Genomic DNA, 64,105 nt, shown 5'->3' with positions numbered 1-64,105 from the left:
ATGAGATGTCTGATGGATTAAAGCTGCATGGGCAATGGTGAGAACTTTGACTGGTATTTTGAGTGAAATAAGAGGAAGTTGGAGGGTTTTGAGCAAGAGACTGATGTGATCTTTTATTTTTATTTATTTATTTTTGGCTGAGCACATGCCATGTGGGATCCCAGTTCCTCAACCAGGGATCAACCCATGTCCCCTGCATTGGAAGCCTGAAGTCTTAACCACTGGACTACCAGGGATGTCTCTGACATATTTTCAAAGGACCCCTCTGGCTGTAGCAGAGGCAAAGTTGGAAGCAGGACAAGTTAGTTAGGGGACTGCCACAAAATCTAGGTACAAGGAGCTTCTGCATTGGTGAACAGGTGGAGGTGCTGGGAGAGGGTGATGCCTGGAGAGGACAAGGAAGCTCTTTCCTCACACCCTGCCCTGTTCATCTTTTCCTTCTGGCTGTTTCTGAATTATCACTTCAGTTTAGTCACTCAGTTGTGTCCGACTCTTTGTGACTCCAAGGATTGAAGCATGCCAGGCCTCCCTGTCCATCACCAAATCCTGGACCTTGCTCAAACTCATGTCCATCGAGTCAGTGATGCCATCCAACCATTTCATCCTCTGTCATCCCCTTCTCCTCCTGCCTTCAATCTTTCCCAGCATCTTCGCATAAGGTGGCCAAAGTATTGGAGTTTCAGCTGCAGCATCAGTCCTTCCAAAGAATATTCAGGACTGATTTTCTTTAGGATGGACTGGTTGGATCTCCTTGTGGTCCAAGGGACTCTCAAGAGTCTTCTCCAACACCACAGTTCAAAAGCATCAATTCTGTGGCGCTCAGCTTTCTTTATAGTCCAACTCTCACATCCATACATGACTACTGGAAAAACCATAGCTTTGACTAGACAGACCTTTGTTGGCAAAGTAATGTCTCTGATTTTCAATATGCTGTCTAGGTTGGTCATAGCTTTTCTTCCAAGGAGCAAGCATCGTTTAATTTCATGGCTGCAGTCACCATCCACAAGTGATTTTGGAGCCCTGCAAAATAAAGTCTGTCATTGTTTCTATTGTTTCCCCATCTATTTGCCATGAAGTAATGGGACCAGATGCCATGATCTTCGTTTTTTGAATGTTGAGTTTTAAGCCAACTTTTTCACTCTCATCTTTCACTTTCATCAAGAAGCTCTTTAGTTCCTCTTCACTTTCTGCCATAAGGGTGGTGTCATCTGAGTATCTGAGGTTATTGACATTTCTCCTGGCAATCTTGATTCCAGCTTGTGCTTCCTCCAGCCCAGCATTTCTCATGATGTACCCTGCATATAAGTTAAATAAACAGGGTGACAATATACAGCCTTGACGTACTCCTTTCCCAATTTGGAACCAGTCTGTTGCTCCATGTCTGGTTCTAACTGTTGCTTCATGACCTGCATACAGATTTCTCAGGAAGCAGGTCAGGCAGTCTGGTATTCCTATCTGTTGAAGAATTTTCCACAGTTTGTTGTGATCTACACAGTCAAAGGCTTTGGTGTAATCAATAAAGCAGAAGTAGATGTTTTTCTGGAACTCTCTTGCTTTTTTGATGGTCCAATGGATGTTGATCTCTGGTTCCTCTGCCTTTTCTAAATCCAGCCTGAACATCTGGTAGTTCATGGTTCACATACTATTGAAGCCTCGCTTGGAGAATTTTGAGCATTACTTTGCTAGCATGTGAGATGAGTGCAATTGTGCGATAGTTTGAGCATTTTTTGGCATTGCTCTTCTTTGGGATTGGAATGAAAACTGACTTCTTCCAGCCCTGTAGCCACTGCTGAGTTTTCCAAATTTGCTGGCACACTGAGTGCAGCACTTTCACAGCATTATCTTTTAGGAATTGAAATAGGTCAACTGAAATTCCATCACCTCCACTAGCTTTGTTCGTAGTGATGCTTCCTAAGGCCCACTTGACTTTGCATTCCAGGATGTCTGGCTCTAGGTGAGTGATCACACCATCATGGTTATCTGGGTCATGAAGATCTTTTTTTGTATAATTGTTCTGTGTATTCTTGCCACTTCTTCTTAATATCTTCTGCTTCTGTTAGGTCCATACCATTTCTGTCCTTTGTTGTGCCAATCTTTGCATGAAATGTTCTCTTGGTATCTCTAATTTTCTTGAAGAGATCTCTCATCTTTCCCATTCTATTGTTTTCCTCTATTTCTTTGCACTGATCACTGAGGAAGGCTTTCTTACCAGTCTTTGCTATTCTTTGGAGCTCTGCATTCAAATGGGTTTATCTTTCCTTTTCTCCTTTGCCTTTCACTTCTCTTCTTTTCTCAGCTATTTGAAAGGCCTCCTCAGATGACCGTTTTGCCTTTTTGCATTTCTTTTTTAACAAATAAATACTTTAAAAACACCTAGACATTACAACAGAGAAGGCAATGGCACCCCACTCCAGTACTTTTGCCTGGAAAATCCCATGGATGGAGGAGCCTGGTAGGCTGCAGTCCATGGGGTCGCTAAGAGTCAGACACAACTGAGCGACTTCACTTTCACTTTTTACTTTTCATGCATTGGAGAAGGAAATGGCAACCCACTCCAGTGTTCTTACCTGGAGAATCCCAGGGACGGGGGAGCCTGGTGGGCTGCCGTCTATGAAGTCACAGAGAGTCAGACACGACTGAAGTGACTTAGCAGACATTACAATGGAAACAATGTTGCCCACCATTCCTGTTCTACAGGATTAAGTTGTAAACCACAGCAGTTGCCCACTGACAGTGCAGGGAATTCCAGAAGAAAAATAGGTGGAGCTTTCTGTGTTTGGGATGTAGATAATTAAGATGCATGTCTAAGGAAGAATGTCAATGACCCCAGAGCTTGCATCTTCTTATATGTAGAAAAGTAGTAAAATCATTAATTTAAGATCTCTGGCTTTGTGATTAGATTAGTAATCTTTTACCAAGATGTATGGGCTTCCCAGGTGGTGCTAGTCGTAAAGAATACACCTGCCAATGCAGGAGACTAAGAGACCGGAGTTCCATCCCTGGATCTGGAAGATCCCTTGGAGTAGGAAATGGCAACCCACTCCAGTATTCTTGCCTGGAAGATTCCATGGACAGAGAAGCCTGGGAGGCTACAGTCCATGGGGTGGCAAAGAGTTGGACACAGCTGAGTGACTGAGCACACACACACCAAGACGTATGCTTGACAACATGTATTTCCCAGCCCCAAAGTCACATGTATCCTGGCTCCTCACTTCCCACTTGAGAGCAGTTCCTCAGAGCTATCTGAGAGGCCAGCTCCTGGGTATAATACTCAATAAGGTCTCAGATAAAACTGAAATTTGATGCTTTTATGGTGTGCATTTCTTTTTTTTTTTTTTTGGGGGGGGGTGCTTCCCTTATGGCTCAGCTGGTAAAGAATCTGCCTACAATGTGGGAGACCTGGGTTCAATCCCTGGGTTGGGAAGATTCCCTGGAGAAGGGAAAGGCTATCCACTCCAGTATTCTGGCCTGGAGAATTCCATGGACTGTATAGTCCATGGTGTTGCAAAGAATCGGACACGACTGAGAGACTTTCACTTTTCTTTTTTTTTCAGTTGACAAGACCATCAAGAAAAAAAAAGGTGAGACATTGACAAGTAAAGAAAAGGAGAATTGGTAGAATTGCCATAACTCCTCTGAAAGACAATTTATTATTATGTATTGTTTTTGAAGATATATATGCCTTATGACTTTAATTCTTATGGATATATCATAAGGAAATTTATAAAGAATAATGAAAGAGACATATACCAGGATTTTTATTGAAGCATTGCAACTCAATATCTATCAGAAAAGGAAGACTTAAAAAAAAAAAGAAAAGACTACATGTGAGCATAATCAAAAATGGAATATTACATAGCTGTCAAAATGAATAAACCAGAGCTATACATATCTGGGCTTTCCAGGTGATGCTAGTGGTAAAGAACCCACCTGCTAATACAGGAGACATGAGATGTGGGTTCGATCCCTGGGTGGGGAAGATCTGCTGGAGGAGGGCCATGGCAACCCACTCCAGTATTCTTGCCTGGAGAATCCCATAGACAGAGGAGTCTGGCAAGCTACAGTCCATAGGGTCACAAAGAGTTGGACATGATTGAAGTGACTTAGCACACACACATGCATTCATATCTACTTTGATTGGGCTCACAGACACTGAGTTAACAAAGCAAAGTACAGAACATTTTATACAGTTTGGAAATTATTTTATGTCGATTAAAAATCATAAATATCACAAAATGTATATTGTGACATATATACATACTAAAATATAAAAGCATCACTACCTTCAAACAATTGTAATTATTGCCTTGAGGAGAGGGCATCAGGGAGGATTACAGTATTATTTGTACTGTTACACTTACCAAAAATTATAGAATAATCTGATGCAAAAAAAAAAAAAATTCTGTGCACAAAATGATGATGACTTGAACCATGGAATGATCAATGATAAAGGTACAAAAGAACATAATATAAGGAATTCCCTGGTAGTTTAGTGGTTAAGACTCCACACTTCCAGTGCAAGGGCATGGGTTTGATCCCTGGTTGGGGAAGATCCCACATGCTGCAAGCTGTGGCCAAAAAAAAAAAAAAAAGCATGATACAAAGTCCTGTTTGCTTTCTTCAGTGGAGCAAGAGAAAATTCTCTCATCATTTTCAGATGAACCTACAGAAAAGTAAGACAATGAAAATCATTTTACCCTGGAGAGGGCACAGAGACTTGAGGCATCCGAGACACTGGTTCAGTCTTAGTTTCGTGGATTTTGTGTAACCTGGAACTTCCCAATCTGAGATCTCACTTGTCACTCCTCTGTGAGGTGATAAGTTTGAGCTCATTTCCATGGTCCTGTATGGAACAATTCTTAAGTGGAACTACCATGCCATTCTGAAGACAGCTGCATCTGTTGAGTCCAACCTATCCATGGCCATCTTTGCCCTGGGCTTGACCTCAGGTCCCGTCAGCCATCACCATGCCAACAGGATCTATTTCACACTGTTCATGTGATGCAGCCAAGATGACATAACACAGAAACCAGCTGCTGAAGCGGCTTCCTTAGAAGGAGGTGCATGTATGACCAACACTATGTGAGTTTCATCCTTTTTTCTCTAGATACTTGGTCTGTTTGAACACTGAGGAGACATTTGTAGCTTCCTGAAGCTACAAAGTGCAAGTAAGCCCCCCACATTCTGGGAAGTCAGAGGCCCAGTGCGGGAGACAGCATGTGATTCTTTTTTTTTTCAAACTGAAAACCAGAACGTGATAAATATACAAAAGAGTATACCCACCTGCTAAAACATACACATAAACTATAATCCAAAAAGTGGAGACTTTGAGATTGTTTCCTGAATTCCTTGCATCCCAGGTGCTCTATTCATTGCTACTGATACACTTAAAGTTTCTATAAACTTAAGCCCTAACTCAAGCATCTAAAATTTGAAGCTGGTGTGAAGCAAGGATTCCCAACCTCTGAGATCTAAAATGCCTGATAATCTGAGGTGGCACTGATGTAGTAAAAATAGAAATAAAGTGCACAATAAATGTAATGCTCTTGAATCATTCTGAAACCATCACCATCCCCCTACCTGACTCCCTGTCCAAGGAAATGTTGTCTTCCATAAAACCAGTCTCTGGTGCCAAAAAGTTTGGAGACTGCTGGACTGTATAGGAAAACCTTCACACTGGAGATGGCTAATTTGACTATTAATTCTGGGTTAGATGTTCCGTGGGCCTCCCTGGTGGCTCAGTGGTAAAGAGTCCATCTGCCAATGCAGGAGATATAGGTTCCATCCCTGGGTTGGGAAGATCCCCTGGAGGAGGGCATGGCAACCCACTCCAGTATTCTTGCCTGGAGAACCCTACGGACAGAGGAGCCTGGTGAACTATAATTCATGGGGTTTCAAAGAGTCAGTCGGACATGACTGAGCAAGTAAACAACAACAACAGATGCTCCATGGCGAGAGGAGAATTATAATTTTTCTAGACAGATAGAATCTGTATGCATTTAACTACTAGAATGATTTTTTGTCACAAAGAATGTACGACTCCAAATGGTTTTGTCGTTTTTTAGTTGCTAAGTCGTGTCCAACTCTTTGAGACCCTATGAACCGTAGCACTTCAGGCTTCCCTGTCTTCTACTTTCTCCTGGAGTTTGCTTAAACTCATGTTCATTGAGTCAGTGATGCCCATGGTTATTCTAGAGATTTTATTCTGTTACTTTATATACTTCTCTGATGCTTGAATTTTAAAATGTGCATTCTTTTTGTAGTTAAAAAACGGAAGAATTTGGTTAGCTGTAAATTGGAACTGCTGTACAGAGAATTAACGAAATCAGTCTGACTTACCAGATTTTAACTGAATTTGAAAAAGACTACTTAACATCATCTCATTACCAAGAGCTAGCTTGTCACATTGTAACTGCTTGGCAGTAGATTACCGGTAATCTGCTTGCAAAAGCTTTCCCCAGGGGACTTCCCTGGTTATGACTGGGACTCCATGCTTCCAATACAGAGGGTGCAGGTTCGAACTCACTTACTGTGGTGCAGCCAAAAAGAAAAAAGAAAAAAAGCCTTCCTTAAGGCAATAATACTGGAAGTGATCTTACTGGTTGAGCAGGATCTCCTCACAACAGGAATATAATCTGAAGTGTATCAGCATTCCCTTCCCATAAACAAGTACACTTCCTCTATTCTGTTGTGTTTTTAATATATATATATATATTTTTAAATTACCCAGGTTGGGGTTTCCCTAGTGGCTCAGTGGTAAAGTAGCCACCTGCCAATGCAAGAGACATGGCTTTGATCCCCAATCTGGGAGGATGCTACATGCTTTGGAGGAACTCAGCCCGTGCACCACAACGGTTCTCTAGAGCCCGCAAGCCACAGCTGCTGAGCTTCGTGCCCTAGACCCCATGCTCCGCAACAAGAGAAGCCACTGTAATGAGAAGCCCAAGCACCACACCAGAGAGTAGCTCCCTCTCACCGCAACTAGAGAAAAGCCCTCACAGCGACGAAGACCCAGTGCAGCCAAAAACAAATGAGTAAATAAAATTAAAGCTACCCAAGTTTTACATCTTTGTTGTTAAAAAAAAAAAAATGTTTTTTCCAGAAATATGTAATCTATATTCTGCCTAGGTAGCCACTGTTTGGAGTCTGGTTGTGTCCTTTCAGATTATTATTTTTTCTACACACTCATGATTTCAACTTCCATTTTCCCCTCTTTCTTTTTTTAAAAGATATAAATCACACACTATTCATCAGTTTCTCAAACATTCACAAAGTTGTGCAACTATCACCTCTAATTTCAGAACATTTCCTCACTCTAATTACCAATCTATTTTCTGTCCCTAGAGATTTGCCTGTTCTGGAGATTTCACCTCAGTGCAATTATACAGTATCTGAACTTTTGTGCCCGACTTCTTTCACATAGCATGATTTTCAAGGCTTATCCATGTTGAAGCATGTACTAATATTTCATCCTTCTAAAAATATTTGTTTTTTAAGCTCAACAATTTGTATTTATTTATTTAGCTGCCTTGGGTCTTAGCTCTGGCACGGGGGATCTTTTGTCGTTGTTGCAGCGCATGGACTATCTACTTGTGGCCTGCAGGCTCCAGAGCTTGTAGGCTCAGTAGTTGTGACTTGGACTTAGTTGCTCTGAGGCCTGTGGGATCTTAGTCCCCAGACCAGGAATTGAACTCGAGTCCCTTGCATTGCAAGGAGGATTCTTAATCACTGGACCTCAAGGGAAGTCCCTAATTTTTTTAAATTTATTTTTTTTCTTATTCACTTATTTTTCTTAGCCACACTGCATGACATATACGATCCTCGTTCCCCGACCAGGGACCAAACCCAAGCCCCAAGTGGATGCACAGAATGTCAGCCACTGGACCATCAGGGAGGTACCAACTTCATTCTTTTTTAAAAAAAATTTCTTTTAACACCAAAAATACTTTGTACTGGGGTATAGACGATTAACAATGTTGTGATAGTTTTAGGTGAACAGCAAAGGGTCTCAGCCATACATACACATTTATCCATTCTCTACCAAACGCCCTCCCATCCAGGCTGGCACATAACATTGAGCAGGATTCCATGTGCTATACAACGGGTCTTTGTTGGTTACCCATTTCAAAGACAGCAGTGTGTTCTTGACCCTCCTGAAGTCCTTAACTATCCCTTCCCCCTGGGGCAACCATGAGTTCGTTTTCTGAGTCTGTGAGTCTCTTTCTGTTTTGTAGATAAGTTTATTTGTGTCATTTCTTTTTAGATTCCACATGTAGGGGATGTCATAACGTTCTTTTTTTATGACTGAGTACTATTCTGTTGTACGAATAGACCATGTTTTGCTTACCCATTCATCAGTTGGTAGATGTTTGCATTGTTGCCAATTTTGGGTTAATATGAATAATGCTGATTTGAGCACTCTTGCACAAGTTTTTTTGCAAACACGTGTTTTCAGTTCTTTTGGATCTAGACTGAAACTGTGTTTAACTTTTCTGAGGAACTGTCAAAGTGTTTTCTACAGTAGTTTAAATTCCCACTGGTAAAGTAAGAAGGGTTCCGATGTCTCCACATTCTCACGAATGCTTACTTCTTCTCTTTCTTTCATTTTTAGCCATCCTCGTGGGTGTGAAGTGGTATCTTTTAGTGTTGATTTGCATTTCTCTAATGACTAATAATGTTGGACATTTTCATGTGCTCAGTGGCCATTTTATATACTGTCTTTGGAGAAATGTCTGTTAAAATTCTTTGCCCACTTGAAAAACTGGGTTGTCTTTTTATCATTGAGCTACAAGAGTTCTGCATATATTCTGTTTTGTTTTTCCCTTTTTCGGCTACACCTCACAGCATGTGGGATCTTAGTCCCCAGAACAAGAATTAAATCCACTCCCCCTGCAGTAGAAGCTTGGAATCCTAGCCACTGAACCGCCTGGGAAGTCTCACCAGAGTTCTTTATATATTCTGGATACAAGTCCTGTACCAGATGATTTACAAATCATATATCTTCCATTCTGTGGAAATTAGTGTTTTGTTGTTATTTTTTAGACTCAAAATGAATGATTAAATACACTGCTCTGTAACTTGCTTTTTTTTCTTCAGCAGTGATTGAGCATATCACGGGCATCTTTCAATGTCAAGGGAAAGCTACCTCATCCTTTTTCCCCCACCCCCATCTTATTTTTTCTTTCCTCCTTCTTTTTTTGTGGCTACATGCATTCCATGACGGTTGTACCACAGTTCATCTGACCAGTCTTCCCCTGAGCTTTAACGAATCTTAAGTTCTCGTGTTGGTGAAGGACTAAGACACCGCAGCTGCTGGGCAGCACGACTGTGCTGTCTTCCCCAGGATAATATAAAAATGCAAGAGGCACAGGAAATGTCTAACCTGCTAAACTTCCTCTCAAACCCACAGTTTCACAACCTGCCTAGGCACAACCCTCTCCCCCAGATTCTGTCACCAGCCTGGCGCCTCTGTGAGAAAGTTCCACTGCAAGACGCCCTGGGACTTTATCATTTCCCTCTTTCAAAGAGTCCTGTCGCCAGTAAATCCCAAGAGCCCTCTGAGACTATACCTGGGCTGGCTCCCTCCAGCTGGCTTGAAGGATGAATTCCTGCATCAACGTGCTGAGGTTGCTGCTGTCTGGACCTTTTGTCTTTGGTAGGCAAGGGAGATGGGGAGGGGAAGCGGCATGCCTCTGTGCTGAGGGAAACAGCAGGACTTTGTAGAACGGAGTAAATGAGCAGCTGATTTAAGGGTGGCATGAGCCGTAGGTAATGCGGGGCCCTGGGGAATCCTGGAGAGAGGGGAAGAAAAACAAAGTCAGACAAACAAACTACAGGCAGGATCTGAAGGTCTTTTCAGGCAAAAGACGGAAAAAAGGTCACAGCAGTGAGAGGTGGAGGAGGGGCCCTTAGAAAGGAGATGTGCCTGCGTGCTAAGTTGCTTCAATTGTGTCCAACTTTATGCAAACCCTGGAGAAGGAAATGGCAACCCACTCCAGTGTTCTTGCCTGGAGAATCCCAGGGACAGGGGAGCCTGGTGGGCTGCTGTCTATGGGGTCGCGCAGAGTCGGACACAACTGAATCGACTTAGCAGCAGCAGCATGGACTGTAACCCGCCAGGCTCCTCTGTCCATGGGATTCTCCAGGCAAGAACTGGAGTGGGGTGCCATGCTTTTTGGGGGGAATGGTTAATGCACACATAGATCTGGCCTAGGATCTGGTTCTATGCGTGCTTCTACCTCTCATTGTCATCTTGGACAAGTCCCTTCCCTCTTTCTGGGGCTCAGTTTCTTCATCTAAATAAACGAGGCCTGCATCTCTGACATCTTAAGATGTGTGAAATAAGCCCAAGACCTGTAAGGAAAGCAGGGCTGAAAAAAGACAGTTTGGGGCCTTTCAGATGACACCAAGGATCACTGAGGTTGGGGAGGCAATGGGGAATTTGAGATCTAATGGTTATGGCAGAGACTGGTCCATGGGGGTGGGGGAAGTTAGGGAGCGTTACTTGAGCAAGGAGGCAGCCTCACAGCATCAGGGGATCTCCAACTTTCACAGGGAGGAAGCCTGAGGCTAATGATCTGAGTTTTCAGGGCGACTGGGCCCCATGTCCCAGGAAGAAGTGGATGTGTGAGGAGATGCAAACCCTTGCGGCATCCCATTGCCAAGGGGGGCCCCTTCAGATTGCTCCTCCGTTAGGTGCCACCATCTTCTCATCCTTCCTTTGCTGAGAGGCCAGTCGGAAGTGTGTGTCCTTTAGAGCTCTGGGTAGTAGGAATTGCTGCTTCCATATGTCCTGTAGTCCAGGCCCCCAGGAGAGGTTGGAGGGCAGTTCCTGGTCCTGCCCCAGGTATGGGTGGCCTGACCACACTGGGGGCGTGTGGTTGGCGGCCAATCAGCGCCTGCCACTGTGGGGGCTTGTGAGGTAAGGAGGAGCCCCTGGTCGGAAGTGGCTGACCCGCTTTTGGTCTCTCAGCCCCAGCCTGGAGCTACAATCTGGATGTGCGACATGTGCAAAACTTCTCCTTTCCACTTGCCGGGAGGCATTTTGGGTACCGCGTTCTGCAAGTTGGAAATGGGTGAGTGTTGCCACAGGCCCTCTCTGCCCTGACCAGGACCTTCCTGTTTTGAGGAGTCTGTAGTGGGATCCAAGCAAGGCCATCTGATAGTAGGATGAGAACCATCCATCGTTAAAGCGCCCCGGGACTTTCCTGGTGGTCCAGTGGTTAGGACCCCAAGCTTCCACTTCAGGGGCAGAGTTCAATCCCTGGTCAGGGAACTAAGACCCCACATTGTGGTGTGAAAAGTGGAAAAAAAAAAAAGCCCTATAAGTGCCTAATAGAATACATATGACAACCCCTAAAACGCTTTGCCACACTTTCTCAGTTCCAGACTCTCTCCCAAACTAAACAGTGAACTCCTTCAAGGCAGAGATTTTGTTTCTCTCTCAAAACCCCTCTCCATCCCTAGTACATAGCACATAGCAGGTAAGCCATATGTGACTTTTGAATTGATTGCTGATTGAATGAAACCACAGTGTCACATTCTGGCAGATCATTCTCTGGGCCTGTTTTTCTGTACAGTCAATGGAAAAGATCCTTAACTTTCTAGAATTCTGGCATATTGGATTATTTTTCTGGGGTCCAATAAGGAAGAGATGGGAACTTAGCATCCACCCAGATAGGGAGTGGCTGAATTGCTTCCAGAAACCTTTTGGGAGGTCTGAACCCCCTTAATAGGTCGGAGTAGTTGGTAAAGACCTGGGCAGCTCCATCTGACAGGTGGAATTCCTCATCAGGGTTGTCGTGGGAGCTCCAAGCGAAGGGAACAGCATGGGAAACCTGTATCAATGCCAGCCAGAAACTGGAGACTGCCTGCCAGTCACACTGAGTGAGTAACTGGTTTGGGAGGAATATGCTCAGGAAGTCGAGGCTGGCCCCATCACACCTGGGTTGCCTAAGTTTCTCCAGGTGAATCTTCTGGTGCCCACAGGTTCCAACTATACCTCCAAGTACTTGGGAATGACCTTGGCAACAGACCCCACAAGTGACAACCTGTTGGTAAGATTTTTGTATAGTGTGATGTCAGTACCTATGAAGCTTTTGCTAGGAAAGAGAGATGAAAGAAAAAAGTGAATTAAAGATCCTATACAGATGAATGAAGAAAATGTGGTACATGTATACAGTGGAATATTGCTGTTGTTTAGTCTCTGAGTTGTGTCTGACTCTTTGCAACCCCATGGACTATAGCCCACCAGGCTCCTCTGTTCATGGGATTCTCCAGGCAAGAATCCTGGAGTGGGTTGCCATTTCTTCTTCCAGGGGATCTTCCTGATCCAGGGACCAAACCCAAGTCTCCTGAACTGCAGGTGGATTCTTTACCATTGAGCCACTGGGGAAACCCCACAAGGGAGTGTTACTTAGCCATAAGAAGGAACCAAACTGGGTCATTTGTAGAGATGTGGATGGACCTAGAGTCTGCATGCAGAGTGAAGAAAATCAGAAAGAGAAAAACAAATATCGTATATTAACATATGTATGTGGAATCTAGAGAAGTGATATAGATGAATCCATTTGCAGGTCAGAAATAGAGACGCAGACGGAGAAAATGGATGTGTGGACACAATTGGAGAGGGGAGGGTGGGACGAATTGGGAGATTAGAATGGAAACATATACACCGTCATGTGTAAAATAGCTAGCTAGTGGGAAGCTTTTGTATAGCACAGGGAGTTAAACTCAGTGCTCTGTGATGACTTAGAGGGGTGAGATGAGGGGAGTGGGAGGGAGGTCCAAGAGGGCCCAAGAGGGAGGTCCAAGAGGGCCATGTATACGTATAGCTGATTCACTTCGTTGTACAGCAGAAATTAACGTAACATTGTAAAGCAAATATACTCCGATTTTTAAAAAAAGATCCTATGGAAGATTAAAGGCACCAGAGAGATTTAGATTCAGTTAGCATTTATTGTGGAGAAGGCAACGGCACCCCACTCCAGTACTCTTGCCTGGAAAATCCCATGGACGGAGGAGCCTGGTGGGCTGCAGTCCACGGGATCGCTAAGAGTCGGACACGACTGAGCGACTTCCCTTTCACTTTTCACTTTCATGCATTGGAGAAGGAAATGGCAACCCACTCCAGTGTTCTTGCCTGGAGAATCCCAGGGACGGGGCGGGCCTGGTGGGCTGCCGTCCATGGGGTCGCACAGAGTCGGACACGACTGAAGCGACTTAGCAGCAGCAGCAGCATTTATTGAGACCCAACTATCAGCTCTTTTTAGGACCTTACCTACCTCAGTTTTTTTTTTTCCCAAATGTGAAATATCTGTGACCATTCATACACAAGATGACTTACAGTTGTACACAACTTTAACGTTTTAATAGTTATACATTGATTTAATGGTTTATTAGAAAAAAATATACAAGTCCCTCAAATTCATGATTCCTTGGATTGCATTGCTTCAGTTCAGTTTAGTTCAGTCGCTCAATCATGTCCGACTCTTTGCTACCCCATGAGTCGAAGCACGCCAGGCCTCCCTGTCCATCACCAACTCCTGGAGTTCACTCAGACTCATGTCTATTGAGTCAGTGATGCCATCCAGCCATCTCATCCTCTGTCATCCCCTTCTCCTCCTGCCCCCAATCCCTCCCAGCATCAGAGTCTTTTCCAATGAGTCAACTCTTCGCATGAGGTGGCCAAAGTACTGGAGTTTCAGCTTCAGCATCATTCCTTCCAAAGAAATCCCAGGGCTGATCTCCTTCAGAAGGGACTGGTTGGATCTTCTTGCAGTCCAAGGGACTCTCAAGAGTCTTCTCCAACACCACAGTTCAAAAACATCAATTCTTTGGCGCTCAGACTTCTTCACAGTCCAACTCTCACATCCATACATGACCACAGGAAAAACCATAGCCTTGACTAGACGAACCTTTGTTGGCAAAGTAATGTCTCTGCTTTTGAATATGCTATCTAGGTTGGTCATAACTTTCCTTCCAAGGAGTAAGCATCTTTTAATTTCATGGCTGCAGTCACCATCTGCAGTGATTTTGGAGCCCAAAAAAATAAAGTCTGACACTGTTTCCACTGTTTCCCCATCTATTTCCCATGAAGTGGTGGGACCAGATGCCATGATCCTAGTTTTCTGAATGTTGAGCTTTAAGCCAACTTTTTCACTCTCCACTTTCACTTTCATCAAGAGGCTTTTGAGTTCCTCTTCACTTTCTGCCATAAGGGTGGTGTCATCTGCATATTTGAGGTTATTGATATTTCTCCCAGCAATCTTGATTCCAGCTTGTGCTTCTTCCAGTCCAGCATTTCTCATGATGTACTCTGCATATAAGTTAAATAAGCAGGGTGATAATATACAGCCTTGATGTACTCCTTTTCCTATTTGGAACCAGTTTGTTGTTCCATGTCCAGTTCTAACTGTTGCTTCCTGATCTGCATACAAATTTCTCAAGAGGCAGATCAGGTGGTATTCCCATCTCTTTCAGAATTTTCCACAGTTTATTGTGATCCACACAGTCAAAGGCTTTGGCATAGTCAATAAAGCAGAAATGGATGTTTTTCTGGAAGTTTCTTGCTTTTTCCATGATCCAGCAGATGTTGGCAATTTGATCTCTGGCTCCTCTGCCTTTTCTAAAACCAGCTTTAACATCAGGAAGTTCACGGTTCACATATTGCTGAAGCCTGGCTTGGAGAATTTTGAGCATTACTTTACTAGCATGTGAGATGAGTGCAATTGTGCGGTAGTTTGAGCATTCTTTGGCATTGCCTTTCTTTGGGATTGGAATGAAAACTGACCTTTTCCAGTCCTGTGGCCACTGCTGAGTTTTCCAAATTTGCTGGCATACTGAGTGCAGCACTTTCACAGCATCATCTTTCAGGATTTGAAATCACTCAACTGGAATTCCATCACCTCCACTAGCTTTGTTCATAGTGATGCTTTCTAAGGCCCACTTGACTTCACATTCCAGGATGTCTGGCTCTAGGTGAGTGATCACGCCATTGTGATTATCTGGGTTGTGAAGATCTTTTTTGTACAGTTCTTCTGTGTATTCTTGCCATTTCTTAATATCTTCTGCTTCTGTTGGGTCCCTACCATTTCTGTCCTTTATCGAGCCCAGCTTTGCATGAAATGTTTCCTTGGTATCTCTAATTTTCTTGAAGAGATCTCTAGTCTTTCCCTTTCTGTTGTTTTCCTCTATTTCTTTGTATTGATCACTGAGGAAGGCTTTCTTATCTCTTCTTGCTATTCTTTGGAACTCTGCATTCAGATGCTTATATCTTTCCTTTTCTCCTTTGCTTTTCGATTCTCTTCTCCCTTCACAGCTATTTGTAAGGCCTCCCCAGACAGCCATTTTGCTTTTTTGCATTTCTTTTCCATGGGGATGGTCTTGATCCCTGTCTCCTGTACAATGTCACGAACCTCATTCCATAGTTCATCAGGCACTCTATCTATCATATCTAGTCCCTTAAATCTATTTCTCACTTCCACTGTATAATCATAAGGGATTTGATTTAGGTCATACCTGAACGGTCTAGTGGTTTTCCCTACTTTCTTCAATTTCAGTCTGAATTTGGCAATAAGGAGTTCATGATCTGAGCCACAGTCAGCTCCTGGTCTTGTTTTTGCTGACTGTATAGAGCTTCTCCATCTTTGGCTGCAAAGAATATAATCAATCTGATTTCGGTGTTGACCATCTGGTGATGTCCATGTGTAGAGTCTTCTCTTGTGTTGTTGGAAGAGGGTGTTTGCTATGACCAGTGCCTTCTCTTGGCAAAACTCTATTAGTCTTTGCCCTGCTTTGTTCCATATTCCAAGGCCAAATTTGCCTGTTACTCCAGGTGTTTCTTGACTTCCTACTTTTGCATTCCAGTCCCCTATAATGAAAAGGACATCATTTTTGGGTGTTAGTTCTAAAAGGTCTTGTAGGTCTTCATAGAACCGTTCAACTTCAGCTTCTTCAGCATTACTGGTTGGGGCATAGACTTGGATTACTGTGATATTGAATGGTTTGCCTTGGAAACCAGAGATCATTCTGTTTTTGAGATTGCATCCAAGTACTGCATTTCGGACTCTTTTGTTGACCATGATGGCTACTCCATTTCTTCTGAGGGAATGATTCCTGCCCGCAGTAGTAGATATAATGGTCATCTGAGTTAAGTTCACCCACTCCAGTCCATTTTAGTTCGCTGATTCCTAGAATGTCGACATTCACTCTTGCTATCTCCTGTTTGACCACTTCCAATTTGCCTTGATTCATGGACCTGACATTCCAGGTTCCTATGCAATATTGCTCTTTACAGCATCGGACCTTGCTTCTATCACCAGTCACATCCACAGCTGGTTATTCTATTTGCTTTGGCTCCATCCCTTCATTCTTTCTGGAGTTATTTCTCCACTGATCTCCATTAGCATATTGGGCACCTACTGACCTGGGGAATTCCTCTTTCAGTATGCATTGCTTAGGATGAGGTTAAAGTTGTAAAAAGTAAATTTTAAGCAACAAAGTCCTGGGTTTTTTTGTTTTGTTTTTAATTCTATTGAAGTCTAGATGATTTACAATGTTGTGTTAATTTGTGCTGTACAACATAGTGACTCAGTTATACGTATGTTTTTTCATATTCTTTTCCATTATGGCTTATGACAAGATATTGGATATAGTTTCCTGTGCTATACAGTAGGACCTTGCTGTTTATCCTATGTATAATATACATTATATAGGATAACTATATATAATAGTTTGCATTTGCTAATCTCAAACTCCCAATCCTGTCCTCCCCTATCCCTTCTCTCCCAACAATGTCCTATTATATAACACAAGGAACTATATTCAATATCTTGTCATAAGCCATAATGGAAAAGAATGTGTGTGTGTGTGTGTGTGTATATATATATATATGTAACGGAAACACTTTGCTGTACTCTAGAAACTAACGTTGTAAATCAACTGTACTTCACTTTTAAAAATATAAATTTTAATTAAATGAAATATTAAATAAATAATAGTATGTGTGATATGCCCATATGGCAGAAATTGTGAATTCATACACAAATGCCTAAAGCTTGAGAAACCTTGCGTTATCTCTTCTAATCCTTAGGACAGAGGTGAGATAGGGATCAGTATACACATTTTACACAGGAAGAAACAGGACTGAAGGGGTTAAAAGCCTTTGTCAAGATCACACGGTTTTAAGGAGGTAGACCCAGGATTTGAATCAAATTGCTATCTGAGCCAGAGTTTGTTGTTCTTCACAGTTCATCTCAGCAGTATCCTTCTGACCCAGGTGTATGAGAGACAGAAGGTTAAGTGAGTGAAATAAAGGGTTGGGTGAAAAGTTCCTTTGGGTTCAGTATGGAAAAACGCAAACAAACATTTTGGCCAACCCAATATTTATCCAGTATTTAATTGGAGTTTGGCTACTTAGCTATGATTACTAGGCACTGTACTGGGTTCTGATGGGGGAAAGGGGAATGAGATATAAAGATGACTATGACATAAGCCAGACCTTTCAAAATTACAGTCTGGCAGGAAAGACAGTCATCAAAAAGGAGGCAGCATTGAAGATTCTAGGAATAGAGGGTCATTTGATTTGGTGTAAACGCAGAATGTGTTTTTGGGAATAGAGGCAGATGGGCCTGGAAATGTATACTAGTGCCCACTGAAACAATATGAATGCCAAACTAAGGAGTTTAGGTTTCATCCTGGAGGCAGTGAGCATCCATTGGCGTATAGCATTGGTAGTAAGGATGAAGAGACTGATACAAAAGACCTGGAGGCTGAATTACCTTGCCTGGGTAACCAGTTGGATATAAGGAATGAGGGTCGAGGGATAATGATGCTAAAGGGCAAAGTAGACTTGGTGTTTCTGTTTGATGGCTCAAGGAGCTTTCAGAAAGATGAATTTCAGAAAATTATGGACTTCATGAAGGATGTGATGAAGGTTTTTGTTCTTGGTTGATGATGCACAAAAGACACACAGCAAGAGGAAGCCCCAACCCGTTTTATTTTTTAATAATTTAATTAAATTTTTTTTTAGCTGGACTGAGTCTTCATTGCTGAGTGGGCTACTCTCCATTGTAGTTGCAGGCTTTTCACTGCAGCACCTTCTCTTATTGCAGAGTACAGGCTCTAGAACACATGGCTTTCAGTAGTTTTGGCTTCTGGGCTCTAGAACACAGGCTCAATTGTTGTGGCACATGAATTAGTTACTCTGAGGCATGTGAGGTCTCCCCGGATCAGGGATCGAACCCGTGTCTCCTGCATTGGCTAGCAGATTCTTTACCACATGGAGCCACCAGGGAAGCCCACCTCAACCTTTTTGAAACTCTTTGCTTCCTTCAGGCCTGTGATCCTGGGCTGTCTCGAACATGTGACCAGAACATCTATCTAAGTGGTCTGTGTTACCTCATCCACGAGAACCTGAGGGGTCCGGTGCTGCAAGGGCACCCTGGTTATCAGGGTAAGGAATGGGGGGCCAAGTGGGGAGCGATACCTCCGAGTGGTTGCCCTTTCATGGGAACAAGCATGGGCAGGCCAACCCCTGGAGACTCTTTACCAAGTCCCTCCGTGTCTGACCTCTGTAGAATGTATAAAGGGCAACGTAGACTTGGTATTTCTGTTTGATGGCTCAATGAGCTTGCAGCAAGATGAATTTGAGAAAATTGTGGACTTCATGAAGGATGTGATGAAGAAACTCAGCAACTCTTCCTACCAGGTAAATATAGTAGTTAGGATTCCTGGTGGTAGGCAATAGTTACCTAAAGGCGTAAAGGGAAAATCTAGTATTAATACAAAGTGTCTCTATAACCTAAGGGCATGACTATTACTGGACCTTTGCTTCGAGAATTCTCCCTAATTCGTATTTCTGTTTCTTTTTGGCTCTTGCTTCCCTCTTTTATTTCTTTCTGTTTCTCTCTGCAGACTGGCTCTCAGCTTCTTTAGATCACATGGGCTGGTGGAAAGTGCCCAAGTTCACATGTTCAAGCTGCAGGAGGGCTGTTGGTTTTTTTTTTTTAATTTTTTAAATCATCTTCTCAAGCAGCCCCTCCCTCTGTAAATTCCAATTTCACACAGGAAAGATTTTGACTGGCCTCACCTCAGTCCAGTGGCCAACTTCGGCCCAGCCAGTTGTATCCAGTTTTGCAGGGTCATATTCATACTGAGCAGAAATACGGCTGCTAGGAACCATCTCTGTTGGTGAGGTGGGCAAACCCAGAGAGCCAGAGCCCAGCAGACAGCATTCTATAAGGGATTTGAAATGCATTTATTTCTGTGTTTGTTTATATACAACCTCATTTTCTTCTTCTTTTTTTATACAGCCTGATTTTCAAAAGAATGATTTGAGGCAGGAATGTGGAGTTGGGTTGCCCAGGTCTTGGATAAGAAGTTGAGATTGGAGCAGACAAGTGGGAAGGGCTGTGTAAAGAGTTTCATGTCTTCTTTCTTCTTTCTAGTTTGCGGCTGTTCAGTTTTCTACATATTTCAAAACAGAATTTACTTTCTTGGATTACATTAGACAGAAGGACCCTGACGCTCTGTTGGCTGGAGTCAAACACATGCGTTTGTTGACCAACACCTTTGGTGCCATCAACTATGTTGCGTGAGTTCCCTTTTGTGAAAGATCCCATCCATTGGTTGTTCTGGGTATTACTAGCTTCTTCAGGTGGCAAGGTGTAGGAACTCAACAGGTAGATCTAGCAAGGGACAGGTTATTGTAAGAATTCAAGTGGAGCAATTTTAGTTCAGGTCCTTTTATTGATTTATTTTTAGTTGAATAATTGCTTTACAATGTCATGTTGGTTTCTGCCATACAGCCACGTGAATCAGCCATAAGTGTACATATGTCTCCTCCCTCTTGAACCTTACTCCCACCTTCCACCTCATCCCACCTCTCTCGGTCCTCACAGAGCACCGGGCTCAGCTCCCTGAGTTATACAGCAACTTTCTAGTAGATATTTGTTTTACATATGGTAATGTATATGTTTCAATGTCACTCTCACGACCTTTTTTTAAAATTTTTATTTATTTATTTATTTTTGGCTGTGTCAGGTCTTAGTTTCTGCATGTGGGATCTAGTTCCCTGACCAGGGATCAAACCTGGGCCCCCTGCACTGGGAGCGTAGAGTATAGGCCACCTGACCACCAGGGAAGTCTCTCATTGGTGATTTTGGACAGAGGAGTGATCATCTGACTTATGTTTTTAAAAGAATCCCTCCAGCTGCAGAGTTGTGATCAGACTGTGGAAGGGGCAAGGGTGGAAGCAGGGAGGCCAGTTTGCAGGCTATTGAACAATCTAGAAGAGAGATGATGGTGGCTTAAACCAGGGTGGGAATCCTTGAACAGGATCCATGATAGACCATGTTCAGGTGGATGGAAGCTGGGGAAACATTTGCATCCGAGATAGAACCAGAGGTATTGGCAGCAAGTGGTTTTGACACGGCCCACCCATCAGGTTCTTCTGTCCTTGGCAGCTTCCACGTGTTAATAGCTCTCCCCTTCTCCCCTCATATCTCTTCACCTCACACTGTGGCCTCTCCAGGTGACTTTCAGCTTCTGTGCCCAAAGCAGATCATGTCCTAAGTCAGGGATGGTGGGATGGCCACTCTTGGATAAATTGTCCATCTTTGGTTAGCTGTGGGGTGAGGAGAGAAGGATGGTTCAGATAGAGTGGCTGTCCCAGGGGAAGTTGTGGGCAGCCTGTCTCGCTTCAGAAAGAGGCTGTGGCCAGGGCAGGAATTTGCAGCCTGGACCTGTCCAGAATTTAGTCGTCCTTGCTTTCTCTTCTGTCACATGACTGAGCACCTACTCGAGTCAGGACCCAGAGATACAGCAGCAAATCAAATATGGCTCTTTCCTCAGGGAGCTCATGATTTGTGGGGGAGATTGATGTAGAAACAAGTCTCTTTGATTCCCTAGGAAACTTGCTGTTGCAGAGATGTACAGGCAGCCTGGAGATGGTTGGGAAGGCACAGGTGGTGTTGAATGAGCTTTCTCTAGAAGAGTGCCTTTCCAGTTTTCTTTGGCTATGTAACCCATCTTTCCACTGGAATCTCACCTAGATCACCAGCATATCTAACTGATTGAAGGGTAGTTGCCATGTGGTTGAAATGGAGAGTAGGAAACCCAGAGTCTCCCCTCACTGCCCATAGCCTCTGGGACAACCTCGTGGCTACCTAGAATTCCGTTGAAGACCACTGGCTCAGAAGGAGAGATATGGTGACCTGGGCTGAGGAAGGAGGCTCAGAAGAGAGCTTTTGAGGGCTGGAAATAGCTGCCTGGGGATTGTGAAGAGGGATTTGTCATCATCAGCAGGGCAGTGACTTAATGAGCATGGTGAGGCGGAGCCTCAGAGGATTTGGGGGGAGTCTCTTACATCCCCCTCTTCCTGGATACAGGAAAGAAGTGTTCCGGCAAGAGCTGGGAGCCCGCCCAGATGCCACCAAAGTGCTTATCATCATCACTGATGGGGAAGCCACCGACGAACACAACATTGATGCGGCCAAAGACATCATCCGCTACATCATTGGGGTACAGGCCCCAGGTCCCTGCTACTTCTTAGGACCCGTCTTCCCTCTCCTATTCTTGAACCCCACTCCCTTTCTCCCTGGGGCCAGGGTCTTGTGAAAATAGTAGGAAATTGTACTGCAAGTTTGGAGATGCCAGCTCTTCACTCTTCATTTCTTCCAGATTGGAAAAAATTTTAAGACCAAAGAAAGTCAGGAGGCGCTCCATCAGTTTGCCTCCAAACCCGTGGAGGAGTTTGTAAAGATCCTGGACACATTTGAGAAGCTGAAAGATCTATTCACCGAGCTGCAAAAAAAGATCTATGTCATTGAGGGTGAGTGGCAGGCCCTGGGAGAGAGGGTTTGGGGGTTGTATAGAGAACCTCGCCTAGGACGTTAGATTTGAGGCACGTGGAATAATAATCACGGGCACTTACAGAGCATGTGTCACTGTGCTAAGAGTTCTCTGGATAAAAGACCTTAGGTAGGAACTTAGGGAAGGGTGATATAGGAGCAGCCTCTATTTTCCTTTGAAGTTCCGTCTTCCTCTTGAAGCTCAGCCTGGTCCAGGACGGGGCTCTGAGCTGACCTGTCTTATTGGTGTCAGCTGTGTCCTGTAGAATGACTATACTTGTTTCCATAACTCAGCTCCCTCGCTGTCATTTATTCTGGGCTTCAAATTATTTGAGACGGGCAAGCAGGGAGGGGCTGAGTGCAAGGAGCCCGCAGGCCCTCTTTCTTGCCCCAGAATAAGAGAAGGTTTGGTTGTAGTTGTCAGACAAGAGAGTATTTCCCCAAGTAGCCTAGTCTCTGAAAGGTACGTGATTCCCCCAGGAAGCCCCTTCACTTAGGACACAGCCTTGGTGTTCACATCATGTGAAGAGGCAATGTGTTATATATAATGGGACCAAGCAGAATTCACTCTGCCTGTGTTGTGTGACCTCAGCCAGGTCACTTTCCCTCTCTGAGGCTCGTTGCTCTGTCAAATGGGAATAGTAATAGCTATCTCAGAAGGTGGTAAGCTTTAACCACTGTATTCATTTCCTAGGGCTACTGTAACAAAGTACCAAATATGAGGGGGCTTAACACAAGAGAAATGGGTTGTCTTACAGTTCTGGAGCCTAGAAATCAATACTCAAAAGCTTGACAGGGCCATGCTCCTTGGGATGGTTTTGGAGAGAATCCTTCCCTGCCTGTTTTTTTTTTTTTTTTTTAAGTTGAATAATTAATTAATTTGGCTGTGCTGGGTCTTAGTTGAGGCACACAGTATCTCTGATCTTCATCGGGGCACACAGGATCTTTAGTTGCAACGTGTGGGATCTAGTCCCCTGACCCAGTCCCCTTGCATTGGGAGTGTGGAGTCTTAGCCACTGGACCAGCAGGAACGTCCCTCCCCACCTCTTCTAACTTCCAGTGTTTGCTAACATTCCTTGGCATTCCTTGACTTGTAGCTGCATCATTCGGGTTGCCTGGCTGTCTTTTCCCTATGTGTCTGCCATTATCTTTTCTGCATGTCTGTCCTTCTGTGTCCAAATTGCCCCTTTAATAAGGACACCAGTCATATTGGATCAGGGCCCACCCTAATGACCTCACATAAACACATCATAAGCTAATGCCTGTGGCTGGCAATTTGTTATGTAAGGGAATATTGAAACACTCCTGTCAATAACATCCGAGCAACAAAAGACGTATAACCATGTCTCTGGTCAGTAAGTTGTTAACTTGATTACCTCTGTAAAGACCCTGTTTTCAAATATGGTCACATTCTGAGGTACTAGGGGTTAAGACTTCAATATATGTTCTTTAAGGTACACAGTTGAAGCCTTAATGACTGTTTGGAAAGTGCCTGGGAGCTTGTAGGCTCTAAGTAAGTCACAGCTCTTATCCTCTATCCTCCCTGCCCTTACTCATCCTTCAGATCATAGTTTACATGCCATCCTCTCTGGTACTTCCTTGCTGATCCCAAGTCTGGGATCCTAGTGCTGCTTTAACCACTGTATGTTTGTCCCCCATCACACCCCTGTGATATACATTCTATTAGAACTCTCTATTAGGACTTCCCTAGGGGGTCCAGTGGTTAAGACCCCAAGCTTCCATTGCAGGAGGCATAAGTCTGATGTCCATTCAGGGAAGTTCAAGTTTGTTAATTCTAGCCATGGAGTCATGAATATATTGAGGGCTTCCCTGATGGCTCAGAGGTAAAGAATCTGCATGCCAATGCAGGAGACAGGTTTGATCCCTGGTCTGGGAAGATCCCACATATCACAGAGCAACTAAGCCCATGCACCACAATTATTGAACCAGTGCTCTAGAGCCTGGCAGCCACAATGACTGAAACCTAAGCGCCCAAGAGCCCAAGCTTTGCAATAAGAGAAGCCACGGCAGTGAGAAACATCACAACTAGAGAAAGCCTGCACAGCAATGGAGACCCAGAACAGCCAAAAATAAATAAATACATTTAAAAAAAAAAAAGAATACATTGGAAAATCATTGGAGGAAGTACATCAACCATACTTCAATTAAAAAACAAACAAATAGGAACTTCCCTGGGGGTCCAGTGGCTTAAACTCTGTACATCCAATGCAGGGGGCCCAGATTTAATCAGGAAATATGCTGCAGCTGAGAGTTTGCATGCCATAGCTAAGACTCGGTGCAGCCAAATAAATAAATAAAAATTTAAAACAAACAAAAACTTGGACTGAAAAAAATTGAAAAAGAGAAAGAACTCTCTATTAGATGTCTGTCTCCCACACTATACTGAGATGTCTATCTCAGTAAGCATTGTGCCTGCTTTTCCACCACTGTATTCCTGGCACCAAATATTTAGTGACTGTAAATATTTCTTCAGTGAATGAACACATCTGCATAATAATGGCTATGGTTCTTAAAAACTTACAGGTCACAGGCCCTTTATCTATATCACTGAATCCATTCTTCTTAGTATCCTTGCCAGGCTGGTGGTAATTATTTTCATTTTATTGATTAATGCTGGCAGCAACCATGGAGCAGGCACTGTGAATCAGACTCTCAGGGATAGTGTCAACATAGAACTCATGTTCAGGTTGAATAAAGGAAGATAGGGGGCTTTCCTGGTGGTCCAGTGGTTGAAAGTCCTCCTGCCAATGCAGGGGACATGCATTCGATCCCTCATCCAGTAGGATCCCACAGGTGCCACACCCGTGGAATCCAAGCACTCTAGAGCCTGTGCTCTGTAACAGAAGAGGCCACTGTAATGAGAAGCCCATTCGTGGCAACTAGAGAAAGCCCTTAAGACCCAGCACAGCCAAAACCAAATAAATACAAAGAAAGATAGTGAGACAGAAAAACAACGGAAGCAGTGAGAGACTTTATCTGGGGGGCTCCAAAATCACTGCAGATGGTGACTTCAGCCATGAAATTAAAAGACGCTTGCTCCTTAGAAGAAAAGCTATGACCAAACTAGACAACATATTAAAAAGCAGGGACATTACTTTGTCTACAAAGGTGTGTCTAGTCAAAGCTATGGTTTTTGCAGTAGTCATGTATGGATGTGAGAGTTGGACTATAAAGAAAGCTGAGTGCCGAAGAACTGATGCTTTTGAACTGTGGTGTTGGAAAAGGCTCTTGAGAGTCCCTTGAACTGCAAGGAGATCAAACAAGTCCATCCTAAAGGAAATCAGTCCTAGATATTCATTGGAAGGACTGATGCTGAAGCTGAAACTCCAATACTTTGGCTACCTGATGCGAAGAACTGACTCGTTTGAAAAGACCCTGATCCTGGGAAAATTAAAGGCAGGAGGAGAAGGGGACGACAGAGGATGAGATGGTTGGATGGCATCACTGACTCGATGAACATGACTTTGAGCAAGCTCCAGGAGTTGGTGATGGACAGGAAAGTCTGGCGTGCTACACTCCATGGGGTCACAAAGAGTCAAACACAACTGAGCAACTGGATTGAAGCAGGATGTTTCAAGACTGTGATAAGTACTCAGTTGTGTCTGACTCTTTGCGACCCCGTGGACTGTAGCCTACCAGGCTCCTCCATCCATGGGATTCTCCAGGCAAGAATACTGGAGAGGGTTGCCATTTCCTTCTCCAGGGGATCTTCCCGATCCAGGGATTGAACCCGGGTCTCCTGCATTGCAGGCAGATGCTTTAACCTCTCAGCCACCAGGGAAGCCCTGCTAAGTACTGTAAAGGAAATGAATAAAGAGATAATACAGGTTTAACTGGAAGAAGCCACATTAAGGAAGCTTTTTAAGAAAGGCCTTTCTGAGATGCAGATTTTTTTTTTGTGGCCACACCAACCGGCTTGTGGGATCTCAGTTCCTTGACCAGAGGTTGGACTTAGGTCACAGAGTGAAAGCCTGGAATCCTAACCACTAAGCCACCAGGGAACTCCCATGAGAGGCTGTTTTTTTAAAATTGGGATAAAATTCACTCAGAGATGACTTTTGAGCTGAGGCATGAAAGATGAGAATCAGACAGTTATGGGAGGAGAGTGGACAAAAAGGATTATAGTCAGAGACAAGGTCAAGTGCAAAGGCCCAGAGACGGGGCAGAAATGGACATGGAGGAATGGGGGAAAGATTGGTGTAATGAATGTGGGGAGTAAGGGAGAGAGAAGGGTGAGAGGAAGGCAGGGCCTCCCAGTTCCTCATAAGGAGTTTGAATTTTAGTCTTCAGACCAATGCGAAGTTGTGAAGGGCTTTAAGAAAGTGAAAGATGGAATCTGATACACATTTTTCAAAAAAAGAATTAACTTGCTCTGTGGAAAACGGCATAGAAAAAAGGAAAAAATGAAGTCAAAGGGGCTTCCCTGGCAGTCCAGTAGTGAGGGTTCTGTGCTTCCACCGCAGGGGATGTGGGTTCGATGCCTGGTCAGCGAATTAAGATCCCACGTGCCTTGAGGCACAGTCAAAAAGAAATTACACAGAACGGAAGGAAAAGGGAAGAATCAAGGTTGATTCCTGGCTTTTAGCATGAGTCACTGGGTGGATGGGAGTGGCATTCATTGAAGAGGGGAAGCCCGAGGAGAAACAGAAATCAAGAGCTGCCTCTTAGATGTGCTGAGTTGGATAACAGAATATCCACATTTGGGTCCCATGGAGACTCAGGGGACACTCAGGGCATAAGTGGTTTCCCTGTCTGACTCTAAAATCCATGCTCTTGGGAATTCCCTGGTGGTCCAGTGTTTAGGACTTGGTGCCCTCCCTGCTAGGGGCCCAGGGTCGATCCCTGGTGGGGAAACTAAAATCCCATAAACTGTGAGTGACACAGCCCCCCAAAAAGTTCATGCTCTTTCTACCTTGCCTATGGGCAGATGCTGTGTGATTTTTTCTCAGTCCTTTCATGAGCATCACTGCTCCTTGGGATTCAGCCCATTCTCCCTACTTCATCCCTCAGGCACAAGCAAACAGGACCTGACATCCTTCAACATGGAGCTGTCCTCCAGCGGGATCAGCGCGGACCTCAGCGAGGTGAGTGACGGGCCTGAGGCAGCCAGCAGAGGAAAGTGGTGAGAATGAAGCTGATCCCACTCGTCTCCCGCTCTTGGCAGGGCCATGGCGTTGTGGGGGCCGTTGGAGCCAAGGACTGGGCTGGGGGCTTTCTCGACCTGAAGGCAGACCTGCAAAGCAGTACATTTGTCGGCAATGAACCACTGACAGTAGAATCGAGGGCAGGATATTTGGGTAAGTATTTCTTTTTTTTTTTTTGCTGGGTTCTTTCAGGTTTGGGGAACCAGAGAATCACTCACATTGACTTTCAAAATCATAATGAAAGCAATGAAGCAACAGTATGAAGAAGTTCAGTTTAAACATGGTCATAATAGTGTTCCTTTTTTCTTTAACAGCCCCTTGAGTGTGTGTCAGAGAAGGCAATGGCACCCCACTCCGGTACTCTTGCCTGGAAAATCCCATGGATAGAGGAGCCTGGTAGGCTGCAGTCCATGAGGTCGTGAATAGTCCTGCTCATCATGTCTGACTCTTTGACCCCATGGACTGTAACCCATCAGGCTGCTCTGTCCATGGGATTTTTCAGACAAGAATACCAAAGTGGTTTGCCACTTCCTCCTCCGGGGATCTTCCTGACCTAGAGATGGGATCTGAGTCTCCTGCATGGGCAGGCCAATCCTTTACCCCTGAACTACCAGGGAAGCCCTAGATATGGTCCTAACAGTCTTTATTTTTTCCTTAATAACCTGTCACCTAGGTATTAATCACATTTTTATTTTCTGTGTCTTAAGATGCTTTGACATCTTATGGCCTCGCTAGTCCTGGAGAGACTGGCTCCTCCCAGGGCTAGTTAATTTCTACAGGTAGAAAAAACTGCTTGCCTGGGAGGAGGCCTTCCACAGGCCAACCAGCCAATCCAGAGCCTGCTCCCTGATCAGTCCTTTATCTAACTTTCATGCACCCAGCTAGTAATCCACCCTGACCTAAATCATCCCTGGCCCAAGTACTAGACAACTGAAGACCATCCCTATAGCTCAGAGCCTACCAATGTTATTCAAACCGCCCAGTCCTCTGTGTGTGTGTGTGTGTGTGTGTGTATGTTAGTCACTCAGTAGTGTATGACTCTGCGACCCCATGGACTATAGCCTGCCAGGCTCTCTGTCCATGGAATTCTCCAGGCAAGAATACTGGAGTGGGTTGCCATTTCCTTCTATAGGGGATCTTCCTGACCCAGGGATCAAACCGAAGTCTCCTGCATTGCGGGCAGATTCTTTACCTTCTGAGCCACCAGGGAAGCCCAAGCTCTCTGTGTTGTCATTTAGTCATACCTATGAAATTAAAAGACGCTTACTCCTTGGAAGGAAAGTTATGACCAATCTATATAGCATATTCAAAAGCAGAGACATTACTTTGCCAACAAAGGTCCATCTAGTCAAGGCTATGGTTTTCCAGTGGTCATGTATGGATGTGAGAGTTGGACTGTGAAGAAGGCTAAGTGCCAAAGAATTGATGCTTTTGAACTGTGGTGTTGGAGAAGACTCTTGAGAGTCCCTTGGACTGCAAGAAGATCCAACCAGTCCATTCTGAAGGAGATCAGCCCTGGGATTTCTTTGGAAGGAATGATGCTGAAGCTGAAACTCCAGTACTTTGGCCACCTCATGTGAAGAGTTGACTCATTGGAAAAGACCCTGATGCCGGGAGGGATTGGGGGCAGGAGGAGAAGGGGACGGCAGAGGATGAGATGGCTGGATGGCATCACTGACTTGATGGACGTGAGTCTGAGTGAACTCTGGGAGTTGGTGATAGACAGGGAGGCCTGGCGTGCTGGGATCATGGGGTCGCAAAGAGTTGGACACGACTGAGCGACTGAACTGAGCTGAACTGATGCATTAAATCCTGAGTACATTTTACTGTGGTGGATTCTCTTGTTGCAGAGCATGGGCTCTAGAGTACTCAGGCTCAGTAGTTGTGGTGCACAGGCTTAGCTGCCCCATGGTACATAGGATCTTCTCTGACCAGGGATCGAACCCACGTCACCTGCATTGGCAGGTGGATTCTTAACCACTGGACCACCAGGAGAGTCCCTGAGTACAGTTTAAAAAAATTTACCTCATTAATAGGAGGACCAGCCCCTCCTCTGCAAGGTTTCTTCTTCTAGAATTGTCCAGGAACTCCAGGATCGATTCAGTCTCAAGAATTCACCACATGCCAAGCACAGAGGAAATGCGTTTGGTCAACTCACAACTGTTATTGCTTCTTTCTGCCTCGTGATGTCTTGTCCTGCACAGTCCTGGGGATGCTGCTCATCCAAGGTGATGCCAGTCTCAAGAACAGAGGGATCTTGTCCTTCACTCAGGGTTATAGCCCTTCTAGTTCATGTTCAACCAGTCTCAAGGCATAAACTGACTTCAAGAGCCCTGCGATAGGACTGCTTCTGATAGATAGCTTCAGATAGAAGCAATAGACTGCTTCAGATAGATGACCTCCTCAAAGATCTAGAACCAACACCTTCCTCCCTTCCTCACCTGTGACCCTTGCCTAGGGGTGGGCTCAGTACACAAAGACTATTATTCAACTCTCAGAACACAAAGATCTTGTTAAATACTTTCCTCGGGAAAATTGGTGCTATTCATCACATATCTACCCTTCTAAGGGGGACTGCCCCAAGTGATTTTTTTCCTTTTCTTTTTTTGACAAGTATTTGGGACAAGTATTCTATTTTTGTGAAGGCTTCCCCAGTGGCTCAGTGGTAAAGAATCTGCTTGCAATGCAGGAGCTACAGGAGATGCCGGTTTGACCCCTGGTTCAGGAAGATCTCCTGGAGGCAGGCATGGCAACCCACTCCAATATTCTTGCCTGGAGAATCCCATGGACAGAGAAACCTGGTGGGCTACAGTCCACGGGGTTGCAAAGAGTCAGACATGACTGAAGCGACTTAGCACGCACACATTCTTTTTTTGTGCAAGTATTATGCACCAGGCGCTGTTCTGAGTGCATGACACCTATTAACTTCTTTGACCTCATTTTATCTTCCCAGCAACCCTGTAAGTAGGTATTTTTATCATCTCTATTTTACAAATGAAGAAACTGAGCCCAGGAGACTATTTATTTCTTTATTTTGACTGTGCTGAGTCTTCAACAGCACGAGGGCTTTCTCGAACTGTGGTGCCTGGGCTCTAGAGCACGTAAGCTCACTAGCTGCAGCAAATGGGTGGAGTTGCACCTTAGTTCCCCGACCAGGGGTTGAACCCACATCCTCTGCACTGAAAGGCGGATTCTTAACCACTGGACCACCAGGAAAGTCCCCAGCCCAGGGGACTTTAAATAACTTGTCCAGGGTCACAGAGCTAGTAGGTGGAACCCGGGGTCTATGGTTGGTAACCACTTCACTAACCCTACAACATCTACACTGCTGCCTTCAAAGAGGTTTTTTGTGCTTCAGTATCCAGCTGGCTCTCTGAAGCTGCGGGTTCCATGTTTATGATCCAAGATTGGTTGAAGCCACAGATTTGAAAGTCGGGGATATCGAGGGCCAATTGTAGGACTTTGAGCATCTGTGAATTTTGGTATTGGGGCAAGTCCTAGAGCCAATCCACTGCGGATATCTAAGGACAACTCTACTGTAAAATAGTTGGCAAGGTGGCTCCCTAAATAAGAAGAAATAATGCCAAAGTTGAATCTGTAGTTAGGCACCCACCCCATAATACACACACCCCCACACACACACACACACACATAGAGGTCTGTGTGTGTGTTTATATATATGTAGAAGTAAATATATTCTTGATTGCCTGCTATGTTACTATCCTTCAGATCTTAGTTTATGTTTCACTAGCATGGTGCCAAGCATCTTACATCCACGATCTTATTTAATCTTCAAAACAACCCTGTAAGATTGGTACTGTCTCATTTTTTTTTTTAATGAGAAAACTGAGGCTCAGAAAAAAGGAAGTAATTTACTCAAGATTATACAGCCAGGAAGAAGTCACACTTGCGTTAAAACTTCGTCTCTCTAATTTCAGAGATCAAGTTCTTAATCCCTGTGCTTCAGGAATATACATGAAGAAACCAGGAGAGTGGTTTGGCCTCTTCACCGTTCCTCTCCTGGGCTATAGAATCTCAGACATCTCTTTGTCTCACCCACTTTGAATTGCTCTAAGCAAAGAAGGTCATGCAGGGAAGAGATAAACTGAGAGATCGGGAATGACATATACACATTACTATATATAAAATAAAAGTACATACTGTATATAGCCCAGGGAACTCTACTGGATACTCTGTAATGGCCTCTATGGGAAAAGAATCTAAAAAAGAGTGGATATATGTATATGAATCAGTTTGCTATATACGTGAAACTAACACAACATTGTAAATCAACTATACTCCAACACAAATTAATTTAATAAAATAAGCAAAGAAGGTCAAGTTGAGTTAGTGAGCCATCTTCAGAGCATTCCTATAAGCTGGCTCTTGGCTCTCACACAATCCCTGATCTAATTTCCTGCAGCACTTGCTCCAGCATTTTGTCAGTAGGAACAGAGAGCAGGAAACCTCGCCACAGAAGCTGTGAAGTATGAAGATAACCTCCATGATACTTTGAAGCAGGAAATATTTTCATGTCACCTGCTTTTTTTTTTTCCTTGAGGTATGGTTGACTTACAATAATATATTAGTTTCAGGTATACAAGATGGTGATTCAAATTTTTATAGATTATGCTCCATTTATGGTTATTATGAAATATTGGCTATATTCTCTGTGCTGTACAATCACTACTCTTTGTGTTTGTTGTTCAGTCGCTCAGTTGTGTCTGACTCTTTGGGACCCTGTGGACTTCCGCATGCCAAGCTTCCCTGGCCTTCACCATCTCCCAGAGTTTGCTCAGACTCATGTCCTTTGAATCAGTGATGCCATCCAACCATCTCATTCTCTGTCACTCCAACTCTTTATGTTTACATTTCAGCATTTTTATTAGGCTACATCTCCAGGCTGATTGATTTGTATAATCTTTTCATTTCAATCTTTTCTATTAAATTTTTATGAAAAAATTTTCAAACTTTCGAGAAAAGTTAACAGTACAGTGAACACCCATATGCTTTTCGCCTTAATTTACCAGAAATGGCAACCCACTCCAGTATTCTTGCCTGGAGAATCCCATGGATGGAGGAGCCTGGTGGGCTACAGTCCATGGGGTCACAAAGAGTCGGACACGACTGAGCAACTTCACTCAACATTGGCCACTTTTGATTTATCTCTCTCCAGTACTTTTGCCTAGAAAATCCCATGGACGGAGGAGCCTGGTAGGCTGCAGTCCATGGGGTCGCTAGAGTCGGACACGATTGAGCGACTTCACTTTCACGCATTGGAGAAGGAAATGGCAACCCACTCCAGTGTTCTTGCCTAGAGAATCCCAGGAACGGGGAAGCCTGGTGGGCTGCGGTCTATGGGGTCGCACAGAGTCGGACACGACTGAAGCGACTTAGCAGCAGCAGCAGCACATATATACACATATATATGTAAACAGTAATATACACAAATGTATATTATTTTATCAGTCAGCATTCTCCAGAGAAACAAAGCCAACAGGATATATCTAGATCTGTATCTTTATGCTGCTGCTGCTACTGCTAAGTCGCTTCAGTCGTGTCCGACTCTGTGCGACCCCATAGACGGCAGCCCACCAGGCTCCCCCGTCCCTGGGATTCTCCAGGCAAGAACACTGGAGTGGGTTGCCATTTCCTTCTCCAATGCATGAAAGTGAAAAGTGAAAGGGAAGTTGCTCAGCCGTGTCGGACTCTTATCGACCCCATGGACTGCAGCCCACCAGGCTCTTCTGTCCATGGGTTTTCCAGGCAAGAGTGCTGGAGTGGGGTGCCATCACCTTCTCCACTGTATCTTTATAAAGATACATAATTCTTTTTGTCTCTTTTCTTATCTATCTATCTATAAAGAGATTGGTTTTAAGAAACTGGAGACCTCCCTGGTGGTCCACTGGTTAAGAATCTGCCTGCCAGTGCAGCGGACACAGGTTCTAGCCCAGGTTCGGAAAGATTCCACATGCTGTGGGGCAGCTAAGCCGGTGTACCACAACTAAGAAGCCCACATTCTAGAGCCTGTGCCTGAAACAGAGAAGTTACCACAGTGAGAAACCCTTGCACCACAACAGGAGAGTAGCCCCCACTTGCTGCAACTGAGACCCAGCTCAGCCAAAAATAAATATTTTTTTTTCTTAAAAAAAAGAAAGAAATTGGGTCATGCGGTGTGAGAGCTGCCAAGTCTGAAATCCATAGGGCAGGCTGGCAGTCTTCAGGCCTCTCTTGCCCGGTTTTTAATCTTCGTGCAAACTTTGCCTTCTTCTTACTAATATAATCCCACTTTATTTCATTCTTTAAAAAGAAGGTAGTCTCCTTTACAAACCCTCAGGTGAACTGAATCTCGGGAAGATGTTTACCCTGTAGCATGTGGCTGCTTTGTCTGCGCATGCGTGTTATCCACGGTGTGTGAAATACAGTTTTGGACCATGGCGCCAGGATTTGTTGGAGAATGGAACCCCACTCCAGTACTCTTGCCTGGAAAATCCCATGGACGGAGGAGCCTGGTGGGCTGCAGTCCATGGGGTCACGAAGAGTCAGACACGACTGAGCGACTTCCCTTTTGCCGGGAGCCGGTGAGGCATTCCACTCGTGACAAAGGTCATGAGGAAGGAGGCTCGGCATACGCAAAGGCGGGATCGAGCCTCAGGAGTCCCCCCGGATATTCTCGAGCATCTACCCCCGCAAAACCAGAGTCTGCCTACTTTATTGCTTTGTGCTCTCACCTCTGACTTTACTGGGGGCTGTCCCCCACCACCATCTCGCTCTCTCTGTCAAAGAGTTAACTTACAGCTCCAATTAATAAAGTTCCTGGGCAATTAGGAGTGTTTAAATCCAAACCCCTCAGATGGCTCTCTAACTCGCCTGACAAGTTTACCCGGACTCCTACAGCTATGCATACGATTGTTTACATTCTCCCAGCCTCGAGAGGCACGGGAAGCTTAAGATATTCAAATAGCTTACAGCCTCTCAGAGAATTAGAAACTGTCAGAATAAACTAGTAAAGGAATTCATTGATGAGCCAATGCTTGTTGCCAAGTTTTCACATCCCCTGAATTGTATCCTTGAATGTGTATTAATTAATATAGTTGGTATGTAGAAAAAATAAGTAGTGGCCTTGGTGTTAGTAACTTTAGACCCTTAAGGTAATAAATTCTTTCCTTTGTTGTAAACCCATTACACATCCGCCCTATAGGAATGCAATTTTATCTTCGGAAGATGGCGCCAAACCTTAAAATAATTACTCTTAGAGAAAATAAGTCTTTGTTGATAAGTCCTTGTCAAGAGTCATAAAATGTTAATAGGCCTTCTGGCCAGAAGATGATGTAAATCACCTAAACCATTTGTATACGATAAATTTGCAGGAAAGAAACCCTGGTTTTTGATAAGGATCAAAAACTGCTGACTTTGCATCCCCTATTATCCTCTATGTGTAACTTAGGGTATATAAGCCCCTGTTAAAAATAAAGCTACGGGCCTTGCTCACCAACGCTTGGTCTCCCCATGTCATTCTTCCCTTTGACTTCTGGCTGAAGTCTCCATCTGGAGCGTGGATATCCTCTGCGACCACTTATTTGCCTGGGCTTCTAAGACCCACTCGAGAAGGTGTCTAAGGTGGGGCACCTTCCGCTATTCGAGAGGGCGCCTGCGGCCTCTGTGGTCAGAGCTAACCTGGTGTCACGGGTTATATTGATTTTCCGCATAAACCAAGCTACTCAGCCTCTTTTCTCCACTGAATTTTCCTACTGAGCTATCCTCATTCTATTACTCTTTATATCTCTAATTAGCATATAAATAGTCGCCTAGGCCGTCTCTCTTTCGAATACCCTGGATCAGCCGGGGCTGGACCCCAGCACCCTTTCACTTTTCACTTTCATGCATTGGAGAAGGAAATGGCAACCCACTCCAGTGTTCTTGCCTGGAGAATCCCAGGGACGGGGGAGCCTGGTGGGCTGCCATCTATGGGGTCGCACAGAGTCGGACACGACTGAAGCAACTTAGCAGCAGCAGCAGCCAGGATTTGTACCCCTCGGAGCACATGGCTGCTCTTCTCAGGAGAAGGTCTTCTGATGATTTCCGTGCATCTTTCCCGCTAACCCAGCTTCCCAGGATCGCCTCCACCTTTTCCCCTGGGGTTTACCTTCTTTCAGCAGCCCTTGTGTTCCTGACTCCAAGCCCCTCCCTCTCTCTCTCCTCAGGTTACACGGTGACCTGGCTGCCCTCCCGAGGGACCATGTCATTGCTGGCCACTGGAGCCCCCAGATACCAGCATGTCGGGCGGGTGCTGCTGTTCCAACAGCCAAAGAGAGGAGGACCCTGGAGCCAGATCCAGGAAATAGATGGGATCCAGGTGAGCATGGCTGCAGTGGCCTCAGTCGATAAGGCGCTGGCGTGATACTAATCATGCTCTCTGTTGTCTTCCGAACACTCATTCACCTGTTGTGTGCTGGCCCTGTGCCAATCACTGTCACATTTGTTCCCCACAAAGCCTCTGGGGTGTTTTGTCATCCCCTCTTGCCAATTTAGGCGCTTCCCTGGTGGCTGATCATCTAGTCCCATCACTTCATGGCAAATAGATGGGGAAACAATGGAAACAGCGAGAGACTTTTTGGGGGGTATGGGAGCTCCAAAATCACTGCAGATGGTGACTTCAGCCATGAAATTAAAAGACACTTGCTCCTTGGAAGAAAAGCTATGACCAAACTAGACAGCATATTAAAAAGCAGAGACATTACTTTGCCAACAAAGGTCCATCTAGTCTAAGCTATGGTTTTTCCAGTAGTCATGTATGGATGTGAGAGTTGGACTATAAAGAAAGCTGAGCACCGAAACATTGATGCTTTTGAACTGTGGTGTTGGAGAACTCTTGAGAGTCCCTTGGACCACAAGGAGATCCAACCAGTCCATCCTAAAGGAAATCAATCCTCAACATTCATTGGAAGGACTGATGCTGAAGGTGAAACTCCAATACTTTGGCCACCTGATTCGAAGAACTGATTCATTGGAAAAGACCCTGATGCTGGGAAAGATTGAAGGCAGGAGGAGAAAGGGACAACAGAGGATGAGATGGTTGGATGGCATCACCGACTCAATGGACATGAGTTTGAGTGAGCTCCTGGAGTTGGTGATGGACAGGGAAGCCTGGCATGCTGCAGTCCATGGGGTGGCAGAGTTGGACATGATTGAGCAACTGAACTGAACTGGTGGCCCAGATGGTGAAGAATCTGCCTGCAATGCAGGAGACTCAGGTTCGATCCCTGAGTCGGGAAGATCCCTTGGAGAAGGTAATGGCTAACCACTCCAGTATCCTTGCCTAGGAAATCCCAGGACAGCAGAGCCTGGCAGACTACAGTTCATGGGGTAGCAAAGAGTTGGACACGACTGAGCGAATAACACTTTCACTTTCTTGCCAATTTAAGAACCCAATTTGGACTCTTTGGTGGTACAGTGGATTAGAATCCGTCTGTCAATGCAGGGGGACACGGGTTTGATCCCTGGTCTGGAAAGATCCCACATGCAGTAGAGCAACTAAGCCCATGGGCCACAACTAAACAAACAAACAAAAAGAACCCTGCTTGTCTAAATTCATCTGGGCTCTAAGTTGGATTGTTACTTGGCCTCCTTCATCAATTGAAACTGTTCAGAGGCCAGACAAGAAACTCAGGCGTGGCTTTTTGGGGTCCTTGATGCAGCAGGGCAGATCAAGAACAACAGGTTCCCTTGCAGGCTTGCTCCCCGAGAGAGGGCAGACTTGCTCCTTCTATGAGGTGAGGGTAGGGATGCATCCAGGGGTCGGGCTAGAGGGCTGACTTAGGTGGTTTGCCCACTCCTTAGGTGGTGTTGAGTGCAGGGGGCATGCGCATTACCCTGCTTTTGCTCCCAACCCCCTGTTTTTGCTCCAGGCTCTTCAAAAGCTGCAGTTAGGTTTTTTGGTCTCTTTGTATCATTGGTCCAGAATTTGACCTAACTGCAGACACATACAAAGTTATATTTAGTCTCACACAGTTTCTTTGTATAAAATACAAAGAGATGTGTGCAGGTGCAAGCATTGCAACACTGAAGCCCGAGGTGTCGCAGGTCCCAGCTTGTCTCAGGATCCAGGACTTGCACCTTTATTTGAGGGCTTGGAGTAGGATGGATATGGTGCAGCTGATGAGAAAGGCTCTGGATTTCTTCCTCAAACGTTTTCCTCTCCTTGCAGGTTGGCTCTTATTTTGGTGGCGAGTTGTGTGGCGTTGACGTGGACAGAGATGGGGAGACGGAGCTGTTGCTGATTGCAGCCCCCCTGTACTATGGGGAGCAGAGAGGAGGCCGGGTGTTTATCTACCAGAAAATACAGGTGGGGACCAGAACGCTAAGCACAGAATGTGCGAAAAAGAGACTCCCAGGCTTTCTCAGGTCTCAGTTATTCTGAAAGTGTCCTGTCTGACCCTGTGTTAATCAGACCTTTAGAACAATGACAAACAATAGCTAGTATGCAGGGATGGCTGAAATGTGTGCCAGGCCCAGTGCCAAACTTTTTATATGTAGGATACCTTGTTTGAGTCTCATAATCACTTTCTGGGACACTCTGAGCTTTATGAATGGAAATGTCGCAGCTCAGCAAAGTTGAGCAACTTTCCAAAGGCACAAAGTCACACCAACAGCAAGGGTGGGGAGTTTGCTGGTGGTCCAGCAGTTAGACCTCTGCCAAATAAAAAAGGCGGAGTGGGGAACTTGAACCCAGGTTGATGTGACGGCACTGTTCCGGTTCTGGAAAGGACCACACCCAGTATTTCTGTAGTGTTCTTCCTGTCCAGTGGAGAAGGAAATGGCACCCCACTCCAGTATTCATGCCCGGAGAATCCCATGGGCAGAGGAGCCTGGTGGGCTACGTTCCACGGGTTTGCAAAGAGTCGGACAGGACTGAAGCAAGCACACACACTCCAGATCCAGTGCCTTACCCTGTGAAAGCTTGCTGAGTGACTGAGGCGGAACCTGTCACCTTGCTCCTTCCCAGCTGGAGTTCCAAATGGTCTCAGAGCTGCAGGGGGAGACCGGCTACCCCCTTGGGCGATTTGGAGCTGCCATCGCTGCCCTGACAGACATCAACGGGGATGAGCTGACAGACGTGGCTGTGGGAGCCCCTCTGGAGGAGCAGGGGGCCGTGTACATCTTCAATGGGCAACAAGGGGGGCTGAGCCCCCGGCCCAGTCAGGTGATGATCCTGATCTGCCAATCAAAACCCATTCCCAGGCCCCTGGAAGCTTTCAAACCCCTATCGTGATCCCCAGTCCAGCTCTTCCCACCCTTCTGCCCGTCCTCTCCGCTAGCTTGCATGAATTTCTTTCTTGGCTTCAGCGGATAGAAGGGACCCAGATGTTCTCAGGAATTCAATGGTTTGGACGCTCCATCCACGGGGTGAAGGACCTCGGCGGGGATGGCCTGGCAGATGTGGCTGTGGGGGCTGAGGGCCAGGTGATCGTGCTCAGGTAAGATGGGCCTCCTGAGTCCTACCTGGGGATAGTTGCAGCTCTCATCTTTTGAGCAGTTGTGGTGTAGTAGGCGTCATGCTAAATGCTATCACCATCAGCGCATTTGGTCTTCAGCCCAACCCTGTGAACCTGGCTCTCCTTCTATACTGGCTTCGTGTCTTACTCCAGATTACACAGCTGCTGTTCAGTGACAGATTGGGGTTTGAACTGAAGTCTGTCTGATACTGGCTTCCCTGGTGGCTCAGTGGTAAAGAATGCACTTGCCAGTACAGGAGACGCGGGTTTGATCCCTGGGTTGGGAAGATCCCCTGGAGAAGGAAATGGCAACCCACTCCAGTATTCTTGCCTGGAAAATCCCATGGAAAGAGGAGCCTGGTGGGCTGCAGTCCATGGAGTCTCAAAGAATTGGACACAACTTAGTGGCTAAACAACAACAACTGTCTGACACTGAAACCTCCTACTGAAGCATGTGATAGCTTTCAGTTCAGTTCAGTTCAGTCGCTCAGTCATGTCTGACTATTTGCGACCCCATGAATCCCAGCACACCAGGCCTCCCTGTCCATCACCAACTCCCGGAGTTTACTCAGACTCACATCCATCGAGTTGGTGATGCCATCCAGCCATCTCATCCTCTGTCGTCCCCTTCTCCTCCTGCCCCCAATCCCTCCCAGCATAGAGTCTTTTCCAATGAATCAACCCTTCGCATGAGGTGACCAAAGTACTGGAGTTTCAGCTTTAGCATCATTCCCTCCAAAGAAATCCCAGGGCTGATCTCCTTCAGAATGGACTGGTTGGATCTCCTTGCAGTCCAAGGGACTCTCAAGAGTCTTCTCCAACACCACAGTTCAAGCATCAATTCTTCGGTGCTCAGCTTTCTTCACAGTCCAACTCTCACATCCATACATGACCACAGGAAAAACAATAGCCTTGACTAGACGAACCTTTGTTGGCAAAGTAATGTCTCTGCTTTTGAATATGCTATCTAGGTTGGTCATAACTTTCCTTCCAAGGAGTAAGCATCTTTTAATTTCATGGCTGCAGTCACCATCTGCAGTGATTTTGGAGCCCAAAAAAATAAAGTCTGACACTGTTTCCACTGTTTCCCCATCTATTTCCCATGAAGTGATGGGACCGGATGCCATGATCCTAGTTTTCTGAATGTTGAGCTTTAAGCCAACTTTTTCACTCTCCACTTTCACTTTCATCAAGAGGCTTTTGAGTTCCTCTTCACTTTCTGCCATAAGGGTGGTGTCATCTGCATATCTGAAGTTATTGATATTTCTTCCGGCAATCTTGATTCCAGCTTGTGTTTCTTCCAGCCCAGCGTTTCTCATGATGTACTCTGCATATAAGTTAAATAAGCAGGGTGACAATATACAGCCTTGACGAACTCCTTTTCCTATTTGGAACCAGTTTGTTGTTCCATGTCCAGTTCTAACTGTTGCTTCTTGACCTGTATACAGATTTCTCAAGAGGCAGGTCAAATGGTCTGGTATTCCCATCTCTTTCAGAATTTCCCACAGTTTATTGTGATCCACACAGTCAAAGGCTTTGGCATAGTCAATAAAGCAGAAATAGATGTTTTTCTGGAACTCTCTTGCTTTTTCCATGATCCAGCAGATGTTGGCAATTTGATCTCTGGTTCCTCTGCCTTTTCTAAAACCAGCTTGAACATCTGGAAGTTCACGGTTCACGTATTGCTGAAGCCTGGCTTGGAGAATTTTGAGCATTACTTTACTAGCATGTGAGATGAGTGCAATTGTGCGGTAGTTTGAGCATTCTTTGGCATTGCCTTTCTTTGGGATTGGAATGAAAATTGACCTTTTCCAGTCCTGTGGCCACTGCTGAGTTTTCCAAATTTGCTGGCATATTGAGTGCAGCACTTTCACAGCATCATCTTTCAGGACTTGAAATAGTTCAACTGGAATTCCATCACCTCCACTAGCTTTGTTCATAGTGATGCTTTCTAAGGCCCACTTGACTTCACATTCCAGGATGTCTGGCTCTAGGTGAGTGATCACACCATCGTGATTGTCTGGGTCCTGAAGATCTTTTTTGTACAGTTCTTCTGTGTATTCTTGCCACCTCTTCTTAATATCTTCTGCTTCTGTTAGGTCCATACCATTTCTGTCCTTTATCGAGCCCAGCTTTGCATGAAATGTTCCCTTGGTATCTCTAATTTTCTTGAAAATTAGATAGCTTTAGAACCTGGTAATTTGGGTTCAAGTCAAAGACAGTTACTGACTTCTTGGGTCATCTTACCCCAGTCACTTAGCTTCTCAGGACCTCAAGGTTTTAGTCATCTTTGAAATGGTAATGGCATTTCCTGCCTGACGCATGTTTCAGAGTCACTGGAAGCCTCATGTAATGTCACCTAGTGAATGACGTCATGCTAAATACTTGGTGCACCTGCTGTCTTCAGTACTGAAGCAGGCATGGACTGCAGGGTGTATGGGGTGGGGGGGAACGTATAATAAAAAATTAAAGTAAATAGGTAACTACAATTGTGGTAAGTGCCACTAGGGCCATGAACAGGGTTCTGTGAGACAGAATAGCAGGGGAGAACTACGGTAGGTTGGATGGCCAAGAAAGGCCTGTTTGAGGAGCTGGGACTTGAAAGATAAGAAAGAGCCAGGCTTGCAGAAATCTGGGATAGGAGCTTTCTATGTCAAAAGCCCAGGAGGTGCCAAGGCTATAAGGCAGGCAAAAGTATAACATGTCAAGACTTTTCTGGTGGTCCAGTGGTTAAGAATCCAAGCTTCCACTTCAAGGGATACAGGTTTGATTCCTGGTTGGGGAACTAAGATCCCACATGCCTTGAGGCCACAATGTAAAAATAAATAAATAAGTTGGGCCAAGATATTTTAAAAATTACTAAAAAAAAATAAACTATGATGTGTATAAGGAACTGAAAGAGGGTCAGTGTGGTAGGTGGTAAAACTGGAGAGGCAGGTGGTATGACACAGACAGTGAAAAGTTTGGTTTTTACTCTGAATATCATGGGGCATCATTGCAAGATTATTGGCACTGAAGTAGTACAATATCTTAGTTCCCCCACCAGGGATCAAACCTGGGCCCTTGGCAGTGAAAGCTTGGCGCCCTAACCACTGAGGCCAGGGATTTCCATGACTTCTTTCTTTAGAAACTCACTCTTCTGTATGGAAAATAGGTCGGAAGGCTGGTAGGATGAATTATCATTATGGGGAGCCCTAATGAATGATCATTATTATTGTTGTTGCAAAGAGACAGTGACAATGAGGTCTGCAGTAGGGAAGGGAAATCCTCTGGATTCTGCTGGAACCCCAGGTCTGATTGTGGGTGGCAGCTGAAGCCAAGGGAGAGTGTTGATTGTTTCCTGCCCTGCAGCTCCCGGCCTGTGGTGGACATCATCACAAGCGTGTCCTTCTCCCCGGCCGAGATCCCAGTGCATGAAGTCGAGTGCTCCTATTCCACCAGCAACCAGAAGAAGGAAGGCGTTAACCTCACAGTCTGTTTCCAGGTCAAGTCTCTCATCTCCACCTTCCAAGGTCAGTGCTGTCCTCCAGGTGGCCCCCAATCCCAGCCCCTGGCCCCAGGATCCGCCACCACTCACCTCTTGCCTTTCCACCCTGCCCAGGGCACCTGGTTGCCAACCTCACTTACACTCTGCAGCTGGATGGCCATCGGACCCGAAGCCGGGGCTTATTCCCAGGAGGGAAACACAAACTCATCAGGAACACAGCTGTCACCCCTGTCAAGTCCTGCTTTGTGTTCTGGTTCCACTTCCCGGTAAGGAGCCGGAAAGGCTGCTTGGGGCAGGGGAGGGGTGGATGAGCTGACCGCAGCGGGAGGCAGCCCCGGTGCCAGGCTCAGCTCCATCATTGTCCAGCAAGGGTCACAGGTCACCTTGATCTCCCAGTCCTACCATTTCCTCTTTGTACCATAGTAGTAACTATACCTTCAGCATGCTATCTTAGAGTCCTTAATCCACGTCCACAGGCATTTTTAACATGACTGCAACTGTAAAATGCTTACTGTTTTTCCCATACTCTTTTCACATATTGTATATCAATGCTGCAGTCTAGCTTTCAGATTTATTGATTCTGGGGGGAAGCCACACGGAGCAGCATATGGGATCTTAGTTCCCCAATCAATCAGGGATCAAACTCTTACCCCCAGCATTGGAAGCTCAGAGTCTTAACCACTGGACTGCCAGAGAAATCCCCAGATTATTTTTAATGGCTACAGAATATGTAGGCCTATGGAATATTCAGGCATGGTGGTGTGTCACTATTTTCCAGGTATACATGGTCATTTATTATTAGCATCCATCCCCAAAAGAATTTTTTTAAGTTATTAGTTTAAATAACTGCTAAAATATCCAAATTCAGTTTGCTGACTACCATCCTGTGTGAAATAGGACTGATACTAAATTTTATCCTGGTCTTTTAAGTATTTCATGAGAGACTGAGTATAAAATTGGTGTGTAAGTTTGATTTTAGTTTTTTACTAAGGGAAATTTTGGACATATAAAAGTAGAAAAAATAGTTCAATGAAATCCCAAATATCCGTCTCCTGGTTTCAACAATTATCAGTTCACAATCTTACTTCATTCAGAGCTTGTCTGTCTCATACTGCAAATCCCCACCATAGAATTTAGACATTTTAAACAGAAATTAGCCACAGAAGAGGCATTGTGACATCATGGAAAGACTTTAGGCTTGGGAGTTGGAAGGGTCTGGGTTCACTGACTAGTTCTGGTCCTTAGGGAAACGTGTCACCTTTTTACACCTCATTTTCCTTGTGTATAATTTGAGGATAATGACACCTACCTCTTCAAGTTGGGGGAAATGTTACCTAAGTGCAATTTGAATGTCTTCAAAGTGTCAGGGATTTCTTTGGAAGGAATGATGCTAAAGCTGAAACTCCAATACTTTGGCCACCTTATGCGAAGAGTTGACTCATTGGAAAAGACTCTGATGCTGGGAGGGATTGGGGGCAGGAGGAGAAGGGGACGACAGAGGATGAGATGGCTGGATGGCATCACTGAGTCGATGGACGTGAGTCTGGGTGAACTCCGGGAGTTGGTGATGGACAGGGAGGCCTGGCATGCTGCGATTCATGGGGTCGCAAAGAGTCGGACACGACTGAGCGACTGAACTGACTGACTGAACTGAAAGTGTCAGGCACTGGTATTAATAATAACATAAAAGACCAAGACTCTGGACTTCCCTCGTGATCCAGTGGTTAAGAATCACTGTTGAAGGCATATACCCTGAAAGAGAAACATGTATCCCATTGTTTATTGCAGCACTATTTACAATAGCTAGAACATGGAAGCAGCCTAGATGCCCATCGACAGATGAATGGATAAAGAAGTTGTGGTACATATACACAGTGGAATATTACTCAGCCACAAAAAGGAACACATGTCAGTTCTGATGAGGTGGATGAACCTAGAACCTATTATACAGAGTGAAGTGAGTCAGAAAGAAAAAGATAAATATCATATTCTAACACATATATACAGAATCTAGAAAAATGGTACTGAAGAATTTATTTACGGGGAAGCAATGGAGAAACAGACATAGAAAATAGACTTATGGACAGGGGAAAGGGGAGGAGAGGGTGAGATGTATGGAAAGAGTAACATGGGAACTTATACTACTGTATATAAAATAGATAGCCAACAGGAATTTGCTGTATGGCTCAGGAAACTCAAACAGAGGCTCTGTACCAATCTAGAGGGGAGGGATGGGGGTGGGAGATGGGAGGGAGGTTCAAAAGGGAGGGGGATATATGTATACCTATGGCTGATTCATGTTGAGGTTTGACAGAAAACAACAAAATTCTGTAAAGCAATTATCATTCAATAAAAAATTTTAAAAATAATAGAAATAAAGTGCACAATTAAATAAATTAAAAAAAAGAATCCCTCTTGCAATGCAGGGGACGCAGATTCAATCCCTGGTCCAGGAACTAAGATCCTACATGCCACAGCTAAAGATCCTGGGTGCTATGACTAAGACCCAAGGTGTCCAAATTAATTAATTTTTTAAAAAGACTAAGACCCACTCCTGTTCTCAAGGACCTAAGATATTCTGGTTATTCCAGAGTATTTTTTCTTTGTGCAAACTTTGATAGTTGTTGCCTAGACGAGTTTGACAAAGATCTGGGGGCTTCTGTTAGGACTCAAGGAGGAAAAGCACCATGGTTGAGGGCTGATATCCGCCTTGGAATTGGGGCTGACGGATGAACACTGACAGAAAAGCAAGTCAGGCATTTCACAAACACCCGATGTGTAGTAAACATATTCCCTTGGTAAGTTCTCAGACAACTAGCTGCTGAAATTCCATCATTTATAAAGTACGGACAAGGTGTGTCTTTCACCGGAAGTGTGGTGAAGGTTAAACTCGTGACAAGGGGTGTATTCTTATTGTCCTCAGATATGCATTCAAGATCTCATCTCTCCCATCAACGTCTCCCTAAGTTACTCTCTCTGGGAGGAAGAAGGGACACCGAGGGACCCAAGGGCGGTAAGAACAGATGAGTTGGGGGAATTGATAATAAACAGGGGAGAATAGAAATTCGATTTGGCAGGATTGTATTATATTGGATTCAAGCAATAGAAATGAAATATGCAGGAAGGAGTCTATAGGAGTTTTGTACTTAAAAGACATTTGGAAAACGGGTTGACAAGATGGGGACCAGAGTGGGGAGAGTCCCTAGGGGCTCTCAAGAGGAAGAAATAATGGATGGACTGCCCAGGGCATGGCCCCTTCTGTGAATCTTCTCCCAGTCCCTCAGTGCATTAGCTTCAGACTTCATTAGGCTTCTCTTGCTCAGTTGTATCTGACTCTGCAATGCTATTGACTGTATAATCTGCCAGGCTCCTCTGTCCATGGGATTTCCCAGGCCAGAATATTGAAGTGGGTTGCCATTTCCTCTTCCAGGGTCTCTTGCATTGGCAGGCAAATTCTTTACCCCAGGGCCACCTGGGAAGCCCCATTAGGCTTCTAACAGGAGGCAAATTTCTGAGAGATGCAAATTACAGGGAAAGAACACCAGAAGGCCCAGGACCACCCCTTATCTGTGGAAGAACAGGACACCTTGATCAGCCTTGCCAAAGGGTACTCCACTGAGGGCAGGTGGTTCCTGCAGAGCCTCACTGGGGTGCCCTTGTTATGGAAAAGAAGAGGAAAACCCTGTCTGTCTTTGTCTACCTGATTGCATGCTCCCTACCCAGCTTGGTTTCCTCTTCTGAAATCCTTGACACTCAGCCACTGGTTTAGCTTCTGTTGGAAGGGAGCAGGGTCTGATGGAAGGAACCTGGGCCTGGAACCCTGAAGATGAGGATTTTTTAAGGAATATTCTTGGTTGATTACAGACCCAGCCAAAGCTGTTTATTTTTTTTATTTATGGCTGTGCTGGGTCTTTGCCACTGCACAGGCTTCACTCCAATTGCAGCGAGTGGGGGCTACTCTCTAGCTGTGGTACTCAGGCTTCTCTTTGCAGTGGCTTCTCTCGCTGCAGAGCATGGGCTCCAGGGCGCAGGCACGTGGGCCTCAGCAGCTGTGGCTCCCAAGCTCTAGAGCACAGGCTCAATAGTTGTGGCTTAGTTGCTCCAAAGCCTGGGGGATCTTCCCGGACCAGGGACCGAACCCTTGTCTCCTGCACTGGCAGCAGATTCTTCACCACTGAGCCACCAGCCAAAATCCCTGTATTTTTTTCCCCCTGGCACAAGCAGGTTCTGTCTTACTCCGGGACTGTCTGTTCTCTGAAGTGAGTCCCAGCATTGTGAGGCCCCTTCAGAGCTGGAGCATGGTGACTGCTAAGCATGGTGACTCTATTGTGGTTTTTGCCAGTGTCCCACTCCCCAACCTGCCACGCACTCAGGGTGTATAGGGACAACCAGCAGTTTCTCCCACAGGTACTAGTTAAAAAAAAAAGGCAAACTGTGTGGGGCGGCAACTCAGGGTTAAAAAGAGACCTGAGGTCACAGTTGTCAAAAAAGGCTTCCTGGGGGAACTGTCACTGGTTCTGGATCTCCCAGAATGAGTGGACTTTGTGGGGAGGAGAGGCATGGTTTTAATTTTGGAGACAATGGGAAGGTGGGCTTAGCTTCTGTCAGGACAACTGAGCAAGACAGAGGCCCTCGATGCGCCTTTGGGGACCGACTGTAGTTTCTGGTGGGTGGTGGGAATAATTTGTGTGTGAATGTTGAGGGTAGGTGAAAGCTCTCAGCACAGAATGCCAGGATCCCTGCCTTTAAGGAAGAGTCAGAGGCTGCTTGGCAGGTGGCTCGGAAGTCGAGGAGGCTGGAGTCTTCTCTAGAACATACAGATGATCACCCATAAAATATTTCTGTGACCCCATTACCCTCCACTGCCTAATATGAATTGCAAGGCCAGGGGGAATCTGGACCCTGCATCTGGACACCTCCTGACAAGTGGCACCCCAGCCGTCTGAGGACCTCTCTGCTCCTTACACCTTACACGGGCAGTCTCTCTTGCCTTGGTCTCGGTGTAAATTGTTCTTTCTTACTCTCTCTCCATCCTCTTCACCTGGCTCCCTCCTCCTCATCCTTTATAATATTTCAGTTGTGATGCCGTCCCTTCAGGAAGCTTCCCTCATCTCCAGGCATGGGAGAGTCCCCTTCTAGACCCTCTAAACACATCCTGTACTTGTCCCACCCTCACGCTTGAGGGTGCCTGGCCCTTTCTCTCACCAGATTGGGAGGAAGGGCAGGGTGTCTGTTTTGTTCTCTGGTGTGGGGGGGTCTGGGGGCTTCCCAGGTGGCCAATGCAGGAGATGTAAGAGGCTCGGGTTTGATCCCTGGGTTGGGAAGATCCCTTGAAGGACGAAATAGCAACCCACTCCAGTATTCTTGCCTGGAGAATCCCGTGGACAGAGGAGCTTGGAGGGCTTCAGTTCATAGGGTTGCAGAGAGTCGGATAAGACTGAAGTGATTGAGCACGCATGCACGTGGGAGTCTGGTCCCGAGCAGAAATTCTAGAAACATTGAAAAAACTGGCCTTGATCTGATAAGAGCTGGAGAGCTATTCTAGAAGGGAAGTGGGACTCACAGAAAAGAACCACAGGAAGAGCTATTCCCCAGCAGAAGAGCCTAGATGCTGTGCAGCCAGGTGTTCCTGCAAGCAGAGAAGTTGGGCTGGGGGAAGCTAGGGGAGTGCATGGTCAAGGCCCAGATCTCCTGGCCAGGATGGGAAGTGGGCACATGTGCTGAGCCTCCCTCAAGGAGCTGCCTCCAGAGGAGGGTGGCACAGACGGCCTCGGGCTGAGTTGGGAGGTTGGGGCCCACACTGGGAAGGCTTTGGCTCCTGGGAGGGATGCAACCACACCCCCCGCCCCAGCTGAGACCGGCTCTGAGCCGCCGAAGCTCTCCTCTGTCAGTTCTGCTGCCTCAACCACCTTCCCTGTCTCCCACTCCTCCATGCTCAGCTGGACAGGGACATCCCGCCCATCCTGAAACCCTCACCACACTTGGAGACCAAGGAGGTAAGAGGGGCAGAGGGGTAGACAGAGAGGCGGGGGCCAGCCCTCCTGGGTGTGGGGACCTGAGCCTCCAGGTCCTTTCTTCTTGGCCTTTCAGATTCCTTTTGAGAAGAACTGCGGAGAGGACAAGAATTGTGAGGCAGACCTGAAGCTGGCCTTCTCCGACATAAGGTCTGTAAGGCTTCCCACTGCCTGGCCCTCCTGTTTCACCCAATGTTTTCCCAAGGCAGCTCCTGGTTATAGAAGGAACACAGGGTGGATTTCCCTGGTGGTCCAGTGGTTAAGAATCCGGGTTCAGTCCCTGGTTAGGGAACTAAGATCTCTCATGCCTCAGGGCAACTAAGCCGGCATTCCAAAACCAAGACCTGATGCAGCCAAAAATAAATAAATATATAAGTATTTTTTAAAAGAAAAGAAGTAGTATTTGTATGAAGTGACGGTCAGAAGACCCCCATGGACACTGACTCTTATTTGTCATCTGGGCCTTAGATTCCTCCTCTGAGAAATGCTGGTTCATTGCAGCCCTCCTATCAGGCATAGAGGAGATGGCAAAACTTAAAGCCTGTGCATAGGAGCATATTTTGCTATGTTTCTTTTTTCTGGCCTATCGGATCCCTCGGTTCTGAAAGCCTCCACCTCTGATCCTATTTCTTTCATGGACTCCCATAACTTTGCCCTGATTTCCCCTCAGATCCAAAATCCTGCGTCTGACCCCCTCTGCCAGCCTCTCTGTGAGGCTGACACTGAGGAACACAGCAGAAGATGCTTACTGGGTCCAGGTCACCCTGAGCTTCCCCCAGGGACTCTCATTCCGCAAAGTGGAGATCCTCAAGGTGAGTGAGAGGGCAGGGCCTGCCCACAGACCAGGCGCCCGGCTAGTCCTGCAGCATCTGCTGCCTCCTGGAGCCCCAGGCAGCCAGGACAGCCTGAAGATGTGGGTGGAAGTCTTCAGACCACGTCTGGGTTCTCAGCCTGATGGCCACAAATGAACTGTGAGACCTAAGATACAAGGTTCATGCTCTGTGGGCCTCAGATTTGCCAACAAGAGGTGAAGCTGGGCATGTCATGGGATTAGAGAGAAGGTCGCATGAGATAGAGAGTGTGACAGAGGCTTAAGGACCTGGGGACCAAAAAGTGTACAGATTCCAGGAGATGGAGCCACCTTCCTCCTAAAGGTGACCAACATGTTTTCGAGGAATGGCCTGGGTTTTTTTTTTATTCCAGTTTTATTGAGATATGATTGACAGAAAGCACTGTATACGTGGAAGGTGTACAACAAGAAAAAAGTACACTCACAGTTCATGCAACCATCCCCACTATCTATCTGAAAAAGTTTTCCATCATCTCAAAAAAAATTCCGTACCCACAAGCAATAACTCCCATTCCCCACTCTCTGCCACTGGTAACCTTTAATCTATTTTCTGTCTCAATGAATTGGCCATCTTTAGGTATTTTGTATACCTTGAGTCATACAATATTTGTCCTTTTGTGTTTTGTATCACTTAGCATAATGTTCTTCACCTTTGCTTAATGTTTTTGAGGTTCATCCCTGGGATAGTGTATGAATGTCATTCCTGTTTAAGGCTAATATTTTATCACAAGGATATAGCACATCTTGCTGATCTGTTCATCTGTTGATGGACCCTTGAGTTATTCTTATACAGCAACATTCACTGCTTCTTTTTGAAAATTGTTATTTATTTTTTTAATAGCTGCATTGGGTCTTTGTGCGCACGGGTTTTTCTCTAGTTGCGGTGAGCAGGCACTCCTCTTCATGGCAGTGTGCAGGCTTCTCATTGCGGTGGCTTCTCTTGTTGCAGAGCACTGGCTCTAGGGCATGCGGGCTGCAGCAGTTGTGGTGCATGGGCTTAATTTCTTCTTCACATGTGGAATCTTCCTGGACCAGGGTTGGAACCCGTGTCCCCTGCATTGGCAGAAAGGTTCTTAACCATTGGACCACTGTGGAAGTTCTGAGTGCTTCCTTAAGGGACACATGGTAGAGTGATTAAAAACTTGAGATCTGGAGTTAAACAGACCTGTGTTCAAGTTCCTACCAGATTCCTGTCAAGGTTACCTAATTATGAGACTGTGGGAAAGTCACTCAACTTGCCTGAACCCTTATTTCCTGTCTAACTTTCTTCTCAATCTAAGCTGAAATCTGTCCCTTCCAGACAGTCATGAAGATAAAGGGTTTTGTTCTGCTTAGCCCAGGATCAAGTGCATTTTGGAAATGGTTGCTGAATGTGTGGATGTAGCAGCGTTTTAACTCTCCTGTGATTGTACCTCAATTCACTGAGCCATTCCTCTCTTTGGCTTGTTGGATTGCTTCCAGTTTTTGCCTAGGAAAAATAGTATTGCAGTGAACATCGTTTTTAATATTCCTGTGCCTTTATTTTTTTCCCCAAACTTTAAACTTTTTATTTTGTATTGGGGTATAGCCAATGACTCAGTCATACATAGATGAACATCTTTTTAAAACTTTATTTATTTGGCTGCACTGGATCTTCATTGCTGTGTGTGGACTCCCTCTAGTTGCGGCAAGCAGGGGCTACTCTCTAGTTGCGGTGCTCGGGCTTCTCATTGCAGTGACTTCTCTTGTTGGGGAGCCCAGGCTCTAGGGCGCACAGGCTTCAGGAGTTGAGACGTGGGTTCTAGAGCACCAGCTCGGTAGTTGCAGCGCACAGGCTTTGTTTGCTCCCCCGCAAGTGGGATCTTCCCGGACCAGGGATCGAACCCACGTTTCCAGCATTGGCAGGAGGATTCTTAAATGCTGGACCACGAGGGAAGTCATTACAGTGAATATCTTTGTACTGAATCCCTGATTCTTTGGCCCCATCGTTCTCTACACGTGCCCTGGCATGGAGGAGGTGGGCCCTGAGAGGTTAGTGGCCTTTGGGGAACCCTTAGCTTTGCCTGCTAAAAAGCTCCTTCTTTCACGTCTCACCCCCAGCCCCACAGCCATGTACCTGTGGGCTGCGAGGAGCTCCCTGAGGAGGCCGTAGTGCACAGCAGGGCCCTCTCCTGCAATGTGAGCTCTCCCATCTTCGGAGAAGACAGCATGGTGAGTGCCACCAGCCCCCAGGAGCCCAGCGGCCAGGGGCTGTAAGCTCAGGAAGGGAGGGAGGGAGCTCCTGGCTCTGGGGAAGGGGAAGGTGATTGACAAGACCAGGTGTACCCCACCCCCTACCCCCAAGAGAGTGTGTGCAGAGGTGTCCTGTGTCGTGTTCGAGAAGCTGGACTTTGGAATCGGAGAAACCCAGGGTTGGGTCATACGTACTGTGACCGCACACACACGACTTAATCACTCGGAACCTTGGTATCCTCATCTCTACAGTGGGGATGAAGTACCCAGCCCAGGGAGGTTCCTATGACTATGACAGTGGGCCCATGGGGCTGTGAGGGGCCAAGGCAGTCCCCTGAGGCCCAGGCCCCCTCCTTCATACCCCTCTCCTCTCCTGCCAGGTTGATATCCAGGTGATGTTTAATACGCTGCAGAAAGGCTCCTGGGGGGATTTTATCGAGCTGCAGGCCAATGTGAGCTGGTGAGCAGATCCCCACCCGCGTCTCCACCCGCCCTTGGCCTCAGACTGTCTCACGGTCCTGGCCAAGCCATCTCCTAACACTGCCTTCTATCCTGCCCCCTGCAGCAACAATGAGGACTCAAGCCTCCTGGAGGACAACTCGGCCACTGCCAGCATCCCTGTCATGTACCCCATCAACGTCCTCACCAAGGAGTGAGTCCTGAGCGGCCACCCCGCCTTCTCCTCCCGCCTCCGCCTCCCCACCCACGGCCCCAGCCTTCCTCCCAGGGCTGCCCCTCCTCCCACCCCCTAGAGGCCCAGGGGTGATAAGAACTGATTCCAGCCACAAGCCCAGCAGATTTCAGTACTCAGTAGAGCGAAGGCCCGCGGAAAGTTCTGAGTCTGAGTCAGATGGAAACTTACTGAACCGGTGTCTGTCACCTTCTGCCCAGCTGCAATGCACAGCTGGGGACTTTCCCGGGAGCTTTCAGTACCTCGTGGGGCAGCCATTTGCCTTTGTCCCATTTACTTATGAACCATGAGGCCCAGAGAAGGGAGGAACTTGCCCAGAGTGGACAACTACGAAGTACTGACCCCAGGATCTGAACTTGAGTCTGTCTGACTTCAAACCCCAGCCAAGCTCTTTACGACTTCCAGCTGTGTTAGATTCCCTCTTCCCCGGAGCCAGCAGAGCTAGAAGACATAGAAAAGTTTTCACCATGACCCTTGCCCACTGAGACTTTATGATCAGGTAGGAGAGCCCAAACTCATGTACATGCAGAGGAAATGAGTCTCAGAATGTTGTGGTAGGAAGGACCCATAGGGCTCACTTCTTGGATTTTCTCGTTTACCAAAAGGGGAGGAGGCCAGAGAAGGGAAGTGGCATTTTTAAGTCTGAGTGAGATAAGGACGAGGATGGTGTCTGATCTGGTGTCCCTGGTGCTTTTGAACATAAACGCCACACACAATGATGTTGTCTGAGGCGTGATATGGAATCAGAGTCAGGAAAGATGATGTGGACTGGAGGAAACTTGGAAGGAAGGGTTGGTGGGGAACAGGGGCTTGAACTGGGGTCTGGAGGATAGGGGTGGAAGTGGTTCAGATATGGGCCAGGAAGGAAGGCATCCGTGGTTATCAGAGAGACAAGTGGAGGGGGCAACACGGAGGCAGCAAACAGTGGGGCCGATCCGGGGAGCAAGGAGTGGGCAGGCCCGGAGGTGGTAGGTGTGAGTGGGAGCAGTCAGCAGGCAGACCAGGAAACAAGCAGGTCTGGCTGTGGTGGAACACTGGACCTAACTCATTGTGGGCACCAGGGAACCACTGATGGATTCAAAGGAAATGCATGACAAGATTAGGGAGCTCATTAGAAGGATGGAGTGGGGAGTGGTCCAGAGGCTGGTGTAGTTCTCTAGGAGATGAGCAGTGGGGTCCAGAGGACAACGGAGGCCCCAGCGAGGTGGCGTCTAGTGGGGAGAACACAGCTCCAAAGGCCACCCCTCTGTGATCCTGCCCTGGTCCCCCACTGCAGGACTCTGAGTAAGACCAACCCCTTCCATGAGCCTGAATTTCCAAAGGGCAACAGCAGAGCAGTGTCGGGATGATGTGAGACCGAGCCTGCACCATTTCTAGAACAGTGGCTGGCAACTCCAAGGCTTCCCCTGCCCGGGCCCCCCTGCGTGACTGGTTTGCTGTCTTCTCCATCGTCTCCAGCTGCTCCTCTCTCTCCACAGCCAGGAAAACTCCACGCTGTATATCAGTTTCACCCCCAAGAGTCCCAAGATCCACCATGTCAAGCACATTTACCAGGTATGAACCTCAATGTGAAAGAGTCCTTAGAAGTGCCAGGCTCAGCCCCATCCCAAGAACTAAGTATGCAGCAGAGACCAACTAGATCCTGTCCCTAAAGGACCCCAGCCCTCCACCTTCTGTGATCCTTTCCTGAAATGCTCCCAGTGGCAGCATACTCATCGGCTCCTTTCCACCCCTGGATAAATTGTTTCTGGAATCACAGAACTCTAGAACCCAAGTACTCTAAGAAAGAACCTAATTTTTTGAGTTTTGTTTTTATATTTAAAAAATTTTCTTGATGTGGACCATTTTTAGTCTTTATTGAATTGTGACTATATGGCTTCTGTTTTTTTGTTTTGGCTTTTTGGCCCTGAGGCATGTGGGATCTTAACTCCCTGACTTGGGATCAACCCGCACGCCTTACACTGGAAGGCGAAGTCTTAACCACTGAACCACCAGGGAAGTCACTGATTTGTGATTTTTGTATTTATTTTACTGAAGTATGATTGATATGTGCTTCCCAGGTGGCACTAGTGGTAAAGAACCCACCTGCCAATGCAGAAGACATAAGAGATGCAGGTTAGATCCCTGGGTTGGGAAGATCCCCTAGAGGAGGGCATGGCAACCCACTCCAGTATTCTCACCGGGAGAATCCCATGGACAGAGGAGCCTGGCAGCCTATGGTCCATAGGGTTGCAAAACTTAGCACGCACTCGTGCATAATTGATTTCCAATGTTGTATTGCTTTTTTGGTTTTTTGAAATAGAAAATTCCCATTTATTTTAAGATTCAATTATGTAGACATTTGATCTGCTAATTGTGTTCTCAGGTACGGAATCCAATTCATGTCTTTCAGAGAGAACCTAGGTTTTTGTTTGTTTGCTTGTTTTTGTTTTTGCCTCAAGGCACTGCTTGCACGATCTCAGTTCCCCAACCAGGGATTGAACTTGGGCCACAGCAGTGAAAGCCTGGAATCCTAAACACTAAGCCACCTGTGAACTCCCAGGAAATGTTTCTTAAATCAATCCAGTGCACTTGCCAAAATGTCTTTGCCAACCTGCATTGTGCAAATAATTTTTGCATCCGTCCTTGTTAAATGTCCTTCCTCTTTCACTCATTCAGAAAATAACTCTTGCGAGGCTGGTTATATGCTGAGTACTGTGTCATGGCTATACGAAGTGCGTGTGAAAAGATCCCCGGCTCCTGCCCTCACACAGCTCACAGTCTAGGGGGGATACACACACACACACACACACACACAAGCAGATGGTTTATTATCTTGCTAGGGAACAAAAGTGCTGTGGGGGAGTCAGCCAGACCTTCAGGGATGATGTCTGAGCAGTATCTTGCAGGATGGGCAAGGGTAGGCCATATGGAGGAAGCAGAGAAGAACCCAAGCTGTAACAGTGTGAATGACCATGGCCCGCTGCCTAATGAAGAGGGGGCTCCTTGGGCCCCAGCCAAGGAGGATTGGATCTGGGGTGACAGTTGGGGTGGCATTCAGGGCTCTGCAGCCCCTTGTCCTCTGTACCAGGTGAGGATCCAGCCTTCTAACTACGACAACATGCCCCCACTGGAGGCCTTGGTTAGGGTACCACGGGTGCACAGCGAGGGGCTCATCACCCACAAGTGGAGCATACAGATGGTGAGTTGGCCCAGAGGAGGGAAGGGCACCCAGGTCTGTGAAGGGGAGCTCCTGACGGGGAATGAGGGGTGACAGATGGGTAGAGATGGTAGTGAGACTGATTGAACCTGCCAAGAACCAAGGAGGGGAGAACTGGGAGACAAGGTGGTATTGGAGAGGTGGGGAGGAATGATGGATGGGTCTGGGCTCAAGGGGCCAGCATCCTCTCAGCTCTGGACTAACTGAAGACCCTGACTCCTCCTTCCCAGGAGCCTCCAGTCAACTGCAGCCCCAGAAATCTGGAGAGTCCATCTGATGAGGCTGAGGTACCGGCCGTGACCTCAGCAACTGAGGCAGGGGCTGGGCAGGGGGCAGGTGGGAAGAGACCTCCCTGACCCTCTGCTTTCCTTCTTCCCGTCAGTCTTGCTCGTTTGGAACCGAGTTCCGCTGCCCAATTGACTTCAGACAGGAGATCCTTGTCCAAGTGAACGGGATGGTGGAGTTGAGGGGGACGATCAAGGTAGCAAGCACCCGATGGCCACAGACCCCAAATGGTTGGGGGGGTTGGGCTCAAGAGGTGACGGTGGGTTCTCCCAGCAGACCTGCCTTTTTTTTGTTCTGTCTTGAGGAAATGTCCCCGATATTTACACAGTTGCAGATGAAAGAGGACCAACATTTGTTTAAAATTTGCAGGACTATTTTCATGGGCCGACCGATGGTTCTTAGGGCTTCCCTGGTGGTTCAGATGGTAAAGAATCTGCCTGCAATGCAGGAGACCTGGGATCAATCCCTGGGTTGGGAAGATCCCCTGGAGGAGGGCATGGCAACCCACTCCATTACTCTCGCCTGGAGAATTCCATGGACAGAGGAGCCTGGCAGGCTACAGTCCATGGGGTCTCAAAGAGTCAGGCACAACTGAGTGACTATCCCTCACTCACTCACGGATGGTTCTTACAAGTTCTTTGTAGGAAAAACCTCCTTCCCACAGTAACAAGCAGCACGTTGGGACACTCCAGGAGAGAATGGAGTAGAGACAGCGTGCCCACCAGGACCCTTCCACTGCCTCTGCCCCTTGAGTTGCGCTGAGGGGCAGAAGTCAGGGGGTCCTGAGTCCTCCCCTCTGGCCTGATGGCTGCCCCTCCTGCACCCCTGCCTCCCACAGGCCTCCTCCATGTTGAGCCTCTGTAGCTCCCTCTCCATCTCCTTCAACAGCAGCAAGCACTTTCACCTCTATGGCAGGAACGCCTCCATGGCCCAGGTATCTCTGCCTCCTCAGAAGACCCGGGAACAGGGGAGAGCAGAGGGGTGGGAGGAGCCCCAGGGCAGAGCTAGGAGAGCGGAAGCTGGGAATGTGGGAAGCCATGGAGGAGAAGGTTGGGGCTTTAGTGCTGTAAGAAGTTCCTCTCAGCCAGAGCCACAGGCCTTGGCACAGCTCCCCACCACCGCTGGTGGGCAGACAGACCAAGCATAAGGCCAGGATGAGTTTGACGGCAGCTCAGCCAAGGGGCCGCTACCCTGCAGGCGGGGCACAGTGGGAAGGTGCTCTGGGCAGAGAGAGTAGCATGTGCAGGGCCCAGCTTTGAGAGAGCGGGCGAGGTGGGTTTAACAGCAGGAAGCTCAGGGACTTCGCTGGCAGTCCAGTGGTTAAGACTCCACGCAGCCGATGCAGGGGGCGTGGGTTCGACTCCAGGTCTGGGAACTGAAGAGTCCACAGGCTGTGATGCATGGTCAAAAAAAGGAAAAAAATAAAAATAAATAAGAGCAGAGAGCTCAGAGCAGAAGGGAAGGGATAGCTGAAAAAGTAAATAGAAGCCAGATTCCGGAAGGCTTTGAGTTGGGATTTCATCCTGGGACTGAGCGAAGCCTTTTAAGGGCTTAAGGGGGGGTGGGGCGCGGGGCCTGAGGTGCAGTTTTGCTGGTTCATTACAGTGGCTGCAGTGGGAGATGTACTAGAGAGGGAGGGTCTGGGCCCAAGCCCCATGCTCTGCGTGACACAATCCAGATGGGAAAAGCTAAGACCTAGGGTCTGAGGCCAGATTCATACGTTGCATCTAGGATGGGAACAGCTTCCTCCCCGCATTTCTGTCTCTCCTCTCCCACAGGTCGTCATGAAGGTTGACCTTGTATATGAGAAAGAGATGCTCTATCTCTACGTGCTGAGCGGAATCGGGGGGCTGTTGTTGCTGTTCCTGATTTTCATAGCTCTGTACAAGGTAGGAGCTTCTGGGAAGAACGGGCACCCAACCAGGCCATGGAAAGCAGAATTGAGTGGAGTCAGGGAGCAGAACACCAAGACAAGAGGGTATTAAAGCCAGAAGGAGTGTCAGTCTACTCCTCCTTCTACAGATAAGCCCGCTGAGGCCCAAAGAGCAAGTAAGACTTGCCCCATCCCTCAACAAGCACTGGCAAAGCCAGACCTGGGTACCCAGGGAGAAAAAGAAGGAATCTCCCGTGTATTGAGGGCCAGGCACTGGGATACAGAGGCACGGACCGCACACGTGGTCCATGCCTCTGAGATGCTCCCAGTCTCTATGGCAGACGGACGTGAACGTGCTCTGCAGCCTGTAACACAGGAGCCTAACCTAGGCTAGGGAAGTCCAGGAAGGCCTCTCAAGAGAGGCAGCCTTTGAGTTGGGATATGAAGGATGAATAGAAGTTAGGGCTCTGCGGGCTCTTTGTTCACTCCAGTGTTGTCTTCCTACAGGTTGGTTTCTTCAAACGGAACCTGAAGGAGAAGATGGAGGCGAACGTAGATGCTTCCAGTGAAATCCCTGGAGAAGATGCTGGGCAGCCGGAGTTGGAGAAAGAGTGCAAGGACCCAGGCTGCCTGGAGCCCCTCCAGAAGACGGATGAGGATGGAAGTGGTGGAGATTGAGGTGCAGCCCATATGCAGAGGGCCCAGGACTGGACTCGGGGTGCCTGGTACCAGCCTAGCTCTACCTGAATTTCACTGTGTGTTCCAGGGCAAGGCACTGCCCCTCCATAAGCCTCAGTTTCCCTATCTTGAACATGGGCCCTTTCCTGCCTGCCTCCTGTGCAGGCTTGTGCTAAAGATCCACTTAGGGGTGCACCAGGAAGGCCCCAGAGGTGAGGCCTTGTAATCATCACATGTCCTGGTTCCCACCGGCCCCTGTTAGTTTCCTCCCCTGCAAGAGAACATCTGATCTAAATTTGGAGAAATGGTCATCTCAGGACCTAGTAACACTCCAGGCTGTCATATCCACCTGTGCCTGGATGTCCTCAGGGACCTCAGACCACGCCCCCCTCCCCAGAACCTTGCCCTGCCTTCCCTGGAATCCTGTCAGCTTTTAATTCTCCTGCCAGAGCAAATCTCTTCTGTGTCACTACATTGCTCCTGCAAACCCTTTGACTAACAACCAAATTCCTTAATATGCCTTCCAAAATCTGCAAAATTGGGCCCCTGTTTCCCTCCCAGACTCTTCTAGAAATGTCCCGCCTTCCTTCCAGAGATGACCAGCCTTTTCACTTGCATGGCTCCTTCCTGGCTTACTGCCTTCACCCAGACTCTTCTCACTTCTCACTTCAGACTCCTCTCACGTTCCTCCTGCCTAACTCTCAGCTTTCAGTTCTCAGCTCACACATCACTTTCGCAGAGCAGCACCACCCCCCCAACCTCAGCTCAGTTGGGTCCCCATGTTATACATGCCTACATAGCCTGTACTTGTTCTGCATAGCACTGATCATGTTTGTTAATTGTTAAATGATTTACTTCATATCTGTCTCTGAAATTAAACGATGAACTCCATGAGGGTGAGGGTCATAGCTGTCTTGTTCACCTTGGGACCCCTGGTGATATCGCAGAGCCAGATACATAGTAGGTGCTTGGCACAGTTTCACTGCATTAGTGAGGGTGCCCGTGAGAAGACAGGGAAAAAAGTTTGGGTGGGCCCCCTGGCAACGTCATCCATTGAGGCTCAGCCTTCCCCAGGCACCTGCCTCCTCATTCCACAGCCCCCCACCCCAGCACCCCATCACATCCTACCATGGCCCCTGCTGTGAGATTGTGAGCTCAAAGATGGAAACTATGTCCAGTGACTTGGCTCCCAGTGTCAACGACAATGCTTGTACGTATTTAGCAAATAAATGTGAAACTCTGGCCAATTTTGTGATGTTTTTGTACTGGTATAACATTCCAGCCTGACTCAATTAAATGAACATTTCCTCCTCAATCCTTCCACTAAGTGGGCCCAAAACAGTCAGATTTTTTTTAGTTGTTGTTTTCTTTCCTTTCTTTTTTTTCCTTCCTCTTCCCCTTCTTCCTCTTCTTCCTCTCCTTCCCCTTCTTTCTTCTTTTTTGCCATGATGACCCTCAGAAACTGACTTGTGCCTGATATTGTGAGTTAACTGAAGAGAAGCAGCAAGAGGGACTTCCCTGGTGTTCCAGTGGCTAAGACTGCACTCCCAACGCAGAGGGCCTAGGTTCGATCCCTGATCAGGGAATAAGATCCCACATGCCACAACTACAGATCCTGTGTGCCGCAACTAAGACCTGGTACAGCCAAATAAATAAATAAATATTTTTTAAAAAAGAAGAAGCAGTGAGAGAGGCACAGAAAGTGAGGAACAGGTTAGGGAGAGGCACTGAACATTTATTAAGCTGTGACAATAGACTTTCGCTGACATTACCCCCCCATCCCGCCTTGTTTTACTTGTTGCTTGGAGATTATTTTCCACTTGGTACAAGGCAAGGGTTATGGGACATCAGGAAGTCTCTTGTGTGGCTTGGATAGTAAAGGGTGGGGTTCTCTCAGCTTCCTTCTTGGTATTTTTCTGTTTTCATATTAAAAGCCCAACTGTCTCTGTGGGTTGCAGTCTGCTTAGTCTTGGAGAGGGGATGGGAGAGGAGGGATCTCTGATGAGCCTGTGCCTTGGAAGGAAGTCTGGTGGCTGCTGGTGGTCACTCAGGATTGGAAGCTGCAGTTGGTTTTGCCAGGCTGCTACTTCTCCATGGCTTCCCGAGCCAGGTCACCAGTGATAATGCCAGTGGATACTGGGCAGATTCCGAGTGCTTGACAGCCATGAGTGGGAGAGCAGGCTTCCCAATAAAGAAGCTAGCTCACCAGTATCCCAGGTCAGCTTTGAGGAAACAGAGGTGGTAGACAACCCCTCTTTTAAATTTTATTTATTAATTTATTATTTTGTCTGTGCTGGGTCTTCTTTGCTGCGCATTGGCCCTCTCTAGTTGCAGCAAATCAGGGCTACTCTTTCTTCCGGTGCACAGGCGTCTCATTTTGGTGGTTTCTTCTGTTGAGAAGCACAGAATCCAGGCACGCGAGCTTCAGTAGTTGCAGCGCACAGGCTTGGTAGTTGCAGCTCGCGGGCCCTAGAGCATGGGCTCAGCAGTTGCCGCACATGGGCTTGCTCTGAGACATGCTGGATCTTCCTGGATCAAGAATTGAACCCATGTCCCCTGCATTGGCAGGCAGAATCCTATCCACTGTACCACCAGGGAAGTTGTTTAAAAAAAATATTTTTTTATTGAGGTATTGTCTATTTATGCCCACCGCCCCCTCTTTTTAAAAAAGCAATCAATGGTTGTAGGGCCTTGACCCTGAAGGCCTTTACCTTCAGAAGGAACAGATGGGACTGGTCACTGCTGCCCTCTTGTGGTCAGTAGGATTCCAGGGGAATATTGAGTAATCCTACCGCCAGCTCCCGTCCAGACCTGCGAGGTGAGAAGCAACGTTTTGTTCCCCCAGCAGTGACCTTCGATGGCTCCTTTCTGTCAACAGCAGGGTAAGTGGACATTCCTGAGCCAGACACACAAAGCCCAGAACAGTCTTTCAAAGCCTGCCAGCCTCTCCACTTCATCAATACCCTTCTGGTCCAGCCCCCAAGGAACCATGGGTCTGGCTCCAAAACAAGACATCAAGAAGGAAGAAGTGAGGCTCATTTTCCCAAAGAGGGGAAAAAAATGTTTTGACCAGGCGTATCACAGAATTCCCTGGTGGTTTCGTAGTTAGGACTCCAAGTTCCCACTGCAAGGGGCACAGGTTCCATTCCTGGTCAGGGAACTGAGATCCTGTATGCTATGTGGCATGGCCAAAATAATAATATTAAAATTAAATCTCATCATGCTTGTACATGCTCAATTGCTACAGTTGTGTCCAACTCTGTGCGACCCTATGCACTGAAGCCTGCCAGGCTCCTTGTCCATGGGGATTCTCCAGGCGCCTCATCATACCAAGTTTAAAAAAAAAGGAGTATCACAAAAAAAAAAAAGGAGTATCACAGAACTACTAAAAGTACATGGAATGATCCATAAGCCTTGTGAAGCAAGAGTCAGGTTCTATTCACGGCTTCCCTGGCTCAGAAGGCCATGGGGAAGTAGCAGCCTGGCAAAACCAACTGCAGCTTCCAATCCTGAGTGACCAACTGACCACTCTGTGTCAGGCCCTGGGCTGAGTTTGAGGACATGGTGAACATAACAGACAAGTCCCTGCCCTCAAGAAGCTTCACTTCAGTGGGAAACAGAGCAAAAAGTACAAATGTGATTCTAGGTAGGAATTGGGCCGTGAAAAAAAATGAAGTAAGGTAAGGGGTTGGGGGTGAAGGAAAGGGCCCTTTTTCATAGGTGATCAGGAAAGTCTCTCTGAGGAGGCAATATGATGTGACATGAGGGGAAAAGTGGATGTTTTCATCCAAAGTGAAAGTATTAGTCACTCAGCTGTGACTCTTTGCGACGCCATCAACTGTAGTACACCAGGCTTCCCTGTCCATCACCAACTCCTGGAGTTTACTCAAACTCGTGTCCATTGAGTCGGTGATGCCATCCAATCATCTCATCCTCTGTTGTCCCCTTCTCCTCTCGCCTTCAATCTTTCCCAGCATCAGGGTCTTTTCAAATGAGTCAGCTTTTCGCATCAGGTGGCCAAAGTATTGGAGTTTCAGCTTCAGCATCAGTCCTTCCAATGAATATTCAGGACTGATTTCCTTTAGGATGGACTGGTTGGATCTCCTTGCAGTCCAAGGGACTCTCATGAGTCTTCTCCAACACCACAGTTCAAAAGCATCAATTCTTCAGCGCTCAGCTTTCTTTACAGTCCAACTCTCACATCCATACATGACTACTGGAAAAACCATAGCCTTGACTAGAGGGAGGAGGACAAAAGGACAAACTTTTTTTTTTCTACATTGCTTTGTCTTAGTCACATAAAACGTTATTTTCTTTAAGCCCAGAGTCAATGATTACACAGGACAACTCATCTTTATATAATAACAATGTATCCTGCTCGAGAACATGTTTCTCCTTCTTAAGAACCTTCTGATTAAACCTGTTATCTTAAAAAACATTGTGGAAGTGGGTCTAGTAAGACTTTTCTATTGTTAGTTCTAATCTTGCTAATTTAAGATTTATGTTATGGGAGTGGGTCTGTTAAAGTATATAAGGCCTTGATAAGACTAGTTGGGAGACACTCTCCCTCCCCCTTCTGATGTCTATGTCAGAAGCTTTCTCTGTCGTTTTTCACTTTAATAAAACTCTGCTACACAAAAGCTCTTGAGTAATCAAGCCTGGTCCCTGATCCCAAAGCTAAATCTTCTTCGGAGATCACAAATTTGACATCGTTCACAGTAAGCTATCATTTCATAATGGTTTGATTCAGTGACCCTAAGTGTATATGGATTAAATCTATTGGTTTCATCCAATTAGAAATTAAAATGGAGAAAAATTTAAAACATAAGAATACCCAAGTCCACATTCCACGCAAGCCATCAAAGTGATGACATACGTTATCATATGTCAAGCAGCTTCTAGAAAACTGTTCCTTGTGGGAGAAAGAGAGTGAAAAAAGTAAATAACTTCTTAGTATTATTAATGTTAGTCGCTCAGTTGTGTCTAACTCTTTGCAGCCCCATGGACTGGAGTCCTCTGTGCATGGAATTCTCCAGGCAAGAATACTGGAGTGGGTTGCTATTTCCTCCCCTAGCGGATCTTCCCAACCAAGGGATCAAATCTGAGTCTCCTGCATTGCGGACATACTGTTTACCGATTGAACCACCAGGGAAGCCCTTAGTATCTTTAGGAAGGGATGGAATCCAGGCTCTTCAGCTTCCTAGCTGTGTCACGTAGAGCAAATTCTTTACCCTCTCTGGGATTCATTTCTTCATCTGCTACATGGGAATAATAGCTCAGAGCTGCTCTGAGCATTAAGTAACACGTGTAAACTGCTTAGCACTGTCCCTAGCGTGTAAGCACTAATGGTGGTGGGCAGAAGTGGTTGGTCTGTTGTGCAGGTGAAGTGAAGTGAAAGTCGCTCAGTCGTGTCCGACTCTTTGCGACCCTATGGACTGTGTCCATGGAATTCTCCAGGCCAGAAAACTGGAGTGGGTAGCCTTTCCCTTCTCCATGGGATCTTTCCAACCCAGAGATCGAACCCAGGTCTCCTGCATTGCAGGAGGATTCTTTACCAGCTGAGCCACAAGGGAAGCAGGAGGGCATAGTAAAAGCAGCAGGCTGAGACTTCCCTGGTGGCACAGTGGATAAGAATCTGCCTGCCAGTGCAGGGGACACCAGTTTGATCCCTAGTCCAGGAAGATTCCACATGTCTCGGATGCAACTAAGCGCATGCACCATAGCTACTGAGCCAGAGTTCTAGAGTCCATGCTCCCCACCACAGTGAGAAACCTGAGCGCCACAACAAAGAGAAGCCCTCACTCACTGCAACTAGATAAAAGCCCATGCAAATAGCAAAGACCCAGTACAGCCATAAGTAAATAAATAAATAAAATGACCATTAAAAAAAAAAAAGGCAACAGGTTGACCAAGAGTCAAGAGACTTGGTGCTGGAGACCAATATCTTCCATTATCCCTTCCACCTTGATGCTGGAGAACACACATGTCCTTTTTGGGTTTGGTCTGCTCCACCTGGCAACTGAAGGTACCCCCGGAGCTGTCATGAAGAGAGGGGTAGGAGCCGAGCATCTATATCTCCATCCTCATTTGAACCGATTTTAAATATCTAGGCTACTGGCAATTCCCTGGCAGTCCTATGGTTAGGACTCAGTACTTTCACTGCCAAGGGCACAGATCCAGTTCCTGGTTGGGGAACTAAGATCTGGCATGAACCATGTGACCAAAAAGAAAAAAAAACAAAAAAACCAAGGCTACTTTGTGGTGCTACAGTTGAACACCACAGGCACTGTGCCCAAGGCCTTCTAG

At 46.5% G+C, this 64,105-nt stretch overlaps 1 protein-coding gene across 4 annotated transcripts; it reads left to right on the top strand.

Moving 5' to 3' along the window:
• The first annotated feature begins 9,434 nt into the window (after positions 1–9,434).
• Positions 9,435–59,046, top strand: ITGAL (integrin subunit alpha L). 4 transcript variants are annotated; one of them, XM_086374947.1, is made up of 31 exons: positions 9,435–9,655; positions 10,973–11,075; positions 11,795–11,886; positions 11,989–12,056; positions 18,337–18,454; positions 18,579–18,709; positions 19,449–19,594; positions 21,390–21,522; positions 21,682–21,832; positions 26,883–26,956; positions 27,037–27,169; positions 35,221–35,372; positions 37,224–37,361; positions 38,022–38,219; positions 38,363–38,493; positions 41,863–42,023; positions 42,113–42,264; positions 44,922–45,011; positions 47,938–47,994; positions 48,089–48,162; positions 48,683–48,824; positions 50,942–51,052; positions 51,454–51,533; positions 51,639–51,725; positions 53,243–53,318; positions 54,835–54,945; positions 55,194–55,250; positions 55,346–55,444; positions 56,087–56,182; positions 57,027–57,137; positions 57,629–59,046. In XM_086374947.1, the coding sequence occupies exons 1-31, from the start codon at positions 9,601–9,603 to the stop codon at positions 57,797–57,799; spliced, it is 3,498 nt and encodes a 1,165-aa protein (XP_086231073.1). In that variant the 5' UTR covers positions 9,435–9,600; the 3' UTR covers positions 57,800–59,046. The 4 variants fall into 4 exon arrangements, with proteins under 4 accessions (XP_086231073.1, XP_086231072.1, XP_086231074.1 ...); XM_086374946.1 differs by lacking the exons at positions 56,087–56,182; positions 57,027–57,137; positions 57,629–59,046 and having other exon boundaries at positions 55,346–55,976; XM_086374948.1 differs by lacking the exons at positions 11,989–12,056; positions 56,087–56,182; positions 57,027–57,137; positions 57,629–59,046 and having other exon boundaries at positions 9,465–9,655; positions 55,346–55,976.
• The last annotated feature ends 5,059 nt before the right edge of the window (positions 59,047–64,105 follow it).

This window comes from Bos grunniens, chromosome 25, assembly GCF_055505025.1.
Source record: "Bos grunniens cultivar Pamir isolate PY7600 chromosome 25, Bosgru_T2T1.0, whole genome shotgun sequence".
Lineage (NCBI taxonomy): Eukaryota > Metazoa > Chordata > Mammalia > Artiodactyla > Bovidae > Bos > Bos grunniens.
The sequence above is the reverse complement of the archived record's forward strand: the minus strand, read 5'-3'. Positions and strand labels throughout refer to the sequence as shown.

Bases quoted from the DNA above. Each gene is read 5' to 3' on its own strand.
- ITGAL (XM_086374946.1), top strand. From the start codon at position 9,601: ATGAATTCCTGCATCAACGTGCTGAGGTTGCTGCTGTCTGGACCTTTT. The intron at 35,373-37,223 runs GTGAGCATGGCT...CTCTCCTTGCAG, and splicing joins AGGAAATAGATGGGATCCAG to GTTGGCTCTTATTTTGGTGG. The intron at 55,251-55,345 runs GTACCGGCCGTG...TCTTCCCGTCAG, and splicing joins GTCCATCTGATGAGGCTGAG to TCTTGCTCGTTTGGAACCGA.